We start from the raw sequence: 72,089 nt of genomic DNA, 5'->3' as shown, positions 1-72,089 counted from the left end.
TAATTTTCTTCCAGCCCAGCTACCTTCTTCCCACTACCATCACCATGTTCAATGCCACTATTTTTCGTCATAAACCGTCAGTTGCATCATCGCCATCACCGTTAGTTTTCTTCTTCACTTTCCTTTTCACTGCTATCATCGCCTATTGTTACCGGGTTCGATTTAGGCGGCAATCGTGTGGTGGTGGCAGTGGTCTGGTGTGGGGAAGTAATGGCTACCATCTTACTTTCTCTATATGGATACTCCAAATTTGTAATTGAAATCCTTTAGCCACCACCGACGGCAGCGGTAGGTCGTCTGCTCTCCTGATTATCACACTATCAGTACTGTTATCGGGTTCAATGTCTGAACCCTAGGTGACGGTGGTGCTGGTAGTGGTTTGACGGGGCTGTTAAAGCCACGATTCGTGAGCCGGTTGCCTGGTCACGGTCGTTTTCCATCAGCTGTTGTATTGTTAGTTTGGCTTCTCTGCCTTCCGGCGATGTGTGTTCCTTTCCGTCTTTGCAGGTTTGATGTAATTGAACATTACTTTTTATTCGTATACAGCTAATGCATGTGTTCTCTACTGCGTACTCGACTAGGTTTCTTTGTTTGCTTCTTTAACATGTCGGTTTTTGGGTGCCCGCCAGGTGTTCGATCATTTGATTATGTGTTTTTTTGTAATTTTCATTTCAGAATATTAGGATTATGTGTTTTGTGAAATAGATGGCCGCTGCATACAATGATTTCTACTAGATTTTGTGTTTTGTGGGATTTTGTTGTTTGATGAGGGCGAAACATGATTTTTGTCGGTGATGATGAAATGTACGGCGACCGAAATCTCTTTTTATACATCCTATCTGCATCTTGGCTTGGCAATCCAGATGGCAAGTATTTTGCAACTGTGATTGCAGCCATGGTGGATTTGGGCAGGTAAAAATATCGTTGCTACATATATGAGCATCATCACTCATGGTTGTAGTGCCCGTCACTATTTTTGGTTATTTGGTTTGTGCATGTTGTGTGCTTTTTTCTTAAAAGGTATGTGTAACTATCTAACTTTTACTTCATTAATTTATATTTTCATAATGCAAATTTGTGGTATGGTCGCAATTCAGCAGATCAGCTATGGAGGTTATGCTGGTGAGTGTTCTTACTGCGGTTTAACTAAAGTTTATGAAGCATTATATTATGAATATCATCTATTTATTGAAATTGGATAAATTTTAATTTTTAGTTAGGAATGGAAACATATGATTTTGGTAAAGATCATATAATTTTGAATCTCAGTTGACGGCGTGAATTTGATTGTTACTAAATTGGTCAACAATAGTTTTAAGTGATATAAATACTTTTTTGTGTGTTTTGCAAAATATATGATGGTTTGTAACAAGCATTTCAGTTGTTTCATGAGTGAGAGGTTAAAATTGTGGTAACAATTCACTTGGGCAAGACCATCAAAACCAAGTACAACATCCTCAACATGAGTATTCTTCGAGGTGTTAAACATCAAGACCAAAAGATCATTCATTATTAGTTAATATGACAAGTATGTGCGGTTCACAATATCACATGTTTGGTGTAGTCTCAGCGGTCTGGTTTCATTTCAGGTATTTTAGAGTCGGACACAACTGATTTCAGGGGGACTCACATCATTATATACACATTGAAGCAATGCATCTGCTGATATATATGTTGCATAGAGCCAAAATAGTAGATAGAAAAATAAGATGATGGATTTATTATGGTGATGCCATTATATGATTTTAGTTGTATTATCAATGTAACATAATGAAATGGCCAACGCCAATGTTTTTATGTGCTTAGTTATTACTTTTTGATCATCGATCTCTAAACACATATTTAAGGTCAACAAAAATTGTGCTCCACTGCCTCCGCCGCAACGCGGCTGGGCAAAATACTAGTTTGGAATAATAATAACTAACTAGTGCATGAAGTAAATAACAATGAAAAATAAAAAACTTATTAGTTCATCGGTGCATAGTTATGTGGTGGGTCGGCACGTATCACAACTTATACGTCTTGTTCTTGAGTTTTTTAACCAAGGAAAGAAATAAAAGGAGAGGGAAGGATAAGAAAGGAAAGGAAAGGGAAGGGAAGGAAATTTTTTTTAATTAGTTTGAAGGAAATTAGAGAAAAAGAAAGGATAACGATGTTAAAAAATAGTTATCCTTAGTAATCATCTCATTTTTTGGAGGATAACTTATTGGGAAAATACATTAATTTAATCCCTCCTAACTCCTCCTACTCCTTTTCTTTCCATCATAAAAAAAACTCAAGAACACCTATTTTTTAATTATCCTTAGTTTTCATTTCCTTTCACTCCTTTAAAAAAAAACTCAAGAACATGACGTAAGAGAAGCAATCAGGCTATCACTATCTTACTATACTATTAAAGCAATACAAGGTTTTCACATGGCATTCAACTAGCATGTCCACATAGCTTTCCAACTCATCAATTTTCCATTTATATAATTTCCACATATTATTTGAACATTAATTTTAAACATTAACTTCTAAGTTGAAGTTGAAGAAGATTTCAAAATAAATTGTTATAATCATCATTTATTAAGTAATAAAGACAATTGATTGTCTTCTTATTATTTTTTAAAATTTTAAGACTTTGTTATTTATTTTTTATATTTTTTTTTGGATTTTGAAAAATTATTTATGAACGTTTGGATTGGATATATGGATATTTGAATTGAAATGGTGGTTTAAGTCACAAGTTTTGAATTATATTTTTGCTTTATTAAACGCGCGGTTTAATAAAAATTATAATTATATCTCATTGTTACAACATCTACATGTTTACGCTTCATAATTTACAACATATGACTTACAGTAGGTGATGCAGTTTTAATTAATATGTTTTTTTTTTGTTTCATGGTATAGTTTAGAAATATGTGACATAACTTAAAATTATGTTTTAAATTGTTAGTTTTTTCTCTTTGTTTTTTTATGTTGGATTCTTTTAATTAAAATAACAATGTGATACCTTATAATAATCATAATGCTAGATTATCTAACGTTTACAATTCATTAAAATGTGTATACCGCGCGCGCGCGCGCACACACACACACACACATATATATATATGAAGTTTTATATATCTTCTGTCCGTGTGTAACACGGGATCTAACCTAGTGTGGTATTAGGCTATAGTTATTTATGTAGCAAATTAACAATTAAGGAAATATTTTTTTAAAGATAAAAAACATTCTATTACCAGTAACTTTTATCACTCAAATGGTAAGAAAGTTTGATGCTATTTTATATTGTTGGCTATAAAAGTGTATAATTAAAAGGGTTGTAGGTATAAAGAAATTTTTAATTTTTCCATTATTAAAAAATGAGTATTTTACCCGGCGTCAGATTGGTAAAACCCAGGCGATGATAAAACCATGCATTGCCGGTTCTAAGCATTGAGGTGATAATTCAACGCGAATTTGGTTGGTTACGGTTAAGTGCATTATAATACTGAAACTAAAAACCAAAAATAAAAGAAAAACATATAAAATTTGAGATGCACCATTGAGTGGCGTCAGTCGATAAAACTCAGGCGTTGGAAAGATCTGAGCATTGTCAATCCACGACGTTGAGGCGTTTAGTCTACGCAAATTCGGTCGATTTTCGGTACGGGGACAGAAGAAAAAAAACAAAAATGTTGTGGACCAATATGGTGTCGCCAAGTGACCCAATGGGGGCTTAGCGGCACTAAAGGGAAGTAGGTAAAACTCTAGCGTTAGAACCCATGTGTTGGTTAAACCCGACTGTTATGATCGTGAGTCGACACAAATTCGGACATTATAGGTTATGCTCTTTACCGTATAGAAACCGACGGAAAAATCTGAGCACTAAAACTGAAAAATATATTCAAAGTTTAATATATAAAAAGATTACCATATAATATTGGGTCGGTAAACCGGGGCGGTGGTAAACCTAAACATTATCGATCTGGGCATTGAGGCGGTAACTCGACATGACCACCAAAGCTAAAAGACGAAAAAAAATATAAAAAATGAGGTGGACAAATGGGTGGTGTCGGTTGGTAAATCGGGCGTTGGTCAAACCCGTGCGTTGAGGCGGCGAGCCTATGCAAATTTGGTTGGTTTTCGTTATGTTCGTTATGTAACCGAAACAAAAGAAAAGTCAAAGACCAATACGTTACCGCCAAGTGACCCAATTGACACTTAGCGGCACCAAACTTTAAAATTGTGTGCATTCGATTGGTAAAAGTTCGTTATGATACCAACACTAAACTTAAAACATTAATCTGTCAACATTTTAAACCGTAGTGACATCGATATAACTCATAATATAAAAAAATAACATATTAAAAAAACAAATACAACTTATTGATCAAAGTAGCACGCATTTGGTTAGTATCGGTTAATTTCGTTATGAAACTGACACTAAACTTAAAAATTAAATTAACAAGCGTCTAGAATACTCGCATAACGTACTATACCAAAAAAATAACTCATTTAAAATGATGTTTATTTGGTGGGTAAAACTCGGGCGTTACAGTTGTCACACCCCAACCTACAGCAGAACATGCGGGGGCGCAACAATATTGTATCATAGCTCAGAAGACACTAAGTAAAATACACGTGTCAATATCTAAATTATTCATTCTTATAACAAGTTTCAAAAGCACAAACATTATCTTAAAAATAGTGTTACAAATAAATATTCAAATCATAAATAACTTAAAACAAATGTGTTCTTCATTCATCAAAGCAACCTAAGGTATTATCTAACTTCAATACTTCATTCATCCAATAAAGATACATGCGTCATGCGTGAAAAAATATATATATATATATTTGTTAACATAAAGTTGAGCAAGTAAATCACAGTTTTGTGTATATATAATATTTAAAAAGACAATTACATGCGATAATTGTAAATCACTATAACTAGTATAACAATGTATAAAAGTTGTCTTTTCACCCGAATCACATTAATAACGAGTTATTTCGACGACGTATGATCATACTATTGAGGATGAGGATGAGATACCAACCACCATAAAAAAAAAGTAAACACATAGTCACATTCACACGTATCAACTAATCGAGCAATTTTAATAAACGCATATATTGGAATCGTAGTGAAAATCTATAATAAGTTTGAGTGTGAACGTATAACGCCCAAAAAACGTAAAATGGTAAAAAGGGAGGGTGTGAATTTACTTACCTTAATGAGTGGATTAGATAAGATGAGACGACGATATAGATTAAGTTAAATGTGATCGAACTCCTCGGGATGCGTCGAAGAAAGACCCTTGTATGTTAACGAATTGAGGGAGAACAACTAATTAGGGCTTTCGGCTCAAACTTGATATCAAACAGGTTCGTAACGGCTTCGAATGTTATAGTTGAGTTAGGGTTTGGGTTTGCGATGGTGCAGAGGTGGTGTGGTGTGATTTAATTGAATTATAAACGAGTTTATATAATGTTTTAAGAATGATTTGGTCTGCCGTTTGTTATTAACGAATTAGCTGTCAATTGGTTAGTGTTATCCACAATTAAAACGTCGGTGTGAAGCGTTTTGGGTAACTTAATGATCTTATGTGATCAATTTCGTTTAATATGGGTGAGAATTTAGGAACAAGCAAGATGAATGAGAGTTTGTTTGTATGTGTGTGTTAGTTGACAAGAGAGGGAAAAAGAGGAGGAAATTTTTTTTTGTTATTTGGTCCTTGATCTATGGTTGTGGGTTCAAAAATAAATTAAAGTTAGATGGGGGTTGATTTTGCATGTTGTTTATACTTATAATCAATTATATATAAATAAATGAATAAAAATATTAAACAAATACGGACTTTATTGATAAAATACCCGAACCCGGGTCGGGCAATGATTACAAATACAAAAGATTCGAAAACCCGAGATGTTAAAATAGTGGCAATTAGACGCGGATTGAGTCGATTCCGGTTACGTTTGTTATGACACAGGAACTAAAAACCAACCAAAACAATGGTCGGCAGGCGTTACGGCGACGAGTAGACGCGAATTGAGTCTGTTTCGACTACGTTCGTCACGATACTTAACTAAAAAATAATCAAAATTGTATGACGCGCCACAAGTTGGTGCCGCCACATGAATCAATGATGTTGTTATTGTTGTGAAAAAAAAAACAAATGTCGATAAAACACGAGCATTACGGAGAATAGTTGATCTGAACTGGGTTGGTTTTAGTTACGTCCGTTACGATATTGGAACTGAAATTTAAGAAAAAGTTGATGATGTGTCAGAATTTGGCGCGGCCATGTGAACCATTGACGGTCTCGTGACATCAAACTTCTCAATTGTAATATATAATATAATAATAATATATTGTAAAAGAAACACATTTTGTGAAGGTTAACATCATGTGCCCATCAAACTTTACTAAGCAAGGGGTTTATATCTTGGTCATATCAAGGTATGTGAAAAGTTTTTTCTCTCGTTAGTAGATGAGGGTTCTAGTCTCATGGTGGACAAATGTGTTAAAGGGCTTGAGTTAACCGGTTAAAAAAATATCAAACTTTATGAACCAAAGGGATTGTAGCCTAGCGATATCAATGCATGTGAAAAGATGTTCCTCCTCAAGTCTCGTGATAGACAAGGGGGTTAAGGGTGTGTGAGACAACCAATTAAATTTATGAAAGGCACAAACTTCATAAAATATAAACATAAGAGAATAGTTGTAAATGGAGAAGTGTTGGAAGACACACATACGCGAATAACCAAAAGAGTTAAGTTAGAAAGGTTTTACTACAACATAAATAATAAAAAAAGGGATATTGGTTTTAGTACTTCTAACTTTCACTCATTGGACAATAACGCTCCCAACTAAGGATCTGTCTCCCACCACTCCCAACTTGTAACTTGTTTTTTTTTGTCACTCCCGAACTTGATGGACACTAACTCCGTTAGTTTCTTGTTGACGTGGCATGTTTTTCCTGATGTGACATGCTATGTGGAAAATCCTTATAAAAAAAACCGAACAAAACAACAAATAATATACATACATATATATATACACACACACACAAACACATAAAAACACCACCACCGTCCATACCACCACCAGCACATACCTCCACCACTTCTAACCTCTATCGCCACCTTCACCACCACTACCTCCACCGCCTTCACCACCACAACCTGCCTCCATCATTTCCGGTAACATTCGGATCATTTTACTAGTTCAGAGATATGATCGAATCAATTTGTTACTGTTGTTGATTGTGATAAATGGTTGGACAACGATGAATGAGGTAGTTTCCCAAGCTCAAATGAGGTTGTCGTCCCACCGCGTTTTTCAGACGACTTCATTCGTTAACGATAGAGCAACGATTCGAGGTAATAAACATTGCATTCTACTCGTCGGAATAAAGAAACAAGTAGAATACAATGTTTGTTACCTCGAATTGTTGCTCTATCGTTAACGACAGAACTCGCCGGAAAAACGCGGTGATGGCGGCAACCTAATTTGAGCTTGGGAAACTACCTAATTCATCTTTATCCAATCATCCATCACAATCAACAGCAGTAACAAATTGATTTGATCATATCTCTGAACCATTATAATGATTCCAATGTGACCGGAAATGATGGAGGTGGTGGAGGCTGGTGGTGGTCGTTGTGAAGGCGGCGAGGCTTGCGGTGGCGGTGAAAGTAGCGATAGAGGCCGAAAGTGGTGGAGATCTGTGGTGGTGTGGACGGTGGTGGTCAGAGTCGGATCCAAGAATTTTTGCTATGGGGTGGCACAAAATGAATTGGGTAATAACAAAGGCCGGGTGAAAGGGAACAAGGCTAGCAAGTAGCAACCATTCTAGAGGCCCAGAGCATAATGAATTTCTGTATACATGAAAGCATAAATTGATAATTTTACACAACATCCTTTAAAAATTAAAATACAATTAAGTTGCATTTTGTACGCACCTAGTTAATTATTTTACACACTATCACTAAGCACTATCGTCGTTATTATGGCAACTAGTTCCGAAAATATTAACTTTTAAAAGGAGGCTCAAATATATGTTAAATCAACTATTTGAAATACAAAGTACTTTTTAATATTTCTTAACATGTTACAATAATTTTTATTTAACTAACCAACGTGATATAAACATAAACACAAGTAAATAAGGTTAATTTTCACAATAAAAAAATAACATGTAATTAAACCTTACATTACACAAAAATATTAATAAAGAAAAGTAATATATAAAATAAAAAAAATGTGTATATATTTCCCTTGAGAAGTATAGGGATTTGCGTCATAAAGGTTAAAATTAAAAGACCATAAGATGAGGGGGTACATAGCATAAATAGTTATTAAATGATGCAGTCAATGTAATTAATGTGTGATGACTACATGAGGAGTTAAGTCAGTTTAAAATTTAGATTTTTATTAAGTTTACAATAAACTAACGAAATATAAATTGTGGATGTTGGCCTCCCATGAGCTTTCCATGGCAATTTGAATGGCCCAACGAAACTAACGAATAAAACAACTGAGTTGGACAGCCCATGAGCGTTACATGGTATTTTGTTTGTCCCAACTAATTAACGAATTAACAATACGATATAGTTTGTCGGCCCAATGAGCGTTACATGGCATTTTAACCGACCAAACTAAATAACGAACAAACGAGAGAAATATGAGTAGTTGGAGTATTCCGTGAACCACCACGTATGATGACTCCAACAAAAACATAAACCAAGCTGAGAAATGGATAGTTGGAGTGCCCATGGGATCCATGGATCTTTCACCCAACTAACCATTTAAATAACAAAACACAATAATTGAGAAAACCGATTTTAGCCACGAACCAACGTGAATTCGGTTTAAAATCAACCTAAGGTGTCGGTCGTATGACAGTTGTGTTCCTCTTTGGCCGAGAAGAACTTGCCATGCTACTTAGCCTTAAGATGAAGGAGTGAAAACAAAAGTAGGGAATTCTTAAGGAATTTCGCAAAAATAAAAAAGCAATCTAATTTCAAAAAATTTTCTTTGAATGTTGAGGCATAGCCTCAGAGTTGTGTGTGTGTGTGTGTGCATAACAATATAATAATAAATAATCATTAAACAGTTATCTAAGAAAGCTGTAAAAAAATTCAATTTGAACACATAAAGGTAAACAGATAGGCACGTATAGGGCTCCTAAACATGTGTCTAAGGCAATTTCTAACGACCTATCTTAGACCTTCGGCTCTGATACCAATCTGTCACACCCCAACCTACGACGGAAATGCCAAGGCGTAACTGATTGCTCACAGCTTTTCAAAGGTTACTATCATGCATTATTAAAATGACAATATCTATTAATTAAATTAAGTTTTCAAATAAATCAAATATATAATCCACAATCATATTACATTACAACTTATATCACAAATGATCTTGATTAATTATTTTCTAACTTAAATTCTTCACTAAGTCTTCACCAGCCTGCATTAAGTTTCTATGATAACCTGCATATGCGTATAAAATAGAATTTTGTCAACAACACATGTTGAGTGAGCAACACACTAGTTTGGTTGTACATATAGTATATATAACAAAATACGTAGCTGCAACAAGTCATATGAGAATAACAAATTAACCAAATGAGCAAGTATAACTGAGATGTCGAGAAGCACAAAGGCTATAACGATGAAAAATCCTACGGGCATCTTCCCTTTGCTAAATGGATGCATACTCCCGCACATATTCACTCCTATGGGCAGATGAAAAATATTGTTGATAGAACAACGTTTTGAAGTCATTCCACGGTAGTGTAGCGGCAAATGAATCCCCTCCTCGTGCATTCTTGACAGTACCCCCCAACCTTGTGCATCATCTTCGAGCTTATATGCAGCTAACGTTGTTTTGAACTCATCACTCACGCCCATAACTTCGAAGATCTTCTCAACATGAGTGATCCAATTTTGTGCCTCTACCGGGGTGGCTCCAGAGCTAAAAGAACGTGGTTTCTGCTTCTGGAATCTTGCAAGCCAAGTGTAAATGTCAACCGGGGGGGGGGGGGATTTATAGCTGAGTTATCCATTGTGACGTTTCTTGAAGAAGACATGGGAGGTGGAAGTGGTGGTGGAGAAGGAAGCGGTGTGGGTGAACGTAGAGGTGGAGTTGGTGAAGGAGGTGGTGGGGGTGTTGTACTATGATTAACAGTCTGCACAATCATAGGTTGTAGTCCTTCCACTGCACGTTGAACCGCATTATCAAGGTTGCGACGTCTCGAAGAAGTGCCGGATTTACGACGGACTTTCCTAAGAGAAGGCATCTAAAAGAAAATATAATATAAGAACACGGTTATAAGAATTTACTGGAAAATACTTATTAGTATTTTAATTATCATTATTATTTTTATTTGCTTTTAGCCCTAATGTCTACCCAATACCTCACACGTCTTAATTTATTGTTTTAATATATATATTTTTTTTCTACAGGAAAAAGTCTTTGCTCTGATACCATAACTGTAACACCCCAACCTGGCCAGGGCTGACGTGTCACTATTACAGATTCAGATAAAAAACATAATTCCATAAATGTTTAATTAATTACATTACAAGGCCTAAATATTTTATTCGGAAGCGCGATCTAATTCTTTTCATTAACTTGTACAAATCTTTTCATACTCTCGAGCACTCTTCCATAACCCGTCCCCAAATGTCTTGAAAACCTGACGTATAAGAAGGAAAACACGAAAAGTACGCCTGAGCAAAACTTGCCCAGTGAGCGGATAGAGGCTAATAAAATGGCTAAGTTTACTTGAGTAAAAAGGGCTAAGTTTTTCAAAAACACATTAAAGGAAATGCTTAAAATTTCTCATAAAATCATAACATACAAGTAAACAAATAAAATCAGAACATAAAATGCAGATTTACCCGAAGTCTAGATGGTTCATTTTTAATTACAGAGGTGATGCATGGTAGCTAATCCATACATCCAGATTATGAATGGAGCGTGGGCAAATCACACCGATCATTCACCAGATAACAGACATTATAACAGATTCCTAGGATCGATCCATACGCCTATGACAGAACAGAATAGATAGTCCGAAGACTAAACAGAAACAGAGACGCCGTGAACTCAACCCACCGTCACAGAAGGTGCCACATCATTCTATGCCACAATGATGGGTCTGTGGTCCCCACAGAGAAGGGTTTCGACTTGGGTAACATAATACATGTACATGTATAAACATAATTGCAAACTTGTAATTATTCAAAACATATAACTTGTAATCATTTTTAAACTTGCAAACTTGTAACATGTAAGTTCGTATACTTGTAGATTCGTAAACTTGTAAACACGTAAACATGTAATCCGTTAAACCATGTTGACGTGTAAACTCATAAACAAGTAACTCACAAACACATGAAACTCATAAACATGTAAAGTTCCCAAACATGTAAACTTATAAACATGTAAGTTCGTAAACATGTGAATGCGTAAACTTGTAAACTCCCCCGTAAACCATGTCGATGGGTAAACTTGTAAACTCATACACATGTTACTCACAAACATGCATGCAAACTCGTACACATGTAAAAAAACATTTCATAAATCATTTTCTATTAATAACAGATGTGAAACATTTTCTAAAAACATATTCAAAACGGAAGCTTCATGAGTAAATATATATAAATACGGAATCAGATGCCCGAAGGCCAAACGACACGTATCAAATGAAAGGGTATAGACTATCCGTACCTTAACGATGATTACAACTCAGATGATAGATTACCGTATCCTACAATATTGTTACGTTTAGAAGTACACACGTTAGATTCAGATTCGTATCGATACATTATTTATATATGATAATTTCTAGTTATTCAAATGACTTATATATTAATAGTTTTACTGTTTCGTCTTCTCTTTCTATATGTTTAAACAAGATTGTTGGAGTTCTTTCTTTATTTTATTTTCTTTAAATTACGAATCCTTACAAGGTTAGCTAGTGTGCATGTAAACTTATATTTATAAATAACATTGTAACGAGATATGTGGTTACCTTAGGACTGATAAGAATAGTAAAGCGGAACAACGAAACGGTTTCCGGGAAACATCGAGTGCACCGAAACGTAGGCTCGGGTTGTCCAGAGATGGTGTGAGTGGAGATGGTTAGGATGGTTTAGTGTGTAAAAGAAGAGGTAGGTCGGAGGTGGTTATAGGGAGTCGCCGGAATGTCTCATATTTTTGGCTTCAGTCAAGAGTTACTGACGAGTGGAGTGCCGTGAGGTTGGGTCCAAATTTATAGGGTGGTCTTTTGAGCTCAAAAATATCTTGAATACCCATATAATTGAAGGTAAGGTTGGGCAGGTCATTATTATTTTGCTTATCAAGATGGAGAAAAATCTTGATATGTTGGATACTCAAAATACAAAGCTTTGATGGACATGCATCTGGTTTGATAAGTGTTTCATGAAATTGGTAAAGAGGAGTAGGTTGAAATGGAAGTAAACATTGTGTTGTCCCATCAAAATATTATTATTATTATTATTATTATTATTATTATTATTATTATAACTTTACGTATGAGTGTAAAGTTACAGAAATCAATTTCATCATTTCTTTTTTTTCTTTTATTATATTTCTTATAATTTCTATTATTAATTTATTTGTTTAAATTAATATTTACATATGATTCTAGTACACTAACATAGAGCATATTGCATTATTATCATAGCATATTAAATTATATTATTAAGTTTTATGTTTTAAAATTCTTGGTTATCACAACTCTTCCCTTCTAAAAAAAATTTCGTCCCCGAAATTTAATGTTACGAAATTTTACTTTCTTGGACATATCAAATTAACATAATAACTGACTTCATATTTCACATATGATCTTAACACGTAGTCATATATTACATATATTTTACGGGAAACATAACTTAGCAAAAGCTTAATTAGAAGTGCTAATGAAAGATAGGTACGATTAGACAACATAATTATTGAGACATTATGTTTTATAGGATTCATTTGTTGACAGGGATAAACTTGTTGTGTCTTCCTTCCTTCAAGGCTGTCAACCAAGTAAATTATGATACTTCAGACGTTTCTTTGCAAGTTCCTCTTCCGTCGATGCACTCTCCTCATCCTAATCATCCTCGCCGCCGTCTTCTACGAACTCTACCGTCCACACCGTCTATCATTCACACTCTCATCGCTCTAGGTATCTCAATTCAACCTAACCGCATCGAATAAGTTAAACATGAAGTTTAACTTCACTGTCACGGCTCATAACCCTGGCAAGAAGATCGAGTTCGATTTCAATCCAGTCTCCGTTTTAATCGACTCGGACTGAGTCGATGTCAGTGATGGAACGATTCAGCTAAAATCAGATCTGAAGAATAAGTCGATGTCGATGTCGATGTCGCTGACGGAATGATAATAATAATAAGTTGAAATCAGATCCGAAGAATAAGAAGAGTATACCGTTGACGATTTAGCTGGATACGAAAGTGAAGGTGAAGATTGGAAGCTTAAAGACTAAGAAGGTGCCGATTAGAGAATTTTTTTTCAAAGTGGTGTTTATTCACAAAAAAAGGAAAATTGGGAAGGTAAAAAAAATGAAAATGGTGTATCCGTTGCTTCCAGCAGTGGATTAGGAAGAACAAGTTTGAAAATCAAGTAGGATCCGCCATTAGCAATGGCGGATCAATCATTGGGACCTAATCCGTCACTGCCAATGGCGGATTAAGAAGAACAAGTTTACAACCCCTTTTTTGTTCCGTTTTCTTTCGTTAACTTCAAACCCCCACCTAACTAAACTTTGTTTTTTACCTACTAATTATTACCCAACTAACTTTAATGTTTTACCTACCCTACACATGCATAAATCACAAGGTCTATCATCTGCATAAAAACATGCATGCCATACACATGCATAACTTTAAAGCCTCACCTACCTACCCAACCAACTAACATCAATGTCTTCAACATTATTGATGCACCCCTGCTTCCTGCCATCAAGTCCCGTATATCACATGCACAAAGCTGCCATGAACATGAGGAAGAAGACGAACAATAATTCAAACCAGGAAAAAAATAATTTTTATCCTAATCCCGCTGCCACCAATAGCGGATTAAGGGTTTTAATTTTTTCTTCCTAATCTGCTGCCTCCAATAGCGGATTAAGGGGTTTTTGTTTTCTTCCTAATCTGCCATTGGCAGGAGCGGATTAGGGTTTATTTTTTCCCTTTTATCTTATTATGGTATTTTAATAAAAGAACCAATTTTTTTATTGCACGTCGCTGGTAGCCAGCTGATAAGTAAATTAGTTACGGAATGGGAGGTTGCGGGTTCAAACCCCTCCCAGCCCGTTTTTTGGTAACATATTTTTTAAAATAACTTTCCACTATTCACTTTCCACCATACTTATTTTTAAAGTTAAGTGCCATTTTAGTACATGTGGTTTGTCTAACTATGCAACTTTAGTACCATTTTTTAATTTTTTGCAAATGGCTACTTCAGTTTTCTAAAACTTGCAATTTTAGTACTTTTTTTCTAACTTCGTTTATTTTTTTCCGTTAAATAAAGGGTAATTTGGTAATTTCCTTTACTTTATTATTTTCTCTTTTCCTTTAATCATGTCCTTTTGCATCTTCATAACCCTAAATCTAAATATCACCATTATCATCATCACAACATATCTAAATCTCCCGTCGATGAAGGGATTTAGATCCACCCAAATCTGTGACACTAAAATCTGATTTGTGTTCTTAGACCTAACATAACCTCATCGGCTAATCAAAATTTGACTTACCCAGTTAGTCAAACTTTCAAGAACATTACAAGTTTGTTAATCTCCCAGATCCATAGAAAACCCCCTAATTTCTCCCAAATCAATGGCTTCTACATGACCTGCACCTTCATCAACACTAGAAAATCCCTAATTTTGTTGTATTTGAGTCTCCATGACGAAGAACAGGAGTTTGGTTATGCCAGATTTGAGATAGTAGAGGTGTGGTGGTGGTGGCGACGACTATGTTGGTGGCATGGGTTCCGGTAGCTGCGGTTGTAGTGGTTATTGCGCGGCGTGGTTGTTAACCAGCGGTGGTAGATGGATAGCAATGGTGGTTTACCTTCGGGGTCAAGCCCTAGATACGAGTAAATGGTTTTATCTCACACACGAAAACAAAAATTATTGTAGTGGCTATTTGCGATGGTCATGGTGGTCTTTAGAGATAAATGAAGAAGATGGGTCAATTGTGTGTGTGATTGTGATAGTGGTGTATAGAATACAGAGGGATAGAAGGAGCGGGGAGAGGGAGAATTTTATTTAAAAAAAGAACAAAAAAAATAAAATAATGAAATTACCAAATTTAACGGGAAAAATAAACGAGGTTAGTAAAAAGTACTAAAATTGCAAGTTTTAGAAAACTGAAGTAGCCATTTGCAAAAAAATTAAAAATGGTACTAAAGTTGCGTAGTTAGACAAACCCCATGTACTAAAATGGCACTTAAGTCCTTGTGTTTAAATAACTTTCCACCAATATGAATAACCTTTTTTTTAAATCATTAATATTTTACCTACTTATTAATATTTTACCTACCCAACTATTAATATTTTGTTTTTTACCTACTTATTAATATTTTACCTACCCAACTGAACCTAATTGATTTTTACCCTCTTACCTACAGATGCAGGCTTTTGCCATCTTCAAAGTTGTCTTCAAAGCTCCTGCCATCTTCTTTAATGCATGTCTTCAAAGTTGCCAAAGCTGCATAATAAATAATTCAAACACCTGTGAACAAAGCTAACCACCATCACATGCCTATAGACGTGCACAAATCGGGTTCAACCTTGAAAACCCGAACCGGTTCGGAACCGGTTTTTTTCACACCGGGTAGAAAATGACATCGGTTCCAGTCAGGAACCGGTTCGGTTCCCGACCCGAACCGATGCCCAGAAATGCAAACTTTTAGGAACCGGGTAGGGTTGGAACCGGGACCGGTTATTACGTAAAAACCGGTTCCACCGGTTATTTTTGAAATTCAAACATTATTGCCGTTAGAAACCGGTTCCAACGGCTATATAGCCGTTTTTGACCGTTGGAACCGGTTTTATTACTATATTTAGCTAATTTTCATTCTATAAATATCAATGTATGAGTGTGTACTTGTTAAACCACTTCCAAAACTATAAAACATACTCCAAAACATAATTAAGCTTAAACCGACAACAAATGACAACTAATGACGACGTTGTTATGGTGATCGAAACAACAAGATGCCCCGATGTTTGGGTTCATTACGATTTGTGTCTGATGACCGACTCATATGAGATGGCACGTTGCAAATATTGCTCGAAGTTTCTTAAAGCACGGTCCAACTCGACATTACGAAAACATACGAATAAGTATTGTCGAGAGAAAAGAAGTTTGGATGCTAAAAAAGCGGAAGTGGGAGAATCGTCCGGCTCTACAACCCAAAAATAAGTATTCCCGAATTAAAACGACAGACTTTGTTTTTTAAGTTTTAGTTGTTATGTTTAGTATCGTTTATGTTTTAATAATGTTTGTAATAGTTATTGTTTAAATAAATAAAATGTTCGTCGTTATTAAAAAAGTAACAAAAAATTAATCATGAGTAACAAAAGTAATTATAATTAAACAAATCAAAACTAAATATTAGTTGAACAAGTTACAAATAATTTTACTAAAACAAATAAAAAACACAAATTACAACTCTTCTTCGTCTTCATTCTCGTCTTCACCCTCGTCTTCGTTATCGGAAGAAACACCGTCCTCCGCCTCCTCATCATGAATATGACGCTCTATTGGTATTTCGTCTTCAAAGTTCCACCGGCTATATTACAACGGTTATTTTATGTCTCAAAAACCGGTTCCACCGGCTATATTACCGTTGGAACTGGTTCCAACGGCTAGTTTGACCTGTGTTTGACTTTTCAAAAAAAACCCGCCGGAACCGGTTTTTTCTGGTAGGAACCGAACCGGTTACAATTAGGAACCGGGTAGGAACCGGGTTGGAATCGATGGGGACATACAAATATGAGAACCGGGTACGATTTTCGGGTACAAAAATACCCAAACCGGGTATTGGGCCAACCGGGTAGGAACAGGAACCGGTTCCGGTTCGGTTCCACCAGTTAGGTTCCGGAACCGGTTTTTTTGTGCACGACTACATGCCTAAAATTAAAAGCTGCAACATTTAGGGTTTTCTGGAGGAAGAAGACGAATCAGAAAATTTTTTTTTCCTAAACGCTCCTGCCAATGGAGGATTAGGGTTAAAAAAAAATTTATTCCTAATCCGCTATTGTGGAAGGAGGATAGGGTTTTAATGTTTTTTAAAAAAAATTCAAATTTGTTCCTAATCCTCCGTTGGCAATAGAGGATTAGGGTTTTTATTTAAGTAGGTAAAAAACAAAATATTAATAGTCGGGTATGTAAAATATTAATGATTTAAAAAAAGGTTATTCATATTGGGGGAAAGTTATTTAAAAACAAGTATGGTGGAAAGTTATTTAAAAAAAAATGTTACCAAAAAACGAGATGGGAGGGGTTTGAACCCGCGACCTCCCGTTCTGTAACTAATTTACTTACCAGATTGGGGGAAAGTTATTTAAAAACAAGTATGGTGGAAAGTTATTTAAAAAAAATGTTACCGAAAAACGAGATGAGAGGGGTTTGAACCCACGACCTCCCATTCTGTAACTAATTTACTTACCAGCTGGGCTACCAGCAATGTACAATAAAACATTGGTTCTTTAATTTAAATACCTTAAAAAGATTAAAAGGGAAAAAAATAAACCCAAATCCTCTCCGGCCAATGGCAGATTAGGAAGAAAACAAAAACCCTAAATCCGCTATTAGAGGCAGCGGATTAGGAAAAAAAATAAAACCCTTAATCCGCTATTGGGGGCAGCGGATTAAGTAGAAAATTTGAAATTTTTTAAAACCTAATCCGCCATTGGCAATGCGGATTAGGAAAAAAATATTTTTTTTTCTGGTTCTTCTTCTTCCTCATGAGAAACCCTACATGGCAGCTTTGATGCTTTAGTGACAGCTTTGATTTATTGCTGCTGCTTTGAATTATTGCTGTTGCTTTGAAGTATTGCTACTAGCCGAGTTATTGTCAACTTTAAAATTCACGGGTGAAACATGGTTAGCATGCATGTATCATATCATCTGAAATTAAAGTTATGCATGTGTATGGCATGCATGATTCTATGCAGATGACAGCCCTTGTGATTTATGCATGTGTATGGTAGATAAAACATTAAAGTTAGTTGGGTAATAATTAGTAGGTAAAAAACAAAATTTAGTTAGGTGGGGGTTTGAAGTTAATGAAAGAAAACGGAACAAAAACGGGGTTGTAAACTTGTTCTTCTTAATCCGCCATTGGCAGTGACGGATTAGGTCCCAATGATTGATCCGCCATTGCCAATGGCGGGTTCTACTTGATTTTCAAACTTGTTTATCCTAATCCGCTGCTGGCAGCAGCAGATACACTATTTTCCTTTTTTTTTTTAACTTTCCCCATTTTCCTTTCTTTTTGAATAAACACCACTTTGAAAATAAAATCGCTGATTAGAGTTGTGTGTGATGGAATTAGGGTTACGACACGTTGACACCGAGTGGTAATGCGACTATGACGGCGAGTACGGCAGGTGTTAAGTGTAAGGTGGATTCGAGGATTAAGATCTGGAAATGGACGGTTTGAGTTTATTGAAGATGATGAAGAAGAAGGTGTGGTTATGTTATTATTATTGTCATTATTATTATTATGAGTATATGAATTTGTTTTGAAAAGACTAATGTGCCCTCACATGCGCCTCACCTGAGGGTATTTAATTGAGTTTTTCTAACCCAGTTAGCGTAAAAGACATAACGTGTAGGAAAATAATGTTTAAAGGACACCGCCTGCAAAGAAACTAAATAAAGGACACGAACCGTAAATTGACTTTGTTTAACGAACAAAATTTGCAATTCTGTCTTTACCTAAACATGACACAAAACAAATTAAAAATGTTTACATATATAAGAGACTACAAACTAACACGAATGAGAAACTACAAAACAAAACGACATTTTTTTCGCAATTCGATCCAATCGTTGGTCGCCACAACCAATGCTTTTAACAATATTTGTAATGTAAGGGTGACCGTCTTTTGTGAGTTACTGTGTTCTCCATGCTAAACGCAACTAACATGAAATCATTGTTGTACAATATGCATCGTAAGTTTATGCTTCATCAGACCCACAAATGAACATACGTATTCGTCAGACTTCTCTCCCGCTCTCAAAGTTAATTACTAGTTAAAAAGATTCACCATTTCATGTTTCATGGTAGAGAAAAATAGTACAAGAAATCATACCATTTGTGATACATTGTATTTTCTTGATATCTAAATAGAATAGACTAAATAAAAATCAACATATGGTCTACATGTGGTATTTTGTTATCTACTTTTTACATGTACAGAATTTTGTTAATGTGTATTTACCGGTGAATACACTATCAATTTAATGGTTCTAACAATAGTGTATTAATTTGTTAACACGAAAGGTAACAGTCCATTAAGGTGTTCTTGTAGTTCTCAACATATTTCTTGGTGTAACATTTGTCATTTTTCGGTTTAACCTGCATTTGCATTTGTATCAAAAACCCGACCCGTTTTAATCTTTCGGATTCGTCGTTATTAATAAATTGTTGGATTTTATGTTCGTTTATGTTTCACAAATTTCGGGTCAAGAAAACATCCTTCTCGATACGTTAAAACACCTCTTTATGATGAAAAATGACTTAAAACAAACTTTAGGGACTATTATTATCAATAATCAAAAGTTTGTTTGACCATTTTAGCCAATCACTTGCAATTTCCCCATATGAATGAACCATACTCTTACCATTATAAAAGCAATGTTCCATACACCACTTTGGTTATTCATTTTCTCCAAACTCTCTCTCAAATCTAAGTATTCTTTCTTCAAGTTCTTAATAGTTTGACTTCTCAAGGTCAAGCTAATACTAATCTTTATTTATAACTAATTCTTGTTACTTAAAGCTTGAGGTTGCAACATATATATAATATACACCCCTTGTTTCCTTCGGCTTTCACTTCTCCAGTCACGGTCGGTTGAAGTGTTGTGCTACAAGGCAAGGCTACATAGACGACTATTATAGTCCTTGATATATACTTAACTTATGCTTTAGTTTATGCTTTAATTTTGTTTATGCTCATCAATATTGTTTAGTCATTACTTACTTTTAGTTTCTAAATCAGTTTTAATAGTTCAATGGTATTGGGTATGTGGCCACCATTTTCGGTTTCATCCCGAGTCAAGAGCCGAAACCAAAACCGAACTTTTGTTTAAATACTTTATTGTTAACATATTGTATGAAAGATTTGAGTATTATTATTTTTAAGTTTATTTTAAAGAGTTCTATGGTATTGGATATGTAGCCACCATTTTCGGTTCCATCCCGAGTCAAGAGCCGAACCAAAACCGAACTCTAATTTAAATACTTTATATTTAAAATGATTTATTAATATATTACAAGTATGAATTGTGTATTATAATTTCTAAGTTCATTTCAATAAGTTCTATGGTATTGGGAATGTGGAAACCATCCTCGGTTTTATTCCGAGTCAAGGACCGAACCAAGACGACCGAACTAAACCGAGTTCACTGAATCTCATATTTTCTATAAAACTATTTTATAAACTAATTTTAAAATTGTTTTCTCAAAACACTTGGTATGTTAGATCTAACTTGATCTTATAACAAGTTTGGACCGACAAAACCAAACACTCGCTTAACGGACGTCGAGGTTCTTCTTAATAGAAGTACACACTTGGTTAAGCTTCTATTGATTTCATTGAGTTATCTCATAACATTTTGGAACCTCAGTATAGAGGTAGGGTATCAAAAAGACCCAAATACTCTTAAGTACCCGCCCGCGGGTCACAGAGGAATCTCTAATAGACCACCCGCGGGGCATACGGATCACCCGCATATCACGATAGAGGAAGAACGTCCTCATACCACGCGCGGAAGCATCCTTGCACCCTCGAAAGTCGTCCGCAGGATAGGACATCAGTCCGCCCAAACGACCGAGAGGAAGTGCCAGCGGGATAGCTGTCACCAACCAATTACCATCTAGAAGAATATCTACGCTTGTTACTTGAGGAATACGTGACCTACTGGCAAATGAATAAAGGACACCTGGCCAGGTTGTTATAACCGTGCACATGGCCAGGGTGCGATCTGTCCTATCATTGGGCGACACATGTCCAGGTTGTTATACTCATGCACATGGGACGTATAGCTCAACCTGTCTTAAAAGGACACGCGTCCAGACGGTTATGAATATCTTCTAGAAGAGGACAGCTGGCCCAATCACCTTCTTACGTCTTTCGGCTATAAATACCTTGTCAAACGGTATGAGGTATTCATTCACTCACTTGCATTCTGACCACACTTAGTCTGTTTACTTCAGTACTTTCTCCATTTACGAACGTTACTGATTCTCACGCCGGAGGGTGGTTACAGGAAGACCCCCTCTGTCTTTCCTGTAACGAGACTCACGGTGTCTGTTTTGCAGGTTTCGGTCATTGGACTTTGGGAAGTTACACTCATATCTTAGTCATAATTATCGTACTTTACCCTGTGGACTCATTGGATCCAGGACCCATACCCGGGGATCGGATCCGTGTTTCTTCATTGGCGTTATCCGTGTTGGTGTTAGAACTGCATAATTTTGTCTTCGTTGGTTTTTTGGTTCGTTTGATATGATTAAACTTCCTGACGGGCCGACGGGAACTCCTACACCCGATTCACGTGTAACTAACACAGAAGCACCACCGGGTCTTAGTGTTTTTGCACGTATCACGACTCCAAGTGGCCATGCTCTTGAACGTGTCACTGCTCCGGGGTCACGAATCACTGAGGTAACACCTGGGGGTTTTACCCTAGAAAATGTTACAGCACCAACCGGTCCCACTCCAACAAACATGGGACGTGCCTTGGCACCGGAAGGTTCCAATTTGGGTAATCAAAAACGAATTACGGAAGAGACTTGCCGGAAACGGCCAGAATTGGATTTGGAAAATGATTCAGGTGATTCTGATATGGCGAGATCTCATCAACGTAATTCTAGATCCAGAGGAGCATTAACTCCTGAAGAGTGGCTCCACGTGCAACAACAAAGTTTGGTGGCTGAATACGAGCGTAGAAAACGTAACGAACGACTTCACGCTCACACTTTGGATTATGAGGAATCCCCTAGGGGATCTCCTTCCCCTCCACCAATAGTGAGAGGAAGTCAGATTCGTTACAGCCAACAGGCGGAGCCAGAGTTTGGCGAATTACCGAGGCTACGCCCTCGTCCTCGCATAGACATGCGGATACCATCTTATTTGGACGAGTTTGATAGTTACGATTCATCTTATCACCCAGGAGATTACAGTATGTATACCGGGGATAGTAGGATGAGCTCACAGGTGAGAAGTAGTCGTCCGAATGACATAGTCCGCCACACCGAGTACCATAGCAATGCTGAACGAGACTTCACCAAACCATATCGCCCCGCGGCTTTCGCTGAAAAATCAAAGTTCATAGCAAGCATTGCCACAGCACCCTTTCCTGTTAATGCTTAAATACCTACATCGGTTGGTAAATACAATGGTATGACTGATCCAAGTGATCATCTCCAGAACTTTGTGGCGGTAGGTGGTGTTAGTGATTGGACGCTTCCCTATTGGTGTCACATGTTCGCGTTGACACTAACAGGGGCAACAAGAGAGTGGTTTAAAAAGTTACCTGACGGTGAAATTTCTAGCTGGGACGATTTGGTGAAAAAATTTTCTCAACAGTTCAGTCAACAGAAGAAACATACGCGAGACCAATCAAAAATTTTAGATATCGTTCGTCGCGATAACGAGTCTATTGAAGATTTTATCACCAGGTTCAATGACGAGAGCTTGAACATCGGTGGAATTAGTAAAGACATGCTTCGTGGTGCCTTCCGCAAAAACGTCAAATGTGATGATTTAGTCCGCACACTTACTGGTAGAGATGGAATGCCAAAAGAGTGGGACGATCTCATGACTGCAGCAAAGGTGTATGCAAACACTGAGAAAACATTGAGAAGTGGTAACTCAAAGCAAAAATTTAAAGTCGAGTTTCAAAATCCAAGACCAAATAGACAAGCGAAAGGCCCTATCTGGTCAAGACTTCAGCCAAGTACGGAAGCCCCAAAACCATTTGATGCACGATCCCTCATAGGTAACAAAAACAAAGCGGGACCCTCGAACCGAGGTCCCAATAATTGGACTCCTCTTTCAAAGACTCCCGCCGAAATTCTCACCACGGAGAATGTGAATTTTAGAAAACCTCAGCCACTGACGAGAAGGTCATTCCTTGACCCGAAAAGGCGTTGTTCGTATCATGATGACATTGGTCATAATACGAATGAGTGCAAAACATTAAAAAATGAAATTGAAGCGGCTGTAAAGTCTGGAAAACTTGGACACCTGGTAAAAGGTGGGAAACCTGACAATGGTAAAGCTCTCGCACGGGATATCCAGGGTCCGAGTAAAAAGCAAGTCAGAGATTTAAATGTCCATATGATACAAGGCGGATACGATACAAGGAAAAAGAGGAAGGAATCTGATGATGAGGAATGGAAGAATGAGCCAGTGATCTTTCCTCGAATCAAGGGGGGCCCGAATAACAAAAATCCCTTGATCATCACTGCCCTATTCGGACACTACCGTTCCCAATACGTCTTCTTCGACACCGGTAGTACTTCGGACATTATGTATGAACAATGTTTTAATCAGCTTGACGAGGAAGATAAGGAAAGATTAAAACCCATCCACGCTCCAGTATCGGGGTTCGGAGGGGAAATAATACATCCGCGAGGTGTATTTTCATTTCCAGTCACCTTAAGAGACGGAATTCATTCTAGGACCGAAGAGGTCGAATTTTTGGTTCTGCCAGCAACATCAAAACATGACATTATTCTTGGACGAGAAGCGATTGGTGACTTTAATGCTCATCCGTCCATGGCACATGGTGCAGTAGGAGTTCCAACTCGCACTGGCATAGTAATAATTCATGTTAATCGGCACTGCTTTTCAACCGAGAGCTCAAAACCTAGCAAGATTCCAAAACAAACTGTGAAGACTGAACCAGAGAAATGGGTTTTGAACAAAAAATTTCCTGATCAAACTGTAACAATAGGACCTGCTATTTCCGAGATAGTACGGACCTTCTTGAAACAGTTATTATCGAAGAATATTGATGTTTTCGCGTGGCAAACCGCGGATATGACCGGTGTGCCGCGGAACATTGCGGAACACAAATTAAGGGTAAACCCGTTGTTTACACCAATTGTTCAGAAACAACGTAAGATGGGCCCGAAACAAACAAAAGCAATGAACGAGCAAGTCCAAGACCTCTTACAAGCTGGAATCATCCGACCATTTCGTTATCAGACCTGGGTTGCTAATCCAGTTATTGTCCCCAAAAGCAATGGGTCATGGCGGATGTGTATTGATTTCAAAGATCTAAATAAAGCATGTCCCAAAGACTGTTATCCATTACCCGAAATAGATCTCAAGGTTGATGCTGTGGCACCATTCAAATTCAAATGCTTCCTGGATGCCTACAAGGGCTACCATCAGATCCGCATGGCAGCGGACGATGAAGACAAAACAACATTCCGTACTGATCAAGGCACCTTGCTACAAAATGATGCCTTTCGGACTAAAGAATGTGGGAGCCACATATCAACGATTAATGGACATAGCGTTCAAAGATCAAATTGGTCGGAATTTAGAGGTGTATATGGATGATCTCGTAATTAAAAGTGTTGAGGAAGACCAGATGTTGAGAGATATTGAAGAGACTTTCGAAACCTTGAAAGGTATTAACATGAAGCTGAATCCGGCTAAGTGCTTATTCGGAATGGAAGAAGGAAAGTTTCTTGGAGTGATTGTTACAGATGCGGGCTTCAAAGCTAATCCAGATAAAGTTCAAGCTATAGCTCGTATGCCTTCTCCTTCTTCCCTCAAGGAAGTTCAAACACTCTATGGTTGATTGGTTGCTTTGAATCATTTCTTGGCAAACCATGCAGCCAAATCTCATCCTTTTATCTCAACACTAAGAAATTGCCTTAAGAAAGCACATTTCAAATGGACTGTGGAAGCAGAACAAGCTTTTGTGGAGGTTAAAAAATGTTTGATGGAATTGACCACGTTAACAGCACCCTAAGCGGGAGAACCTTTAACGTTATACCTATCGGCTTCAGACATTGCCATCAGAGATGTCCTTCTGACAGATCGGAAGAACGTCCAAACGCCGATCTATTATGTCAGCAGAACGTTATCGGACCCAGAAACGAGATACTCCATGCTTGAGAAACTTGTTTTAGCACTGGTCTATGCTGCCCGACGCCTTCGTAGGCACTTTCAAGGGTACCCCATCAATGTTTTAACTGGATACAAGCTCAAAAACGTTCTCAGTACACAAGAATTGTCTGGGCGATTAGCTAAATGGGCCATCGAGCTAGGTGAACACGCAATAGAATACAAACCTAGGCCAGAAATCAAAGGGCAAGTGTTGGCGGACTTCATAACAGAGGTCCCGCATCACAAAGAATAATAATGTTTAATCGAGCAACAACCCCAAGCACCTCCGGAATCAGGACAGATTTGGTCCTTATTTACGGATGGAGCTTCAAGCAGTGAGGGATGTGGCGCAGGCCTCAGGCTAGTCAATCCCGAAGGCCATGAGTTTACATATGCCATAAAGTTGGACTTCAAAAGTACCAATAACGAGGCAGAACTTGAAGCTTTATTGGCGGGCTAACGGATATCCAAAAAGCTTGGGGTTAAGCATTTGGAAGCCCGAGTGGATTCCATGTTGATCGCGGGACAGATCAATGGCATATACGAAGCAAAAAATGATATCATGGCTTCATATGTGTCACAGGTGAAAGATCCGATGCTCCAGTTCTCTTCTTGCAAAGTCATTCATATAAAGAGAAGCGAGAACAAATCAGCGGATGCTCTCAGTAAATTGGCTTCAACAAACTTTGAACATTTTGCCAAAGACATCCGCATCGAAATATTATACCGCCCGTCTGTTCCGCAGCATCAAGTTTTAGTGATCCAAACGGGAGTAGAATCTTGGATGACACCCATTATAGCATACTTGTCATCCGGAGCACTTTCGGAAGGAAAGGTAGTGGCCCGGAAGATAAAGCACAAAGCCTTGAACTATCAGATACTTGACGGTGTTTTGTACCGACGTTCCTTCCTCTGACCATTACTACGATGTGTGTGTTGGGTTTCTATGGATAATATATACTTAGTTAACCATTTAACTAGTCACAATTAAGGCGGAAGCGTGATATTTACAAACTAAACATATCTATCCAAATGTATATATATATATATATATATATATATTACAAGTTTATATGATATGTGTTCATGAACAACCTAGTTTATTCATGTCATAAGATTACCAATAATCTATATGTTAGAAACCCGAGGCAAGGATCAAGTAATACGGAAAAACTAAACTATCAAAGCTTGTAAAACTTACATTCTTAAACCTTTAAGAGATGTAGTTGATGGTTGAAGAAGATGATGATGTTGATGCTAGACTTTCAAAGGAAAATCCTCAAACGGAATATACCCCGAGCCTCCAACACACACCGAGCTATGTTAGGGAGCTTGAACACCAAAAACCGAGACCCGAGCCTCTTCCTTTTTGTTTGGCCGATAACAAGAAGAAAGAAAAGAAAGAGTTGTGTGGTTTTTGTTTACTTGAAAGTTACTTATGATCTTGATCTTTTTCTTTTATCATTACTCCATCAAATCCAAACATGATGTTAGGTATTTTGGTCACTTAACCCATACCAAATGCATGACAAGATATTGACCAAAATCATGGGGTGTGGGGCCCACCCAAAACCGGCCCCAAATATATTTATTTATTTATTTTTTTATTTATTTTATACTTTATAAAATATATAAACACCCCATCTTTTATAAACCATTTTATAAAAGAACACATAGTTAAATAATCATTCCAATAATAATTATTTGAATAAATAAATTAACCAATTAATTTATTTAACACTTTCAAGTAAGTATTCAGAAACCCGATTTTCTGAATGTATCGTGTTCTGTATTTGTCTCATAGATCTTATCTTAACAAATACATAATTGGTGTGTGTCTAACTCGTTATTGGGTATGACCCGACTTGGATCAAACACAACTAGCCACATTAACCTAATTATGTGTCTCGGGCATATGGTTTTCCAACAATCTCCCACTTGCACGTGACTCATAAGAGGTTAATGCTAATGGTGAATACCGCCTAACAACAGGTCACCACCCCTAGTGTGTTTGACTAAGTGCCATTCAATAACATCATCCCCTTCAAGTCCATACTTGATATGATATAGGTAAGTCTTATCATTATATCCCTTTGTTACTAGATGTCCTGTCAAATCGAAGAGACACAGAGTGATCATTCTCTCAATGATTTAACTTAACAGGCCTTAGACATCTAAACTCTCAACACATAAGAGGAACAAATTCCATCTTGACTGCATACATCCTCGTTGACATCTCATTTGATATCTGAGCTCTTTCTTACACGTCATCGTGTTACTGAAATAACAAAGAAGAGAGTCAAGATATCAGACTTGATGAAAAATCAGATCCGATATGCATCTCAGGTCAAAGGACACAATGATACTCGCCTTTACTCAAGGATTACTTATGATCAGTTGCACTAACTCCATGCAGTGATCCTTGAGAGCGGATCATGTCCAATATTTGTATCCCACAAATATCTATGAACCTTGGTGGCAAACCTATGCCCTATATTCATTACATGAATATCAACCAATCCGGGTTCATAATAGTCTTAACTTCATACTTGTTCCCACAAGTATGATCGACTACGGACGTTTAGAACAACATAAGTCATTCATGGATTAAACATGCAAATATAGAACATAACTCATTGAATAATTAAAACATAATTAATTTTCATGAGATACCCATTACATTCGTTCTTATACAAACACTAAATACAGATTAAATCCACTCACTAGAATACCGAAGTCCTAATGCACAAACATGACCCTCATGCTTTGGCCTATCGAGGAGCTTCGTGAGTGGGTCCGCAATATTTTGATCGGTATGAACTTTATGAATACATATCTTTCTCTTTTCAACTTCATCCCTTATGTAGTTGAATCTGCGCTCAATGTGCCTCGTTTTCTGATGAGCACGAGGCTCCTTGATCTGTGCAATAGCACCTTCATTGTCACAGAATATCTCTAGGGGCTCCTGAATGGTAGAGATAATCCCTAGATCCATGATGAACTTTTTCATCCATGCAGCCTCTTGGGCTGCCATTGAAGCGGCGATGTACTCAGATTCTGTAGTGGATAACGCGACAACATCCTGCTTCGAACTCTTCCAAGAAACAGCGCCTCCATTCAAAATGAAGACATATCCCGACTGTGACCGAGAATCATCTCGGTCAGTTTGGAAACTCGCATCCACGTAACCCTTTACGACGAGTTCCTCCTCACCAGACCCATATATTAAAAACATATCCTTAGTCCTTCTAAGGTATTTTAATATTTTCTTGACAGCCATCCAATGACTGTCACCTGGGTTGTGCTGGTATCTACTCGTTATGCTTAAAGCATACGAGACGTCCGGTCTAGTGCACATCATTGCATACATAATAGATCCTATTGCAGAAGTATAAGGAACATGCTTCATCCTATCCTGCTCTTCCTTAGAGCTAGGACTTTGGGATGAGCTTAACACGGTTCCTCTAGGAATAGGTACCAAACCTTTCTTAGAGTTTTCCATCCTGAACCTTTTCAGGATTTTATCAATGTATGCACTTTGATTGAGTCCGATCAATTTCCTTTGTCTATCCCTGTAGACCTTTATTCCCAAGATATATGTCGCTTCTCCAAGATCCTTAATTGAGAAACGACTACTTAACCACGCTTTAACGCTTTCCATACTTGGTATATCATTTCCAAATAAAAGTATATCATCGACATACAAAATAAGGAACATGACTATACTCCCACTAGCCCATTTATACACACACGCCTCATCACCGTTTTGGACGAAACCAAACGCTTTGATTTCTTCATTGAAACGATGATTCCACATCCGTGATGCTTGTTTCAACCCGTAGATTGATTTCCTTAACTTACATACTTTGTCAGGATTAGATGGATCGACAAAACCTTCAGGCTGAACCATATGGACATCTTCCTCAAGATATCCATTAAGAAAAGTGGTCTTGACATCCATCTGCCATATCTCATAATCAAAATGAGCTGCAATGGCAAATAATATCCTGATCGACTTAAGCATCGCGACCGGCGAGAAAGTTTCATCATAATCAATCCCTTGAGTTTGCGTGAAACCTTTTGCTACAAGTCGTGCTTTGTAAGTATCTAAATTTCCATGCATATCGGTCTTCTTCTTGAAGACCCACTTACATCCAACCAGTTTGGAGTTAAGTGGACGATCAACCAATTCCCAAACTTGGTTATCGTGCATAGATTGCATCTCGGCGCTCATGGCTTCAAGCCACTTGTCACAATCAGGTTGTGACATAGCATCTTTGTAGGAGATCGGTTCATCCGAATCGACCAAGTAGCAATCATCCACGAGAAATCCATATCTCTCGGGAGGTTGACTAATCCTACTAGATCTGCGAGCAACGTGTGTATGATCAACCATTTGATCACTTTCAACATCCTCGTGTTGAAAACTAGTATCGACCAATTGTGTATCATCCAGTGATTCTTGAACCTCTTCAAGTTCCACTCTCTTTTCACTAGGTCCTTCCATAAGGAACTTAGTTTCTAAGAAGTATCATTTGCGTGAAACAAACACCTTTTGTTCACTGGGATCATAGAATATATATCCTATATCATCCTTTGGGTATCCTATGAAGATACACCTGATGGATCGAGCCTCAAGCTTATTTGGGGTGTCACGTTTAACATAAACTATGCATCCCCATACCCTTAAATATGAAAAGGATGGAACCTTTCCATGCCACACTTCATAGGGTATTCGATCCACCTTTTTGGTCGGGGCCATATTCAAAATACGAGCCGCTGTAAGTAGCGCATATCCCCAAAATGATGGTGGTAGTGAGCTTCGTGCCATCATTGATCGAACCATGTCCAACAGTGTTCGATTCCTCCTCTCGGATACTCCGTTATGTTGAGGAGTACCAGGAGGAGTGAGCTGTGAAATAATTCCACAATCTCTAAGATGACTCTGAAAAGCATCACTTAGGTATTCGCCTCCTCTATCGGAGCGGAGTACCTTGATTGTTCGGTCGAGCTGATTTTGTACTTCATTTTGAAATTCCTTGAACATTTCAAAGGCTTCATGTTTGTGTTTCATTAGATACACATACCCATATCGACTAAAATCGTCGGTAAAGGTAATGAAGTACCTTTCACTATTCCTACTAGTGGGCTTGAGAGGTCCGCATACATCCATATGTATGATACCTAACAAGTCCTTAGCCCTTTCATTTGTACCTTTAAAAGGTTCTTTGGTCATTTTGCCTTGAATACAAGATTCACACTCATCAAACGAACCTAACTCATTTGTTTTCAAAAGACCATTCTTTTGGAGAGTATTTACACGATTCTTGTTTATGTGTCCAAGACGACAATGCCAAATGTAGGAATCACTCAAATCCTTTTTGAGTCTTTTAGTGGAAGTTTGATATAATGAGCTATTTGAGGTATTGTCATGAACCAATTCATAAATACCGTTGTTTGGTACAGCTTTAAAATAAAAGATACCATTAGATGATACATGCATTTCTGATTTTACAAATTTAAAGTCAAAGTTACATTGTCTAAGAAGGTGCACAGAAATAATGTTCCTAGTCAAACTAGGAGCATACAAAACATTTCTCAAAACAACTTCCAAACCACTTGGAAGCGATAAAGTGAAGTCTCCTCTAGCGACCACGTGCACCCTTGCACCGTTGCCCATGAAAAGACTCACTTCGCCCTTCTTTAAGTCTTCATTCCTTTTGAACCCCTGCAACCAATTGCAAATATGAGTTCCACATCCGGTATCCAATACCCATGTGTTAGAAGAAATAAGATTTAGCTCAATATTAATCATAAAGACATTACCCGAGGCATGCCCCGCATTCCTCTTGTCTCTTAGCTCTTTTAGGTAGACCGGGCAATTGCGTTTCCAATGTCCGGTCTCCCCACAACCAAAACAAGGATCATCCTTATGACCCCTCGGTTCCACAACCTTTTGTTTCTTTGCCATAACCGGTGATTTGCCCTTACCCTTAAGATGCATAGGAGGACCCTTTCTTTTTGCTACCTTAGCCTTAGGATTGGGTTGAGATCGATTCTTGGATCTACCTTCATTGATCGCAAACACGGGTAAAACCCTTTTACCCATGCTCGCCTCGGCTGTTTTAAGCATTGAGTGAAGTTCTCCAATGTTTTTGTCCCACCCGTTCATGTTATAATTTAACACGAAAGTGTCGAACCTTTTCGACAAAGAGTTAAGGATCAAATCCGTTGCTAACTCTTTTGAGATGGGACAATTGAGCTTGGCGAGGCGATCAATGTAACTTTTCATCTTAAGTACATAAGTTGAAACTGGTTGATTATCATCCATTCTACATGCATGCAAGGCTCGAACCGTTTCGAACCTTTCAACCCTCGATTGCTTAAGGAACATTTCCTTAAGTTGAGTAATCATGTCGTACGCATTATGGTTTTCGAAATCCTTTTGGATTTCGGGAACCATAGTCGCCAACATGAGGCATGACACTTGAATGGAATCTTCCGTGTGTTGGACCCAATTCATATATTCGACCTCACTTCCCTCTTCCGGTTCATTGGGGATAGGTGTTTCCAAAACAATCCTTAAATTTCGGAACCAATCCGAAAAGTTATTGTGGTTAAGACGGTCTTTAGCGAGAATAGATCGGAGAGATACGTTTTGGACGTTAGGGATTATGTTGTCGTCGACGTGTGCGGCCATCTGCAGAATTTTAATTAAGTTCATTTTAGTGTTTTACATATTTTAATTATTAATACCCTTTTATATATATACCAAATATAATTAATAATTAAAATCTAGAATCCAACGATAAACCCGACTCCGGTTAGGTGACCTTTTTCCCATTGTCGGTTTATCAAGGTAGTTATTCATAACAATTGCAAACCCTTTTGCAACTTCTAGAGTTTATGGGACCGGTTCGAAATCATATTTCGTGTCGGCATGTTTATCCCATCAACACCTATTAGACCCCATGCTTGGGTGACCCTCTTCACATGGTTCTAATTTAAGTCGTCCTACTTGTATCAACTTGTAATGTTAACATACAAACGGTTAGGTGACCTTTTTCCCATTTATATGCCAATATTACCTCAACATATTAATTTACTCTACGCGGTTAGGTGACCTTTTTCCCACTAAGAGCTTACTAATATGTTAAGCGTTAATACAAAAGGATGGTGTTTAACTTGTTATCCTTAATTTCAAAAGGGATTTTTTTTTGGTTTTAATAAATCTAGTTATAAAACTTTAAATCATGTTCTAACATGCATTTAGTAGCATGATTATTTTGAAACCTTTTTCAAAATTCTAATTTATAATAAAACCATTTTATCATGGGCGTGAGACGGCTAGTTAATAAATCCATTTTATTAAACTACGTGTCACGTAATTACCAATAATTATTAGAACCCGTTTTATGCTTTGTTAATTAATTCTATGTGACGAAGTTGATATCCTAATATCTAACAACCACATAATCAAACAATCAATTAACAAGCATACACAATTATACTAGACACGAGCCACTAAGTTAGACCACACTTGTTAGCCGAAACAAGTGTGTGTCTTAGGTCCAATCCTAAGGGACACATGACACATGGATGTTGTAGCTCCCACTCGATCCCGCATCCAAATGCTTCGAGCATCTTCTTCAACCCCGTTGTGATCCATTGGGCTTGAACTTGGGCCTTAGCTTCCATAAGCTTCCATTTGGGCTTAATTGGTGGGCTTAGGTCCTTTTGGGCTTGAATCCCCTTAATGGGCTTGTGAGACCCATTATCACCATACCCGGCCCAATAAGGCCCAAACTTCCAATTTTGCAATCTTCTTTAAATTTACATAACAAATGTCCTAATACATTTTTTTTCTATAAAATAAAGATATTACAAATAAACTATTTATTACATACCCATATGAATAAATAATTACAAAATTGCCCCTAATTAATTATTACAAACCGAAACTTTGAACAATTAATAACAATCACAACAAACATCCATTTGGTCTACGGCTCGGTCTAGTTTTAACAAACATAACCCGTTATGTCTTATGAACCCGTTCCAAAACCCCTTGACCTTATCGGGCCTAGCCCAACCCATTTGGGCTTGACCCAATAACTTGATTATGGGCTTCGGCCCACATGTGCAAAACACATGGGCTTCGGCCCAATGAAAAGTCTAATGGGCTTCGGCCCATTTAACCAAAATGGGCTTCGGCCCATTTAACTTTCTTCCCTCCTTTATTTTTCTTCTCGGTTAACCCATTAACCTAAAGAAGTGGGCTTCGGCCCAATCACATCCGAATTGGGCTTCGGCCCATGAACTCGGTTTTATATTTTTTTTTTTTTTTTTTTTTGAACAAAGCCAAAAATAATAACAAGATTAAATACAAAAAAAAATCATGCATGTTTATTTTTGTATAAAATCTTTCAAGGGGAAAAATATAAAACCGAAAACCCGAAGCTTAGTTTCCCGTATCCCGGCTCTTGATGCCATTTGTTGGGTTTCTATGGATAATATATACTTAGTTAACCATTTAACTAGTCACAATTAAGGCGGAAGCGTGATATTTACAAACTAAACATATCTATCCAAATGTATATATATATATATATATTACAAGTTTATATGATATGTGTTCATGAACAACCTAGTTTATTCATGTCATAAGATTACCAATAATCTATATGTTAGAAACCCGAGGCAAGGATCAAGTAATACGGAAAAACTAAACTATCAAAGATTGTAAAACTTACATTCTTAAACCTTTAAGAGATGTAGTTGATGGTTGAAGAAGATGATGATGTTGATGCTAGACTTTCAAAGGAAAATCCTCAAACGGAATATACCCCGAGCCTCCAACACACACCGAGCTATGTTAGGGAGCTTGAACACCAAAAACCGAGACCCGAGCCTCTTCCTTTTTGTTTGGCCGATAACAAGAAGAAAGAAAAGAAAGAGTTGTGTGGTTTTTGTTTACTTGAAAGTTACTTATGATCTTGATCTTTTTCTTTTATCATTACTCCATCAAATCCAAACATGATGTTAGGTATTTTGGTCACTTAACCCATACCAAATGCATGACAAGATATTGACCAAAATCATGGGGTGTGGGGCCCACCCAAAACCGGCCCCAAATATATTTATTTATTTATTTATTTATTTTTTTTTATTTATTTTATACTTTATAAAATATATAAACACCCCATCTTTTATAAACCATTTTATAAAAGAAAACATAGTTAAATAATCATTCCAATAATAATTATTTGAATAAATAAATTAACCAATTAATTTATTTAACACTTTCAAGTAAGTATTCAGAAACCCGATTTTCTGAATGTATCGTGTTCTGTATTTGTCTCATAGATCTTATCTTAACAAATACATAATTGGTGTGTGTCTAACTCGTTATTGGGTATGACCCGACTTGGATCAAACACAACTAGCCACATTAACCTAATTATGTGTCTCGGGCATATGGTTTTCCAACAGTGTGGATGCCGAGGACACGAACTACCTAATCAGAGAGGTTCACGAAGGCATTTGTGGTCTTCACGCTTGCCCGCCCATGGTCGTGGCGAAATTAATGAATGTTGGATACTATTGGCCGGGGATGCACTTGGATGCTGTGAATGAAATCAGAAAGTGCGATTCTTGTCAACGGCATGCCCCTAACACGCTACGACCAAATAACGAGTTAGTTCCAGTCACTTCAGCTTAGCCGTTCCAAAAATGGGCTATTGATGTCATGGGACCTTTCCCTGAAGCCCCTGGACGGGTCAAATTTTTATTAGTAGCCATCGATTACTTTACAAAATGGGTGGAGGCCGAACCAGTTGCTTCTATAACGGCAGCTAGCATTTAAAAATTCTTATGGGAATTCATCATAAGTCGTTTCGGCCTCCCCCTAGAGCTCGTCAGTGACAACGGAACACAATTCGCGGACAGTGGGTTACAAGAATGGTTAAAAGAATTAAACATTTCTCAAATCTTTACCTCTGTAGCTCACCCGCAAGTGAATGGTCAAGTTGAAAGAACCAACCAGACGATCAAAGAATGAATCAAAACGAGATTAGGAACGAAACGAACGGGATGGGTGGACGAATTGACCCATGTGCTATGGGCCTTCCGCACTCAAAAGAATTCCAGTAATTCCGAAACCCCCTTCAGTTTGACATATGGCACAGAAGCCATGATTCCCGCCGAGATTGGTATCCCATCCGCCAGAGTCCTTATGATTGAGGATAATAATCATGAACTCCGGATGAACCTTGACCTCCTTGAGGAAAGAAGGGAATTGGCATCGATCCGCGAGCATAATTATAAACGCCAGTTGCAAAAATATTACAACTCGCGGATCCAAAGATGTGAATTTGACGCGGGAGACTTCGTCTTTCGCAGTAATGAAGCCTCCGGGCAAGTTGGCCCCTACTTGGGAAGGACCTTATAAAATTCATAAAGTTCTATCTAAAGGTGCTTACAAATTAGAAAGGTTGGACGGGGCGGAGATCCCTAGAACCTGGAATGGGCCCAACTGAGGAAATGCTATATTTAGTTGGTTTTTCTTTTGGCCTGCGCGCCTAACTAGATGTTGAAAACCTTTGTAATTTCATTTATTGTAATTCGGCTTATGCCTCAGTTATGAAAATTTTCATTTCAGTCATTTGAGACTTGTACTATTATATAATCCTTTATTCGTACACAAAGAAGATCCTCGGAAGACACTTATATTATAAAAATAAACAAAGTGTGCCGGATATAATAATAAGCCTTCTTTATTTATACAAAAGGGATTACAAGATGTGGAGAAGCCTAATTAAAAAGAAAGAAAAAGATCTATCTATGGCGCGGCATCTTCGTGTTCCGCATCGTTGTCTCCCGCACCTTCCTCTTCTTCATCTTCTCCATCAAGCTCAAGAAGAGTCTTTAACTGCTGAACGTTATCTTCCTTATCAGCAAGCTCGGATATTTGATCCGTCAAAGAGAATTTCAACGAATCGAAATCCTTTGATTTATGCTTAAAGATGGCAACAGTGTCTTGACCAGCTAAGACATACTCTTCCGGACGCTTGGAAGTTGAGCCAAACTGGTAACCTTCTTGGAAACCCAGTTGGCGACCAGCTTGTTTAGAAGCTTTCAGAAGGATAAACGCAGTTCCCAAGCTCACCACTAGCCCGAACATCGGCGATGACCTGTTGAAACAATCATACATGAGTAACTCTAAAACACTTAGATTATTTGTGATAAGAATAAAATATATACCTTGGGGATGGCTTCCGACAGTAGCCATTTTCGATCCGCTTTGACTTGGACAAGTTCCAACTTATAACCAGCGCATTCCAAGGCCTGCGCACGGTTCTTGGCATTAAGGTCAAGTAGACGCTTGTCCTTAGAAGCTGATTCAGCTTGAAGGGTCTCCATCGACTTGGCTTGTTCATTCATCAATTTGGCTTGTTCGTCCAATTGTTTCTAGAGAACACCCCTCGCTTCCTCAGCAGCGGATCGAGCAACCCTCTCCGCCTCCAGGGCCTGGTTGGCTTCCCTAGCTTCGTTGATAGCCCTAAGGGCTTCTTCTTTGGCATCGGAAGCAGAGGCCGCTAGTTCGTCCCATTCCTCATTCATCGCCAGCCAGTCTCTGGTTATTTCCTGGGTAGTGGAAATAGAATTTGCCACATAGTAAGAGTGGGAGTTCAGCAATTCCTGGCGGATACTGAGGCGACGTCTTTCCTTTTCACCATGCAGAAGACTCTCCCGCAGAAATTCATAACATACGTCCACGTCACGGAATGTCGAATCCCGACGTAAGGACCAATTAGGTTGATGCGGGGTAGGGTCTTCCTCTTCAGGAGTAGGAGAAGTTTGGGGAGCATAATGGAATGTGCTTACACCCCCTTGATCCCTGAAACGGTAAACATTATAAGGGGGCGACACCTTGGCATGATCAGTTGTGTCGACCCCCTTGTCCTTCAAGGGAGAATCATCCGCCACAATGACCGGGTCCTTGGCAGTGTTAGGAGGCGGTGGTGGCAGACGAAGAGGTGAGTCTTTCAAACCAGAAATAACTTCGGAAAGGTTATCCAGGTTCACTGAAAACCATTAATGGAGGGTTAGGAATACTCCAATTCAAATAAGATAACAAAGTAAAGAAATGTTTTGCATACCTAACAAAGGGTCTTCAGCATCAAGTTGCTCCAAACGCGCTTCCGAGGCGGCAGGATTTGTCTTTTTGGATTTTTTCTTCTTTAAGACAATCTTTACCGGGTTAACCTTACGCTTGCCCGCCACCTTAGAAGTGTCCGCATAAACGACCGGACGTGTACCCTCAGCGGTAACATCATCAGTTTCCGGACCCTTAACGTCCGCAGTATCAACGTCATCTTGACCCGCCGCCTGGCTAGCAGCGGCTCGTTGATGGGTAAGACCTGCAGTTGAATCCACAGCTCTATTAGCATCAGTTGAACAAACTTCTTCACAAAGTGATGACTCCTCGCTAGACGAAAAGAGTACGATCACTCCGCTAGAAGTAACGGCAGTCACAGGTCGGGGTTTCAAAATACACTCACCTTTTTGGATGCAATCTTTAACATATACCTCACCTTTGGCATACATTGCTTCGGAAACTTTGGGTTCCGAACGAAGCGTCGTGGGAAACACAAAGTTAGAGCTGGTTCGTTCAAGAAAGGGTGCATCCCTTTTATCGATAGGACGACGCACCATCATCCCCCCTTCATGATCCAACAACGTGCTGAAGGCGGAACCCTCACCTATATAAACAATAGAACAAGTCAGAAATTGGGCATTTACAAAAAAAACAGAGAGATATAACACGAAGCATACTCTTGTTGGTCATTTCGTAGTACGGTTCTAACTTAGGGAATGGCCATAGACGGCTCATCTTGGCGCTTACGATCGCCCCTTCATGAATTGGGCGTAGAGGAGTTGGTGTGGAAATTAGCGTTTTATACCACGCCTGACCCTCATGAGCACTGGCAAGAACCACGGGCATGGGAGCATCCGACTTACGTTTTGTCATCCTGAAAGGAATGACGTCTTCTCGGATCCAGAAGAATTTTTGTTTCCAGCCATGAAGACTATGGAGCCACTCCGTACCGATGGTCCTCTTTTCGATGGATGCAAAACTGTACCATCCATCACGAAAGGTTATCTTATAAAACACGGCAAACATGCCAACAGTCAGTTCAAAGTTGCGAGATTGGCAACAGAACTCAAAATGCCGAACCTCAACATCCCAAAAGGATGGATCTGGGAGAGATGGATCCCATAAGTCGTCAGGATCGACTCGACAAACTTGGTCACCGGAATCCGGAAGTTCCCTGTTGTAAAGTGGTCTATATATACAGCCATTTTCTTCGGAGGCAGACTCGTAGCAATAGAATCACTAGCAGGACGTTCAGGTTCCCACTCTGTCGTTAATCCGTATACGTTGAGAACATCATTATAGTCTTCTTCTTTAAGGCAAACGACAACCTCGTCGATGGTGGGGGTACTTTTCTTTTCGTTAGCCATCTGAATAACAGAAAGATAAAGATATTTCAAAAATGGGAAGAAATCTCGGAGAATATTGAAAAATCTCGATTGTCTAAGAGAAATCTGAAAGTGATAAAGCTTAAAGGGAAGCCACAAGGGTTCTATTTATACTCATCGCAATTAATGCGATAAATAAAGTGTCAGAGGAGAGAGAAACCGCGGACCGCCAGATGGCTGACACGTCAGGCGGGAAATTTAAGATAATGAAAACAGGCTGTCAAAAGGCGCCATGCATGTCTTATCAGTTGTCCTCAACGAGCTTCTCTCTCCACCACGTCATCATAGTTATCCAAAATATTAAACATTTCAAAATGTTGTAAATTTCAAAAATATCTCCTAAAAGATATTTTCTTTGAACAAAAGTGTAGGTTCCCAGCCGGATCTACACGAGATATCACGTACTACGCAGGTGCGGAATCCCTACGTAAGACGTTACGAGTATAGAAAACAATACGATTAACACACGATAATCAAACACGTTGTATACCAACCTTAAACACGTGATACGAAGATCACTTGATTACAGACTCTCTCTGACTCGAATACACTAAAACTGTAAAACTGAATGAATGATTAATAAGCCGTAACAGATGGCTTATATAATCACGACAACTTCGCCTGGCATGTTCCGGCGAAGTTGTCACTAACTTCGCTTGTCTAACAAGTTCGCCCATATCAGCGAACTTGTTAGCAACTTCGCTTATACAAAACATAAAACATTACAAACACGATTACAGACACTAAACACTGAACTACTGACATCATGCACCAACAGACTCCCCCTTGGCAGTAGCTTCATCTCTTTAGCTTCAATCACGTGTCTTGTAATCTTCAACCTTGTATCTTCACGCATGCACTCCTTCTCGAACACAAACAGACACAATCCTTTGATATTTCCTCGCTTCGTCTTTCCAAGCAGGAATATAAAAGATATTCTTCTCATTGAGCACCTGCAGATCAGCTTGCGATAAGTTTACCAAATGCATCGGATCGTAAACTCTTAGCACCTCTTGTTCATCCTCGTCTTCCATCACTGCCTCAGCTGTCTCACAATCTACAAACCACCACTTTAGGTCTTTAAGCACATCCTTGGGCATAAGCTTCATCGGTACTTCTTTAAGGCACCGGATCGGTTTATACTTTATAACCATCCAAGGCTTTCCATCAGCTCTCAAACCTCTATCCTTGTCTTCAACAAGTTTTCCCTTTTGTGGCTTCAACAGCTCAAACTTCTTCTCTTTTATACTCTCTTTCCATATAATTTTCCCAATGACTCTAGCCATATTATCGTCACTTCGATTGATTAACCCCAATCTAGCTAAGTCTTTCACTTCACATTCCGGCAGTGTATTCAACGATCTTAACAGTCTCTTAAAATACTGAACACCGTCATACCTTTTAATCACGAAGAGCCTCAACTGCTCATCATAGATCCAGCAAATAATCCCTTTCTTCGCTTCAGCATAGCCTTTAATGTTGCATCTCTTCTTAAACATTGTAGGGACCGCCGGTTTCTTCGTTTTGACGAACCACCGAGCATAGCCTTCCTTCCACCTAGGCTGCTCTTCCCATTCAGACTCATCGCTTCCAATCTGTTCACTCAAATCTGCTTTCTCAACTTCTGGAATGTCATGCTCAATATTTTCCTCAACTATCTCTCCCTCTTCTATCTCTGTATCAATCACAATATCTCCACCAATATTTTCTATCACATCACTTGGCAATACATCACCATCACCAACCAAACCATCATCCATCTCTTCTATATCCACCACCACCACATCATCACCACCAACTGCAGATGTCGACTCACTTGGCAATACATCATCATCACCAACCAAACCATCATCCATCTCTTCTATACCGGATAGTGCTGGTGGAGTGAAACGTACCACCCTAGAGCTCTCACCGGCTCCTGATCCTGCACCTATCCGTTCCCTTCTTGACCTCCTTATCAGTTGTTGTACCTCTTCCTCATAATCTGACTCGTCATCATCATCTGTTCTCTTTCTTTTCCCATGTAGTCTTTCTCGAGTCACCATAATCCTTCTGGCCGCTGCCACTTCATCATCAGAATCTGAGCCAGCCACCGTAGTAGCTGCCCTAGTAACATGCACAATCGAAGCACGTTCAACCTGGACCTGAACGTTCTCCTCTGGATCCACCCGATCCATATCAAAGAAGCCTTGACCACCAAATTCTGCATCAAGGTCCACTTCCTCCTCCGGTGACACAACAGGAGCAGCATGTATAGCTTGAGGTGCTCCTGCCTGTTGTGGTGCCGGGTCCCTAAACTCATCCCCTCGAGCAGGCACATACTCCGGGTTGATTAAGTACCCAAAGAGTGGAGTATGGCGAGGACGAAGCTCAGGTTTGCTCCTCGCACTGGAGGATCTGCATTGGGCGAAGATCCGTTTGTTCACACTCTCAACATATCGGATCGGACGCGCTGAGGAAGTGTTGGAGCAACATGATCCAAGATCATTTGAAGGAATCTTGGATACATGATGAACCGCTCACGCGCCATCGCTCTTCGTTGACGATCAATCTCGTAAAAGACCATCTGACTAAAGCTGAATCGCTTGTTGTATGTCAGAGAAGTCATCGCTGACTGCATGGTCGCGCCCATGCCATCAGTGCCCGCCTTTCTCCCTGACATGCAAACGATCATAACATGCATGAGAAAGCGCCACTGGTCAAGCAGAAAACCCTTCCTTCTCTGCGAATCCCCCAAGGGACCAGAATAACCCATCCTCAAAAATGCCCCATCGCGGAAAGGAGCTACAAACTCCGTCGGGTCATCTTTTGTCTCGTTTCCAAACCGCAGAGCCGCCCGGATATGTTCAGAAGAGAACTGAACCATCTGACCGTTGACTGTTGCGCGCATCACCGGGGGTTCGACCCTACAGTCGTATTCCACGGTCTGCCAGAAATCCTCAATGTTGGGTAAGGATATCGGCAGAGTTGTTGTAATGGCGTGGAATATCCTCGAGCGTAAAAGGAATGTGATGATTTCGCGGAAATCATCAACTCCGCTCGCTTCCAGGTCTAAGGTGATATACATGTTGTGACCCGGGAAGAACTGTCTTTGTTGATCACCTCCGTCATATCCGCCTGCACCACCTGCTCCAGCAACAGCAGCCATATCTGCAACAAACAGGTTAAGTTAGATAAACTTCCAAGCGAATCACAAGTTCGCCTGTTACCATGAGCGAAGTTGTAATCAATTCTGTATAGGCGAAGTTAAAGGTGAGGCGAAGTTGGGAAACAACTTCGCTTCAACTTGAACTTCGTCTGAAAATAGTTAAGTAAAATGGTCCAGGCGAAGTTACGGATAACTTCGCCTAATCACAACATCGCCTCATAAAATGTTCAAAATCAAAAATCAGGCGAAGTTAAACCTCAGGCGAAGTTACGGATAACTTCGCCTAAACTGTAACTTCGCCGAATTTGAATCGGCAACAGTAAGGGATATTGAACGACGTGTAGATGATGCTTTCGGAGATCGAGGACTCCGAAATACATGATTTTATGAAGTTTTATACGTTCAAGTGGTTTACTATCACGTAAAAACAAGTTTGAAAATCGGGTTTTTAGGTTTCAAATAATCGAGGTCACGAAACGGGTCGTATCGACCTGTGATAATCATTAACGACAATGATTATACGAATATGGAACCCTACACACCTTTAATCGACAATGAAATCGAGAAAGAAACACAGAATGATTGATGATAATTGAATCGATAAGTTCGCCGAGGTTTCTGTGAGTATGAGTTCGTTGGGTTTTGAAATAAATGAACAGTTTGACCTTTAAAGTCCTTTATATAGGGTCACAGATGTATCGGCGAAGTTGTGGATAACTTCGCCTATCAGGCGAAGTTATGCAGAACTTCGCTGAATTTAAAAATTTTTCAAAACAAACCCCATAATTTGAACAATTTGCAATTAAGTTTTAAAACATCCTTTAAGGCGTTAAATGATAAGATCAAGACCAAGTAACCAGGTATAAAATCAAACAATTACAAAAGTAACAAAAATTTGAAAAAATTAAAGTACACGGGATCAAATTTCAGTCTCGACAGGGACTACCATGTTTTAGAAAAGATCCGAACAGGAATCATACTAATTTCGTGACTGTCACACAGATCCGTGTTTAGCTGTATTATGACATAAAGAAACAGGTTGTAAGCAGGTAATCTACTTAGAATGGTTTTCATCGTTTCTGTGATACGAGTTAGGTTCAATTAAGCTCAAAACTTAAGTGGGCAACAACGCAGAGATTATGATGCCTCCTATCTATTCTCAAGGCGTATTTGGCTTTCCCCAAGTCACCCCGAATTGACCTCGACCCGTAGTGTCTGATTAAGTAGTGATTACACTTCGATCTTAGACTCTGTTTCCCGTTCACCTTCTTGCGTCTTGATTGAGAATCATTAACCTTATGAACTCTAGAATACACACATTTTTTTTTAATCTAACATATATATACACAACTTCAAGTAGAAAATAACTGCAAGTCCCGAATCTGGATCACTGCAGTGTCTTGACACGCTATCTTCACGGGAATCAGAACACTCACGGGCTCGTGTATGACTGGGTAATCGCTTTTCTGCCTATCATTCGGAAAGATATGTATGAAGACATGCACAACTCTTAAGGAGTTTCCACGTAAAATCGAGTAGATTTAGTTAGTATCACTTCTACTTTTACGCACCATAAAAAGCTACCATGACATACAATGACTGTTCTAAAGTCTTTTAAGCCTAATAACTTCACTAGTTAAGCACACACAATTAGTATATCTATCACTTTCCAAGGTTGGATCAATTTTCTGTTAAACATAGTAAAGTAACTTCTTACGAAGTAGTAGACTTGAAAAATAATTTCATCTCCCGAAAAGTAAAATTTAACTTCTATCGCCCCGACCAAATCAAAGTCTTCAGGTTAACGGCTATCCCGAAGATCCAATGGATCAGCTGGACCGACCACATACTAGTATGTGTCCTTCTAACTAAGTATGATCGTCTAATTTTCAGCGAAAGAATGAAAACTCATCATAAACCGCCCCGGTCACTTTCAGTCATCTGGTTAATGGCTATCCTCATATTCTACAAGTAGAAATGAGGACCAAACATATCCGAAGACATGTCCTTCAAACTGAGGCAACCGACATAATTCTAAGCGATAGTGACGTTTTTTTTTTTTTTTTAAACAAACATAAGAAAGCACGGTTACTCAGGATTGATCATCCCATTCATCTCAACAAGGTTTTGAAATCTAGATTTGTCAAACGCTTTCGTGAATAAGTCAGCGAAGTTATCTAACGTGTCAACCTTTTCGAGCTCAATCAGCTTCTTCTCAGCACAATCCCGTATAAAATGATGACGTATGTCAATATGTTTAGTTTTACTGTGCTTCACGGGATTGTTAGTTACTGAGATAGCAGCAGTGTTATCAATGCAAATAGGAGTAAGTGAGAAATTCAGACCATAGTCGCGTAACTGTTGTTGAATCCAAAGAACCTGGGAGCAGCAGTTGGATGCTGCCATGTATTCTGCTTCACAGGTTGAAATTGCGACTGAAGTCTGCTTCTTGCATTGCCACGACACCAATCTGCCACCAAGAAACTGACATCCACCAGTTGTAGATTTCCGACTCTGATTGCACCCTCCATAATCAGAATCTGTGTAAGCGACTAGCTCCAAGTCTCCTCCTCTCGGGTACCACAACCCCAGCTTCGGCTTGCCCTTGAGATACCGCAGTATCCTCTTCGCACCCTTCAAATGAGATTCTTTTGGGTTTGCCTGAAAGCGTGCACAAAGACAAACAGCAAACATTATATCAGGCCTAAAAGCAGTTAAGTACATTAAAGAACCTATAATAGCCCGATATTGGGTTGGGTCCACGTCTGCATCGTTGTCTGAATCAGCACCCAATTTGTGATTGACGCAGACTGGAGTGTCATATGGAGTGATGTCCTCCATCTTGAACCGTTTGAGTACATCATGGACATACTTCGTCTGATGAATGAACATCCCGTCTTTCTTCTGATCAACCTGCAATCCTAAAAAGAAAGTTAGTTCACCCATAGCACTCATTTCAAATCTCTTCTTCATGACGGCCTCAAACTCCTGACACATGGCGACCTTTGATGCAGCAAAGATAATGTCGTCCACGTAGACTTGCACCAGCAGAAAGTCGCTTCCTTTTCTCTTGAAGAACAACGTGCTATCAATCTTACCTCTTTCAAACTCATTCTCAAGCAAGTAATCGGATAACGTTGAGTACCAGGCACGAGGTGCCTGATGTAGTCCATACAACGCTTTACTTAGCTTGTACACGTGATCGGGAAAGTCAGGGTCAGGAAAACCCGGAGGTTGCTCAACATACACAACCTCATCGACTTTACCGTTTAGGAACGCACTCTTCACATCCAACTGAAAAACTTTCATCTCCTTATGAGCAGCAAATGCCAAAAACAGCCGAATGGCTTTCAATCTTGCCACAGGAGCAAATACTTCATTGTAATCAATCCCCTCTTGCTGATTAAAGCCTTTAACAACCAGCCTCGCCTTGTTCCTGATAACAACCCCTTTCTCATCTCTCTTACATTTGAAGACCCATTTTGTGCCTATAGCATGCACATTTCTTGGTTTTGCGACCAAGTTCCATACTTCCATTTTCTTAAACTGAGCTAACTCTTCTTGCATGGCTTCGACCCACGAGCTGTCCTTCAGAGCCATTTGATAGTTCTTTGGTTCAATCTGGCTGATGAAGCAGGTGTACAAGCATTCGTTGATAATGCCCGTGTCTTTAATGCTTGTGTAAACACAGGTGTGCTCATTCACGCTTTTTCTTGTTTGTACACCGGCGGACAGATCACCTATCACATTCTCCAACGGGTGATTTTTGTGAATTCTCGTAGTCGGGACCGAACTGACATTTAGATTATCTTCCAAGTTCGAAGATAGCTCATCCATGGTTGATTGATGTTGAGAGTGAAACGGATTGATGAATTCCTCTTCAGTAGAGGCAGCAGAGGTATTGACAGCATTTGACGAGGAAGGCTGACATTCATCATACAGTGGTCTTTGCACCAAAGTGTCTTCCTCATCGCATATCATCTTAGTAGCAATTCGTTCCTCAGCTTCTGCAAAATCCAGATAAGGCATGTTAAAAGATTTAAAAAGTCTATCATAGTCAAAAACCCCAGCGGGTCCCGTGCTTGGTTTTGGTGATTTGTAACTTGTGATATCAGTGTTACACACCACCTCAACCTTGCTGGTCGATGTATTAAAGACCCGTCTGTTGGGAGTCCCAACAACGTATCCGACTAAGATTCCTTCGTCGGCAACTTCACCAAATTTTGAATTGGTCTTTAATATCGAACACGGGGACCCGAATGGTTCAAGACCACTCAAGTTGGGCTTTCTCCCATGCATTAGTTCATAGCAAGTTTTATTTAATCTTTTAACAGTTAACACTCTATTAAGGATATAACAGGTTGTAGCAACAGCTTCAGCCCAGAACACCACAGGAAGTTGCGAATCAGCCAGCATGGTTCTGGCTCCTTCTATTAAAGTTCTGTTCTTCCTCTCAGCCACTCCATTTTGTTGCGGAGTATACGGTGCGCTGTATTGGTGTTCTATCCCCTTCTGTAGGCAGAAGATCTCCATCTGATAGTTCTTGAACTCAGTCCCATTGTCACTCCTGATGTATTTAACTCTTTTTCCCATAATGTTCTCAACTTTGGTAATCAAATTTATTACCATCTGAACAGTTTCATCCTTCGACTTCAGGAAATATACCCACGAGTATCGAGAAAAATCATCAGTAATCACCAAGCAGTACGATGTTCCCCCTAGACTTTTTACATTCACGGGACCGAAGAGATCCATGTGAAGTAATTCTAGGGTACTGACAATTGAATTGACCTTCTTGGTGAGATGGGATTTCTTGTGTTGCTTTCCCTTCTTGCATGATAAGCATTTGTCTTCGAAGTTGAAATTCTTCAAGGGAACCCCCAACACAAGCCCATTTTTGACAAGGTAGTTCATCTTACGAAGATGAATGTGCCCCATTCTCCTATGCCATAATTCGGACTCTGATTCAGTCGCTTTCGACAAAAGACACGATTCTTCAGTGGCCATTTCAGTAGACCTCATATCCATGATATACGTATTCTTCACTCTCGGAGCCTTCATAACAATCCAGTCCTCTGGTATCTTAAAACCAGGATACAACACTATCGCCTCATTCTTCGTGAAATGCACGGTATAATCCTTGTCACAGATCTGCGAAACACTCAGCAGATTGTGCTTCAGTTCTTCAACAAAGTTATCACGTACTACACGAGATATCACGTACTACGAGATATCAATTGTAGGTTCCCAGCCGGATCTACACGAGATATCACGTACTACGCAGGTGCGGAATCCCTACATAAGACGTTACGAGTATAGAAAACAGTATGATTAACACACGATAATCAAACACGTTGTATACCAACCTTAAACACGTGATACGAAGATCACTTGATTACAGACTCTCTCTGACTCGAATACACGAAAACTGTAAAACTGAATGAATGATAAATAAGCCGTAACAGATGGCTTATATAATAACAAAAACTTCGCCTGGCATGTTCCGGCGAAGTTGTCACTAACTTCGCTTGTCTAACAAGTTCGCCCATATCAGCAAACTTGTTAGCAACTTCGCTTATACAAAACATAAAACATTACAAACACGATTACAGACACTAAACACTGAACTACTGACATCATGCACCAACAAAAAGATTATTCACAAAAGACAAGGAGATCTTTCTCATTAATCATCTAAACAATAATTAAAAAAAAATTATTACAAGTTATAAAACATTTAAGTATATCCTAAGGATTTGAGGCCGATGGGTCTTCCGAAGCCTTCAATGACGTATCTTCCGAAGAATCGTCCTCAGATTCTTAACCAAGATAGTTCTTCAAAAGCTGTAAGCCGTCGCCTGCGGAAGCAAACTCTGGAAGCATATCTTGCAAAGGAAAGGCCAAGGTATCATGCTCTCTAACCCGGTTAGCACGGTCTTGTTTAACATTCACACCATGAAGCGGATGATCTTTAAATGTGCGGTTGCTTCGAGCATAACTCATTCCTTCGTGAAAACCCATAACACGCCCAAGTAATGAAGAAGCAGCCATCACATTGGCAAAACTGTCATTCAGTTCCTTACTTCCTTCGATATGGCGGACGACATGTTCGGAAAAAAACATAAGTTCCAAGTATCAAAAAAAGTGAGAGTAGAAGAAAAAGTAATAAAGAATAACTTACAGCATCAACGCCCCGAGTAAGGAACCATTGACGGTCCTGCTCCGCACGTTCCGCCTGCGCTCGGAACTCCTTTGATTCCGCGGTGGCTTCCTCGTGGGCTTGAAGGAGAGAGTTATAGGCAGTCTGAATTTCAGCAGCACTCTGGTATTTGAGTTCGACTCGCTCTTTCTGCAACTTTAGCTCCGCCTCAAGATCATGAATTCGGGCACCCTGAAGGGCCACTTGATTTTCCAACGAGGAATTGACTTCCTGAGCACGGACTAAATCATCTTTATCCTTTTGAGCCTTTGCACGATCAGCTTCACGAATGGCATTTTGCCTCTCACAAGCTTCTTTCCATCGGCGCGTTGCACTAGCATTACGATCTTGCTCACTCTTGAGGGCATTCTCCGCATCAGCTTGCTTCCACTTAGCAGTTTGGGCAGCAATACGATGCTCCTCAGCCTCTTTCTTGGCAGCCTCAGTAGGCCGCCGGGCCTCTCCCACTTTCCCACCTAAGGTACACCACTCATTTAGGACTTCTTGGCTACCGGCTAAAGCATTAGCTAGGTGATAGGCCACGTTGGTATGTAGGTCATGGCGGAAAAGATCACGTTGATACGCCATCTCATTAGGTGCCGTACAATGTTCAACAAAATCCATGCAAGTCCCATGGTGAGAAAACCGGGATCCATTTGTAATGTCCCATGAAGGGACTAACAAATCATGACTGTCACCCAGGTTCATATCTCCAAAATAGCGGGAACTTGAAGGATTATGGCGAAACGGGGTAGAGAAAGGTTGTTGTGGAGGAGGACGAGGAGGAGATTCCGCATTCCTAAAACCTTCTTCATTAACAGTTGGGTTGTCCTGCTGACCACCAGTACCACCCCCAGCTTGGAAAAGATAGTCAAAGCGAGTATCAGTTTCAGACTAGACGTTAGCTCCCTCCACAGTGGCAGTATCAATCGGAGGGGTTGACACTCTTTCTTCTACGACAACCTCAACCAAAGGTGAGGATGGTTGATCCTCCGTGTTAATATTGCTAGGAGGATTCGGAGGCTTATTCTCCACATTCTTCTCTAGAGAAGGAGATGGTTGCTGTTCAGTTTGAGGAGTTGGTGTAGGCAACTTCTCAGAGACATCTTCACCAAAGATTAGTGGATCTACAAAAACAAAAAACTATTTTTAGCTACACATATTATGAAAGTATAATACTTTAAAAGATTAATACATACCTTCCACCGTGTCAATACGATCGGAAAGACTGTACTGTGGCTTCTTAGGACGATGGGTTTTTCGTTTCTTCTTCGAAGGTCCCACCTTAGCATCCGGAGTCTTGACGCCCGCTTGTCCTGCTTGAATAGCCATAAAAGCTCTCTTCTTTTCTAACTCTGCCAACAAATGGGAGATAGAAGAAGGTTCAGGTATATCGTCATCAGATTCCCTCTCCCCTTGGGAGATCGAGAAGTCAGAACCATCTCCGTCATCATCACTCGACAATAAAGTGGCGATCGTCCCGTCAGAAGTAATAGCAAAAAGCGGATGAGGGTTTAGAACATACGCACCTGTCTCAAAGGTGGCGTTCGAGACAATGGGTTCAGCCCGCACCTTCTTTGGAAAAAGGAAGCGGGACTTAGTCTTCTCAAGAATAGGCGTGTCACCGGCATCCCGGATGTCATGTCGGACACAACCTCTATCCTCAAAAAGGACATTGAACATAGAACCTCGACCTAAGAATATAAAGAATTTAATTATAGAATACATTGCAAAAGAAGGAAAAAGAGTAAGTATAACTTACGTTCATACAAGTTAACAAAAATAGGCTCCATAAATTCTGAGGCCCATAAGCGACTCATGCCTGCCCACACCAAGGCTTCTTCTCGTAGTGCCCGCATCAGCGTTGGTTCCATCGTTAGGGTACGGAACCAGTCACGACCTTCGAGAGCAGCTGTAGCAACGTCCGGAAGACGAGAGTTGACCGGACGACGGACCATGGCAACGGGTACCACGTCCTCAGAAATCCAAAAAAATTTACAACGCCAGTCGGAAGGCACCTTCTCGACCTCATATCCAATACTTCGGTCAGAAAAGCCCTGGCAGGAATACCAACCATCGCGGATGGCAAGACGGTAGAAAACTGGGAATCGATCAACATGTGGCACCAGGTCCCGTGCTATACAGACAAATACGTAGTGTCGAATTCGCATCATAGCACGAGGATGTAGTTGGGATAAATGAATCCCATAAGCGGTTAACAAATTCATAAGGAATTTCATCAAAGGAAGACGGAAATTCCCACAGGTAAAGTAATCGGCATAGACAGCCATTTTCCTAGTTGGAGATAGACTGGCTATCGAACCCGGTGAAGGAAACTCTGGTTCCCATTCCGGTGGAATGTCGTACGTCTCTAACAGCTTCTCATATTATGAATGGTCCCAAGAGATCTCTACCTCATCAACTTCAGTCTGAACATTCGACATTGCAGATGAATTTAGTAAAAGGATTATAAGAAAGTTCAGTGCTTTATCAGAGAAAAAGTAAAAAGATGATCAGGGAATAAAGGCGATAAAACTTCAACTAGAAGATATCTCACACTATTTATACCCATCGCAATTAATACGGTGGGATATGAACAGTGGAGAGAGAAAATCATCGCCCAATTAGCAATTGCCACGTCCCGCGGGAAATTCGAAAAAGAGAAAAAGTTGCACAGTCGGGTACAGCGACAGCCGTCAAAAGCGTCTCATCATCTATTCATGCGCCTGCGAGTGGTCAACTTGTCCTTCTTTCATGATTATCCATACCAACATAAGATATTATTACTTAAACTTCAAAATTCAAAAATCCCCAAAACTTATTAAAGTCCAAAATTTCACCCGCATAAAGACTTCACGCGGAAGAAACACTGGACTGGGGGGACTTACAGAGATAGGGTACCAAAAAGACCCAAATACTCTTAAGTACCGCCCGCGGGTCACAGAGGAATCTCTAATAGACCACCCGCGGGGCATACGGATCACCCGCATATCACGATAGAGGAAGAACGTCCTCATACCACGCGCGGAAGCATCCTTGCACCCTCGAAAGTCGTCCGCAGGATAGGACATCAGTCCGCCCAAACGACCGAGAGGAAGTGCCAGCGGGACAGCTGTCACCAACCAATTACCATCTAGAAGAATATCTACGATTGTTACATGAGGAATACGTGACCTACTAGCCAATGAATAAAGGACACCTGGCCAGGTTGTTATAACCGTGAACATGGCCAGGGTGCAATCTGTCCTATTATTGGGCGACACATGTCCAGGTTGTTATACCCATGCACATGGGACATATAACTCAACCTGTCATAAAAGGACACGCGTCCAGACGGTTATTGAAGATCTTCTAGAAGAGGACAGCTGGCCCAATCACCTTCCTACGTCCTTCGGCTATAAATACCTTGTCAAACGGTATGAGGTATTCATTCACTCACTTGCATTCTGACCACACTTAGTCTGTTTACTTCAGTACTTTCTCCATTTACGAACGTTACTGATTCTCACGCCGGAGGGTGGTTACAGGAAGACCCCCCTCTTGTCCTTCCTGTAACGAGACTCACGGTGTCTGTTTTGCAGGTTCCGGTCATTGGACTTTGGGAAGTTACACTCATAACTTAGTCATAATTATCATACTTTACCCTGTGGACTCATTGGATCCAGGACCCATACCCAGGGATCGGATCCCTGTTTCTTCACTCGGCTTCGAGCTTGACCAATTATCAAGACTCGAACCGACAAATCCGAACACTCGAAAAGTCTCGTTTTGGTGTTTACTTAACTTTGCAATATTGCAATTATACCCAGATATTTACTTAACAAATGTTAAGTAAAAACCAATAAATAGAATACCGAGACCAGACTTCGAGTAAATATGCTTTTCAAAAATCATTACTTTATTTCCTTATGTGTTTACATTTTAGCCTTCAAACTTAAATTATTTATGTTACATGTCAGGTTATTTTACTTTAAAGCTTCCAAAACCATCTACTAACTCAAGACCCTTTTTAGTCTAGGTCTTGCCCGTTGAACTTACCCTTCCCCCGTTTTATCGCAAACTATCCTTCAAGTTACTTATTTCACGTGAGTACATTTCATCCCCCGTTTTCACTTTTATATTTTGGGGGTAACATGCATACTTATTCAAAACAAGAATGATATAATATACTCAATTCTCAAACCACAAACTTTAGGGTGTATGATACTTAGAATACTTGCTCTATTGTGTGTTATATGTCTCATTTGCTTTACGTGCACGAGTGTTTATTTTATGTTCTTGTTGAGCCTTAATAAGTATGATCATACGCTCCCCTAACTACTTAGCCTTGTGCTAGTAGAATAGGGCCTTATTATCCAAGTATGTCGTTGTTACCGATTAGAAAGGATCCTCATATACATATGTTTTATATACCATGATTGATGCTTTTATTTATAGTCTCTTATACGTTTGTGGATTTCGCTCATATTATATATATACTCAAAACTATGAAATTGCTCACCAACATACGTTTTGACAAATATTATTTTATGCATTGTTACAGGTTTGATTATTTCTTGACTTGGAGTTTGAAGACGCCATTCTATTTGATACCACTAGGTTATTAGAAGAATGAACAATATCTATTTCTTATATTTTGGTGTTTATTTGTATGAACAATATGTGTTACTTTGGTGATTGAATGAAATTAATGAGTTGTTTAAATGTTGTCACTTTAATAGTGTCTTGTGTTCTTGAGCAATCCGTTGCACCCTGGCATGTTCCGCCGCCTTTGGTCGGGGTGTGACAGATTGGTATCAGAGCCAAGACTACAGGATAGGAGGTTAGACGTAACGGCCTAGTATAGTTTTGCTTTAGTGTCCTTATATGTGTCGCTTACACGTGTTACCTTACTTGATTGTTCATTACACATATATATTTAATTGCTTATTTATTTCATTTAATCTTCAAAAATATACACATGCACACACTCTCATAGTATTCCAAGGTATCCTTAGCTTAAACGCAAAAACATTAGTTTTTATATTGTGTTTTATGGATCACAAACTTAATTTGGATCCCGTTATTTAAGATCCCTTAAAGGTTGCATTTTTATATCGGGTTTGTAGCCATCATAGAGGGAGAAACACTATGAAACGACCATTTGACAAAAAGATTCCAAGAATCGAAGGTAATTTACTTACATGGGATGGTTGAATTGTAGTGTTCGTTTTCTAGGCCAACGAACTGTGTTATACATGTCAATACTTTAAGTTGTCGAATGCAAGCGTTCCGGTTGCCTCCTTATATTTTGGTGTTGAAAACACAAAAGCCACGGTGGTTCGTGGACAATTGTTTTTAACACCTCGTTGTATCTCCGTTTTTATTATATGTATTATCGTGATTTGAGTCAACAACATGAAAGACGTGGTGGTACGTGCACATGTTCGACTCCACCTATTATTTCATACAAGTTTTATTGGTCGGGGTATCAAATCATGGTGGTTCATGTACGATTTTTCCCGACTATATATATAAATTTCAATATCTCAAAACCTCCAATTTTTGAATGGCAAAAGTTTGAAACCTATATATATATATATATATATATATATATTTTATCTTTTGATTCAAGTATAAAATAGTTTTTTTTTACTAACATTCTCATCCTCATAACTCTAGGACTCACAATATTAAAACCATATATTTACTCATTTCCCTCATACTTATATCAATTACCCCAAACTTATATCATTTCTCTTTTATTATTTTAGAATGCCTCCAATTCGTAGCCAAACACGCAAGCCAAGCTCCGGTTGTCGGATGGCCGCAATGGTTGCTAAAGAAATCGCCGCTGTGATTCCTGAACTTATTACTCAAATCCAAGCCACTCAACCCACTGTTACTCAAACCACATCCAACCCCACACCTTTCGCCTTGAAAAATTTCACTAGTGCCAACCCATCTCAGTTCTTTGGCACGAACTGTGCCACTACCTTGTTGCGATGGTTCGAGAAGATGGAAAGTGTGCTTACTCTTTGTGAATGCACCGAACTTAAGAAAACCACATATGCCTCAAGCATGTTCGAGGATACCGCACGCACTTGATGGAATAGAGAAATTTTCACCAATGGAGCGGAAGTAGCTATGGCCTACTCATGGACCAAGCTAAAGGAAGTCATGATGAAAAAGTTTTGCCCAGAACATGAACTTCAAAAATTCGAATCCGAATTTTGGAAACTTAAGCAAGAGAATGGTGACAACTTCGCCTACTCCAACCGCTTTTACGAGCTTCGTCTCTTGGTTCCCCACTTGGTCACTCCCCTCGAAAGGGCTATTGACAAGTATGTCGGCGGTTTGCCTATGCAAATCCGCGACTCGGTGATGAGTAGTAAACCACAAACCCTTCATGATGCTATTACCTTATCCGGTGCTCTTTCTGATAACCATGTCAAAGCCGGTACCCTCATCATCAAAAGTTCCAAGAAACCCAATGACAAAAGTACACTCGAACCATCAACCCTCACCAAAGTTGACCCTCAACCCCAATCCATAAACTACTCTAATTCCACCCACCAAAGTTGACCCTCAACCCCAATCCATAAACTACTCTGATGTGCGAATATATATATATATAAATAAAACACAAATCACAACTAAGCTTTAAAAAACCAAACAATCTATCCTAGTTCACACAAACGACAAGTGTATCGGTCGCGTACAGCAAAGATGAAGAAAGTCTGGATATCGAACTCGAAGACACGTGAGAACGGCTCAGATTATAAACCCCAATCCAAGTCCTACCTTAATAACTAATTGTTTTTATAATTTTTTTTAACTTAATTAATTTAACTTACTTAACTTAACGAAACTAACGAGAAAACTTAATAGAACTTAGCGGCACTAACGGAGCTCTCAAATATGATGAAGGTGAACCACCTAGGTAAGGTATCTCAACGACGCTCGGGTGACAACGAACACATAAAACCGGGTTCTAAAGATGATCTCACTAGACAATAATAAGGGAAAATAGATCCCCACGGTCAGTTTTACTAAAGACCCCTAAAAACGTCTAGAAAAGAGGATAAAGGACAGTTGATTTTCTAAGTACCCAATTGATTTATTACTTGGTCCGTATCAAAATCACAAATTCCTCTAAGACCCGTAATCCTAACAAACCTAGGGAATAAGGGGTAATTCAATATTAAAGATTAAATAATTCAGCTTACAAATTAACCTAATCAACGGCTAGAAAACCGCACGTGGTCTCGCAACGGCTAGCTAAATCAACTAGACCAAAGAGATAAACCAACTCCTAATGTCTTGGTCCAACTAAAAGGAGATGAACTATTGAGATAAACAACTCTAACCAATAAAACCCTATGGTGACGTCTACCATAAACAACCAAAAAACCAAGTAATTAGTCTAACATGCAATCCTAAACCAAACACAAAACTAATTCATGTAAAGATAAAATCACACGGGGTTTAATTAATATAATATTGAACAAACTCAATAGCAATCATAGAATAAAATCATAATAATATGAACTTGACAATAGAAAATCTGTTATATGCTCGTTAGTTAACCCAAAATAATTGTCAACACATCGTCAATCTTTTATATCACCCTAAAATATATAACTATTTCTAAGCTCGTAAAAAGATGACCATGTGATGTGTGCTAGTTTGAGTGCATTTAATTCTTACCATCTCAAAGTTTTCAGATTATGGTAATCCTCTCTAAGCATCGAAATTCGGTTTCACCGTTTTTAAATTATTATATATATATAAACATGCTAAAGAGGACTATCAAAGCTAGTTGGGCCTACCGACACATTCCAAATCAGATATGCAAACCATCCCTTTTTTATTATTATATTATATTTTTCAAATGTTCTGAGAGTTCGTTAGCACATTGGCAATAATATCATTTCCTGCTTAACGTAGAAGAAAAACCATTTTCAAGGGAAATTTTTCTTTAAAACTTTTGTTTTAATTTTTTATTTAAAACACTTTTTTTTCCAGTTCAGTCGCCCCAGCCAGTTTCAGTTTTCGGGTGAATGGCTATCCCGTACATCTACAGGTAGAAAACGGGACCAAACATATACAAGTATATGTCCCTCGAACTTGAGTAACCGACATATTTTTCAGCGAAAGAACAGAACAATTTTTTATTTATTTTTTGTTTTTTCATAAATTTTTTTTCTACAACTAAGTAAAATAAATTCCCATCCCCACACTTAGAACGAATCGTCCTCGATGAGAACAAGGCAAAGAAATAAAATGAAATAAAAATAAAACTTAAAATATTCAAAAGTAAAACAGAGAATGGGTTACTCCCCTGGTTTATGTGCAGAACCTTCACCAGCTATGTATGAATCAAACAACCGTATAGCATTTCATTCGAGGCCGCAACCTTGGGGGAACCAGTTCCAAAACACCAACAGAACTACCATGCGCATAATAATACCTACAACAACTCAAACTCGCTCGCATGTAGCGGCGTACAACACAGAAAACTAAACGTAAGAAATAAACATATTTTTGTAATTTTTTATTTTATAATATTTTTTTTTGGATTTTGTGGGTTTTATATATATTGTTTTGATTTTATTTTAATAGATGAAAAGACAAACAGAATACCCTCAAAATCAGTTGCTCGAATGGAGATTGAGTACGAACGGCTTCAATTGGGAGGATCCATAGAAACAAAAAATAAAAATAGAAAAATCAAAAACTCGGGCTGCCTCCCGAGAGGGCTTGGTTTAACAGGTCCTCAACCTGACCCCTCTCTCACGTCTAACCTAAAGATGTTGTATGGCGCAAAACCTCGCCTTCCTCCATGCTCGCTTTCTGACCAATGTAGTGCTTCAGACGGTGACCATTAACTTTGAAGCTCCCATTCTTGTCTTCAATTTCTACTATTCCATACGGTAAAACTTCCTTGACCGTGTACGGTTCATACCATTGGGACTTAAGCTTTCTCAGAAATAATTTCAACCGGGAGTTAAACAATAACACCATGTCCCCACACTTGAACTGCTTATCACCTCGCAGCTTTCGGTCATGCAATTCTTTAGTCCGCTGTTTGTAACTATATGAATGTGCAATGCATGATCACGAAGCTCCTCTAACTCATGAAGCTGATGAAAACGATGATCTCCGGCAGTCGAAAGGTCGAGGTTAACTGTCTGAAGTGCCCATGAAGCACGATGCTCTAACTCGACGGGCAGATGACAGGCTTTTCCATAAATCATACGAAACGGTGTTGACCCGGTCGGAGTTTTGTACGTTGTACGGAATGCCCACAAAGCATCATTTAATTTGTCGGACCAATCCTTTCGGTTTAGCCCAACCGTCTTCTCAAGAATGCGTTTAATGCCCCGGTTACTCACCTCTACATGTCCACTAGTCTGTGGGTGGTAGGTAGTCGCAAGTAGATGGGTGACCCCATAGCGTTGCTTCGCCTTCTCCATCTGCGCATTGCAGAAGTGAGTACCTCGATCGCTGATCAAGGCCTTCGGTACACCAAAACGAGAGAAAAGATTTTTCAGAAATCTCACTACAACTCGGGCGTCGTTAGTGGGCAAGGCTTTGGCTTCGACCTACTTGGAGACGTAATCAACCGCCACGAGTATGTACTTGTTCCCTCTAGAAGACGGGAACGGACCCATAAAATCAATACCCCAAATGTCAAAAACCTCCAAACCTGAATAGCAGTTTGGGGTATCTCATTTCGGGATGAGATGTTACCGACACGCTGGCATCGGTCACAGCTTTTAATGAACACATGAGTATCTTTGAAAATCGAAGGCCAATAGAATCCTGAATCGAAGACCTTCTTAGCAGTAAGAACAGCACCGTGGTGACCTCCTGTCGGTCCCTCATGACAGTGGCTCAAAATCCGCCACCCCTCTTCCACATCCACACATCTCCACACCACCTGATCAGCACCTATACGAAAAAGAAATGGGTCGTTCCAGATGTAGAACTTTACGTCAGCAAAGAATTTCTTCTTTTGCTGGTGAGACATCCTCTTAAGGGTGGAACCATCTACGAGGAAGTTCGCGATATCGGCAAACCACGGGTAGCCGTTATCCTGGGCTCTAACAAACATAAGATTCTCTATCGGGAAATGGTCATTGATGATGACCCCAACATCTCCAATCTTGGCTCTTTCAAGACGTGACAAGTGATCAGCCGCTACGTTCTCGGCCCCCTTTTATCACGGATTTCTATATCAAACTCTGGAAGCAGCAGGATCCATCGGATGAGACGAGGTTTAGCATCCTGCTTGCTGAAAAGATAACGAATGGCAGCATGATCCGTGTAGACGACTGTATTGGACAGAACAAGATAGGACCTAAACTTATCGAATGCAAACACTACAGCTAACAACTCTTTCTCTGTGGTAGTGTAATTTTCCTGAGCAGTGTTTAAGGTCCGGCTCGCATAGTAGATCGGGTGGAAGTGCTTCTCCTTCCGCTGTCCCAGCACTGCTCCAACGGCATAGACGCTCGCATCGCACATCAATTCGAATGGGAAAGTCCAGTCGAAAGCCGAGTTTGTCTTTCAGAAGATCACACGCCTCGATACACTGTTCAGATAAGATGAAAGGAGTGTCTTTCTCTAGTAGCTTGGTCATCGGTCTCGCAATTTTCGAGAAATCTTTAATGAAACGGCGATAGAAACCAGCATGACCTAAGAAGCTACGGATGGATCTCACAAAAGTGGGCGGGGGAAGATTAGAAATGGTTTCAATTTTAGCTCGATCGACCTCGATCCCCGCACTCGAGATCCTATGTCCTAGAACGATGCCCTCGCGTACCATAAAGTGACACTTCTCCCAGTTTAGGACTAGGTTGGTGTCTACGCAACGAGCCATCATCCTATCAAGGTTGGAGAGACAATGATCGAAAGAATTCCCGAAGACAGAAAAATCGTCCATGAAGACCTCCATGGAATACTCGATCATGTCGTGAAAGATCGCAACCATACATCGCTAGAAAGTAGCTGGAGCGTTACAGAGTCCAAAGGGAATGAGTTTATAGGCAAACGTGTCATAGGAGCAGGTGAATGTGGTTTTCTCCTGATCATCGGGAGAGATCGGGATTTGGAAATACCCGGAGAAACCATCCAGAAAACAGTAGTACTGCTGACCAGCCAAACGCTCAAGCATCTGATCAATGAAGGGTAGAGGAAAGTGATCTTTCCTAGTGGCATCGTTTAGTCTGCGGTAGTCGATGCAGACTCTCCAACCGGTCACGGTCCTAGTGGGAATAAGCTCGTTCCTTTCATTGGTGACGACAGTCATGCCACCCTTCTTGGGAACCACTTGGACTGGACTCACCCAGGCGCTATCAGAGATGGGAAAAATGATTTCCGCATCAAGGAGTTTAATGATTTCTTTCTTAACAACCTCTAGCATTTTCGGATTAAGCCTTCGTTGAGGCTGAACGACGGATTCGAAATTATCCTCCGTGAGGATTTTATGAGTGCAGAATGAGGGATTAATCCCTTTGATGTCGATAATCTTCCATGCTATCGCCTCATTATGCGCTTTTAGCACCTTCAACAAATTCAATTTCTCGACCTCCGTCAAGGCAGACGCGATGATGACGGGTAACTTCCTCTCCTCGTCCAGGTATTCATACTCCTAATGATCTGGTAGATCCATAAGTTTTAAGGAAGGAGGAAGGCTCTCAACAGAGGGTTGGTCCCTCGGATCGACTCCTACGATCTCAACAGCTGACTCTGAATCTAGGGGTGGTGACACGGTGTCATCCATCAATGGTTGAGTGGTCATGGCAACCATCTCGACCTCTGAAATCTCCCTATCGAGAATCTGTGGGTCCAAGGTAGGTCCTCCACAGATGTCAGTGAAAAACTCCCGCACATGCGATACGATGGTGTCAACGAAATACAGGGAGTCGTCCGCCGACTTGGGGTGCTTGAGTGATTGTCTTACGTCAAAGGTGACGTTATCATACCCAATTTTCAGAATCAATTTGCCCTCACGGACGTCGATCAACGCCTGTGCGGTGGCAAGGAATGGTCGGCCTAAAATGAGCGGGACACTATCATCCTCATTCATATCCAGAATGACAAAGTCCATCGGGAAGATGAACTTGTCGATACGAACAAGCATGTTCTCGACCACCCCTCGCGGGTATTTCACGGAACTCATTCGGGTTGGTCTCGGTTCGCCAAGACCTAACTTACAGAACACAGAATACGACATGAGATTGATGCTGGCCCCAAGGTCGGCCAAAGCATGTCAAACCGTATCGTCGCCTAAGATGCAGGGAATTGTAAAACTCCCAGGATCAGCCATCTTTTCAGGCAACTTGCTCTGCGACACTGCAGAGCATCCAACACTCAATGGAATAGAAGAGACCTAAGCTAGCTTCTCCTTATTTGAAAGAATGTCCTTGAGGAATTTGGCATATTTGGGCATCTGAGTGAGTGCCTCAAGGAAAGGAATGTTCAGGTGAAGCTGTTTGAGAAGTTCAAGGAACTTGGAGTTTTGCTCCTCGTCTCTGTCCGATCGGAGTCTCCCAGGATAAGGCAGTTTGGGTTTGTAGACTCTTAGAGGTGGGTTTGATGATGATGAAGGTTTATCGGCCGGCTTCGTACTCGTTGGAATAGTCTGATGGCGTGCCTTGGCCTGAGGAGGCTCCATCTAGATCTCCTCGTCCACCTGCTCTTCTTCATCAACCGTGGGTGTGACAACTATCGAAGGTCCAGCCTCTTTTTCTCTTCTAACCCCACTTCTAGTAGTCACCGCTTTGGCGAACCCTCTCGGATTTTTCTCAGTATTACTGGGTAGTGAACCTGGTGCTCTCTCGGATAACTGGCTGGCAATCTCTCCGATGTGACGCTAAAGATTAGCTAGAGACGTGGCTTGGTTCTTCAACACAGCATCGTGTTCCGCAAATTTCGCCTCATTTGTCACTCGGTTCCTTTCACCTCGCTTCAACAGCTCAGCCATCATCTCCTCCAGTGAGGCTTTCTTCTCCTCTCGCCCCACTTTAATCTGAACTCTCCTGACCTGAACTTCCCTGCCCGAATAGATTCTCTCGACGCTGGTTTTGGTATTGGGCTTGGTACCCACTTGCTTGTCCCCCACGATAGCTATTCTGATTTCTCCATCCAGTGTTCCCGCTGAAGGCGGGGTTTTGATATCTCAAGGGGTTGTTGACGAAGTCAACCTCCTCCTGGTTGCTACCCGGCTTAACAGGACAGTCAATGGTGTCGCGACCCCCTCGGCAAACCTCACACTTCGCGACGCTCTTATGTAACATCCCGAAATTTCTAAAGTAATATTTAATATATTATTTTGTCGGGTGAAATAAACGAGTTAGTGGAACAGCATAATATGAAGACTTAGTAGGATAATTAGATGGGATTGGATAGGGACCAAAAAGGAAATATGGGCATTCGGTCCATGGGCTTAAGGGAGTATAAATACCCCCTTAAACCCCAATCCTTTCCATTCCATCCATTTATCCATCCTAATCTCTACACACCCCAAAACACGCACGATCCGAACCAATATCCAAAGGCGAGGACCCGAGCTTGTTGGTGCTAGATCGTCGTGACGAACCAAAGCAACAAGACCAGCTCGTGTTCGTAGTTCGACTCATTTACGGTACGTTTATATCGAGAACTTGTTCGTTTAGGTTTGGATTAGTATAGAAATGATAGATCTGTGTTTGTATGGTAAAAACGAATCCAACAAAGCTAAACTTACTGAAAATGGTTATGATTTGATGGGTTAATCGATTGATAAAAAGAACCCGTAACCTATATGCCTAAATCGCACCCTTTAAACATCGATGTTAGGTCGATTTGATGGTTGGGGTTTGTAGGCGCTGGTCAGACGATTCCGTGGATACCTAAATCGAGTTATTTGGTTAAGAAACGAAGGATTTAAGAGCGAACAGTACCTGCAGCTGATGAACTTCGCCTGCAAGCTAAGTTCGCCTGATGAACTTCGCCTGCAAAGCTAAGTTCGCCTGATGACAACTTCGCCTAAAGCTGAGTTCGCCTGATGACAACTTCGCCTAAAGCTGAGTTCGCCTGATGACAACTTCGCCTAAAGCTGAGTTCGCCTGATGACAACTTCGCCTAAAGCTGAGTTCGCCTGATGACAACTTCGCCTAAAGCTGAGTTCGCCTGATGACAACTTCGCCTAAAGCTAAGTTCGCCTAAGGTTTAACTTCGGCTAAAGTTAAGTTCGCTTAGAAAATAAATTAAAAACCTAATGGAAAATGTGTTAAGACAGTTATTGTAAATAAAATTTTTCCAAGCTGACCTGGCAGCTCGACCCCAGCCAGGGGCTCTGCCCCTTGGACCCTGCTAGGGTCTGCCGCCCCTAGACCCCGCTGCCAGGGGCGCTGCCCCCGAACCCCCATTCGTTGTGGGTCATATAAAGATAGAAATACAACATGAGTAGTAGTAGTTAATTGATACATGTAAATATTATACAGTTAGCCGTGCACAGCTCAAGAAGGGAATAACTATTAACGGAGAGCGTAACAGGATTCAGGTGAGTTTCTAGCCCCATTTCCTTGTTATGTTTTCGGGGCTGTGTGCATACTCGATGTGAAGTGTGAATACACTTACCTTAAGTGGTAAGTGTATGCTATAGATGTTATACGAGGTAGCTATTATATAATACTTGTTGGTGCGTGAACGATCTTCGGATATTGCACGCATCGCCAAGGATAGTGATTGCCAAGTGGTTATTAGTGTGTATGAATGCTATGATGTGACTTGCTTATTATGTAAATGATACGAAGCGTGTTGTAGACAAGTAGAGGTAGAGCGTGTTAGAAGTGGCAAGAGTGTAGTAAAAGTGTTAGTGGCATGACGATAGTACGTGGTAGGGTAAGCCTATACGTGACTACGTCATTAAAGTGGCAAAGTGGCATAACGTTATACGTTATTAAAGTGGCAAAGTGGCATAACGTTATACGTTATTAAAGTAGCAAAGTGGCAAGGTGGTAGGTGTAAATAAGAGGCTAAGTGGTAAGGTAAGCAGGTTAGATAGTGGACTATGTGTCTTCGGATACGTATATGATGCATGTAGTGGTTGTATGATAAGTTGCTTGATTAACTAGAACTCACTCAGCGTAGCTGACTTTTAGTATGCACGCAGGTGATCAGACCAAAGAACTAGCATGAGGATGGCACATGGCATGGATTGAACGGCTGGCATCTTAAGATGGAAGAAAAGATGTTTTAAATATAATGATTTGTTTTATAATATCAAAGAAGAGATTGAATGCTTTGTAACGAATGCTTCAAGTAAACGTTTCCGCGAAAGTTTTAATGAACTCTGATTTGTAAGAACTGTGTTTATGAGTAAATCCGACGCTAAAGTAAGGCTACCGGGTTCGGGGCCTTACATCTTAACAGTAAGATCTCTAACGAGTTTATTCAAAGCATCTATCTGCGCCTACATGTTAGTGTTCGAATCGACCTGAAGTACTCCTCTTGATGACTTGGAATAATTTCTGCCCCCGTGCCCCTCGTAGCTCGTTGCTAAATCATCAAAAAGGACGACGCATTCATCGGGATCTTTGTTCTTAAGGAGGCAACGGCGCCAAAAACTTGATGTGCGAATATATATATAAATAAAGCACGAATCGCAACTAAGCTTTAAAAAACCAAACAATCTATCCTAGTTCACACAAACGGCAAGTGTACCGGTCGCGTAAAGCAAAGATGAATAAAGTCCGGATATCGAACTCGAAGACACGTGAGAACGGCTCAGATTATAAACCCCAATCCAAGTCCTACCTTAATAACTAATTGTTTTTATAATTTTTTATTTTAACTTAATTAATTTAACTAACTTACTTAAATTAACAAAACTAATGACAAAACTTAAAAGAACTTAGCGGCACTTACGGAGCTTTCAAATATGATGAAGGTGAACCACCTAGGTAAGGTATCTTGACGACTATCACGACGCTCGGGTGACAACGAACACATAAAATCGGGTTCTAAAGATGATCTCACTAGACAATAATAAGGGAAAATAGACCCCCACGGTCAGTTTTACTAAACACCCCTAAAAATGTCTAGAAAAGAAGATAAAGCACAGTTGATTTTCTAAGTACCCAATTGATTTATTACTTGGTCCGTATCAAAATCACAAATTCCTCTAAGACCCGTAATCCTAACAAACCTAGGGAATAATGGGTAATTCAATATTAAAGATTAAATAATTCAGCTTACAAATTAACCTAATCAGCGGCTAGAAAACCGCATGTGGTCTCACAACGGCTAACTAAATCGACTAGACCAAAGAGATAAACCAACTCCTAATGTCTTGGTCCAACTAAAAGGAGATGAACTATTGAGATAAACAACTCTAACCAATCAAACCCTATGGCGACGTCTACCATAAACAACCAAAAACACCAAGTAATTAGTCTAACATGCAATCCTAAACCAAACACAAAACTAATTCATGCAAAGATAAAATCACACGGGGTTTAATTAATATAATATTGAACAAACTCAATAGCAATCATAGAATAAAATCATAATAATATGAATTTGACAATAGAAAATCTATTATATGCTCGTTAGTCAACCCAAAATAATTATCAACACATCGTCAATCAACCAAACCTAGGTAGTTCTAATGATCTTAGCCGAGCATGATGAAAGAGCAGTAGCAAATATCAATAATAATGATCGTCATGTGTTTAAAAATCAGATTACAATTTATGTTTAAATAATGAAATCAAAACTAAACTCACAACTTTGGATGGAATCTTTTTTCTGCTTTGATGTATCTCGTTTGCTGCTCTCAAGAATTATAATAATATTCTGCCCAAAGAAAACCCTCCTTGGTTGTGTCTTTCAATAATATTCCAGCCGCCGAATATATATTTTGCCCTCCCTTCTGCGCTGTCCTCTCAATCTTTTTATATTTAGTGATGTCCTCCTTTTTAAATTAATTTCTCCCCAAGATATATTAACCGACACTCTTATGTTAATCGTCTCTCTTTCAAAACCCAACAAGGCCGGCCCACCTCAAGTCAAATAATGATAATCACCAACACTCTATTCCAATTATTTTAAATTCTTTGCTATGGTCCAACAACTAGTTGCATTCCTGTTTGTCACAAATAAATATAAAATAAATAAGTAGGAACCACACAAAATTAAACCATATAGTTGACTTATGTTTATTTGAAGTGTACAGCATTAAATCCAAACATATTCTCATTAACTCATATTGTAATTTACTTGGAAGTCACTATATATCATACCCAAATATAACCAAAAAGAAAATAATGCAAACTAGACAATCTTGTATAACGCATCGACATAATATGAGTAAATAAAATCAACCGATTAGTAGTCTTTGTTGCTAAGTATTTACTCATTTTTTAGCTTGTGGTTACTAAAAATCTTTAAATTCATATACGAACCACTTTAGACTTATATTTAATAAAAACCAATTCAAAATCAATTAAAACTGTAGGAAATATTTATATTATAATATGTATACTTTAAATCACATCAACCACGCCAAAAAGAAAGGCAAACCAAATTACCGAAACTATGCCGTCACCCACCCATCACAACCTCAATCTCAATCCCAAGCACTCCAAAACCGAAAACCGTATTCCAGCCCGCACCCATTATGTAACACTTGTCAATGTCATCACCCCTCCTACTCTGCTTGCCGCCATTGCACAAAGTGTAACCGCTATGGTCACATTAGCAACGTGTGTCGGGAAGCCTCCGTGGGCAACCCGCTCCACCAAGGTTTGCCCCTTCCAACCAAAATCGTCCCGCTCCTTTTGCTCAAAATCCTCCTCCTCTTCAACCTACAGCTTGTTTCAATTGTGGAGACCCAAATCATTTCCGCAATGCTTGTCCTCGACTTGCTTTTGTTTACCAAGCTCAAATCATTCTCACACCCTACTATCAAACCCAAGCCTCCCAAGTTCAAACCTACCAACCTCAAATCCCGCAACTCTTGGCTCCTCCCGTTCAACCGCTCCAAGACATGCAAGCCCTTCCTCCCCCACCGCACCCGCAAGCAATGCAAGCTCTCCCCCTTCCTCCAGCTCAACAAGTCAACCATGGCAACCAAGGGTGTGCCTTTAGGATGAATGCCAACCAAGCTCAAGTTGCCAACGATGTCGTGAATCAGTTAAACACAAAGTTTAACTTCACTGTCACGGCTCGTAACCCTAACAAGAAGATCGAGTTCGATTAAATCCAGACTCCGTTTCAATCGACTCAGACCGAGTCGATGTCGGTGACAGAACGATTCAGCTAAAATCATATCTGAAGAACAAGTCAATGTCGATGTCACTGACAGAATGATAATAATAAGTTGAAATCAGAATTGAAGAATAAGAAGAGTATACCGTTGACGATTCAGCTGGATACGAAAGTGAAGGTGAAGATTGGAAGCTTGAAGACTAAGAAGGTGCCGATTAGAGAATTTTTTTTCAAAGTGGTGTTTATTCACAAAAAAAAGGAAAATGGGGAAAGTAAAAAAAAGGAAAATGGTGTATCCGCTGCTTCCAGCAGTTGTAACATCCCGTTTTTCGAGTTTCGGTTAATAAAAGGATACATGAGTTATTATGAGTCGGTCTAGTGTTGGGTTAAATGGACATGGGTTATGGACTTGGGTTATGAAGGAAGGAAGGAAAGACCATGGGCTTAAGCCCATGATCCATAATTATATAAGTCATAATTACCCATTTAATTTCATTCACACATTTTCCATACATCACCAAAACACACACTTAAGCTCTCTCTAGTTTCTCTCCTTTCTCTAGCCGATCCAAGATAGAAAACCGATCCCGATCCAAGGTAATGATAGTATGATGTTGTATGAGCTTAAACCCGTTAGATATGATCACGAAACGACGATCCGACTAGGGGTGTTCACGAGCCGAGCCGAGCTCGAACCAAAGCTGGCTCGTGCTCGGCTCGAATTTTGAACCAGTTGGCTCGGCTCGAGCTCGAATTCGAAATCGAGCTAAAAACCGGAGCTCGAGTTCGGCTCGGTTTTAAAACGAGCCAGCTCGGCTTGATTCGAACTGGCTCGAAATACGAAAAAATAATGCAAGTTTTAAACTTAATAGCTTAACTTAACATATAATATTTAATTTAATAAACCATATGCAAAAAAAGTTCAGCCAAATAGATAGATGTTCAAATCAAGTCCATATATAAGAGATAAATATATAATGGTAAATATATACATATATATATACATTATTAATTATATATATATATAACCACTGAGCCACGAGCTGAGCCGACCATGGCTCGGGCTCGGCTCGTTTCGAAACCGAGCCAAGTCGAGCCGAGCCGTTTTTGTTCGAGCTTTTTTCGAGCCGAGCTTTTTTCGAGCGAACCACGAGCCGCGAGCTTTTTGAACAGCCCTAGAGCTGACACCGTTAGAGTCACGAGATCCGGGTGGAATCGTGTGTAAACCGAACCTAAGATGAGCTTAGGGGTCACCCTAGCTCAGATCTAGATCGAACGGGACGAAAAACGGAGAAAACGATGGAGAAATAAGCTGGATATCGTTTTTTCCGGCGAGATCCCAGTTTTTCGGCAAAGGCGGCGCCGGAAAGTGGTACGAGGTTAGAGGAATGTCAGAGAATGTTCTTACATTCTCTAACGTAACCCTAGTTCGTCAACGGGAAGTTAACGAACTAGGGGTGATTCGCCAAGTGTGTAAGGCCCCGTTACCGGTAGCCCTACTTTAACGTTGGATTTACTCATAAACACAGTTCATAATATCAGAGTTAATAAAAACATTCACGGAATAATATAAAAGTCAACCATTCATTACAAACATCCATAACTTGTCTTTCAAAAACATAACATAAAGCATAGTATTTCAAACATCACGACATATCTCCAGATGCCAGCCTCTTCGAATCCTGCCATGTGTCTTCCTCAAGCCAACTGCCTCAGTCGAGTAGCCTGCGTGCATACTAAAAGTCAGCTACGCTGAGTGAGTTCTAGTTAATCATACAACATTCAATACATTCATAACTACGTACTTCCATACGTACTTTATACTTTCGTAATTCGTTCATAATATACATACATACCTTCAAACTCTATTCTAAATTCTACTTTACTTTATTCTATTCTGCCTCGGATTTTATTAGGGTCTGGTCCCTTTTTCTGCCTTGATGTTGGTGCATTTTGTGACCGTCGCTATGCAATTCTGATCAGCGGAAACGAAGTACGAAGTTAGAACAACTTCACCATAGGCGAAGTTATAACAACTTCGCCATAGGCGAAGTTGTAACAACTTCTGCCATAGGCGAAGTTAGAACAACTTCGCCATAGGCGAAGTTATAATAACTTCGCCTACTGGCCCAAGCCCAAGCCCGCGAAGTTGTTTTGTGTCATGTTTAGGTTTGAGTATCCAGAAAATTAGAGTATTGTGTGTTCAGTTCAAGTAGCTAGAGAGAAACAGAGAGGCATAGTCGTGTGGGACGGCCCGAGGTAGAGTTCGCCTCGGGTCGGCCGTGTCTTTGTTTTTGTTCGTTTTGTAACATGGTTTGGTTATGATATAAAAGATCTGCAGATGTGTTTATCCCATTCGTGTGTTTGTTCGTGTATGTGTTTGTGTGTAATTGTGTTCTTCGTCTTCTACACCATTAAACGAGTCTAGGAGGATTCCGCACTCCTAGACCTCGTGCGGATCTCGTATAGATCGGCGACACCCCGGGGGAACTTACAAGTGGTATCAAAGCCTTAGGCTCTTATGCTATGGTTCGAGATCTGCGTTTTGGTGTTTCTGGCACGTTTCTGATGCGTTTTTGGCCGAACAGCCGCCGCAGGCGAAGTTATTGGGTTCAGGCGAAGTTGTCGCTTAAATTTTGTGGTTTAAGCGAAGTTACTGACAACTTCGCCTAACATGTTAGGCGAAGTTGTCGTATGATATATATGTTTAGCTGCGGCTAGGTTTGCAATAAGTTTGTTAAGTACGTGTAATCAGTGATTGACAAATCACGTGTTATTAGTTGCAATACAACGTGTTCTTTGTTTATTGTAACGTGTGTTTGCTTGTGTTTAACGTATATCAATTCTACGCTCGTATCGTCTTACGTAGGGATTCCGCACCTACGTAGAACGAGATATTTCCGTGTAGATCCGGCTGGGAACCTACACTTGAGTATTATTAGGGCTCAGTCCCTTTCTGCCTTGAGATTTATAAAGGGCTCAGTCCCTTTTCTGCCTCGGATGTTATTAGGGTCCGGTCCCTGTCTACCTTGAGTAATATTAGGGCTCAGTCCCTTTCCTCTGTACCTGTTTATCCCTTACATTCATTCATAACATGCATACGTATCATTCGTACATTATACATAACATTATACCTTGACAGTACGTGCAATATCCGAAGATCGTTCACGTACTGACAAGCAATCATTCATACCTTATATACATATCATTCATATCTTCAACTATCACCCGACGGTACATGCAATATCCGAAGATCGTTCATGTACCGACAAGCAATCATTTATACATAATCATATAAGGCATACACTTACCACTTAAGGTAAGTGTTATTAACTAATCACGTCGAGTATGCACACAGCCGAAAACATAACAAGGAAAGGGGCTAGAAACTCACCTGAAGTCGGTTACGTTCACCGCTAATAGTTATTCCTTTCTTCAGTTGGGCACGGCTAACTGTATAATAATTACATGCATTAATTAACTATCACTACTCATCTCGCGTTTCTAGTCTAATTATAACCCTCAACTAACGGGGGTCCGGGGGCAGCGCCCCTAGCAGCGGGGTCTAGAGGCGGCAGCCCCTAGCAGGGTCCAAGGGGCAGAGCCCCTGGCTGGGGTCGGTGAATTTTGAATCATTAATTAATCACATTTTCCATTAGCATTTTGAATCATTAATTAATTTGCTACTTAAAAGTTCAAGGGTTAATGTGTAATTATTTCATTCCTTACCAAGTCCAGGGACTGTTCTTATCATTTATTAAACTTATAATTCGTTACTGGTTCATAACGAATTGGCTTATCTTAGCAAACTGGTTTCTGTAGCGAATTGAACCCTTTAACGAACTGGACTCCATAACGAATCAGTCCATGGCGAACCAGTCCATATAACGATATATTCCATTTAATTCGTTATCTCCTCTAACGAACTGGCTATAGAGAACCAATTGTAATTCGCTACCTTTTTCCCTTAACGAAACGGATACGAACTAAAGCTAGTTCGTTATATTTCCTTTAACGAATCACTAGCGAATCAACTCCGATTCGTTAACCTTCCGTTAGCGAACTAGGGTTAGGTCAGGGAATGTCAGAACATTCCCTGACATATCTTACCTCGTACCTAACTTTCCGACGCCGCCGCCGGAGAGCCGCCGGAAAATCGCGGATTCGCCGGAAAAATGAGTTTTAACTCGTTTTTCGCCGTTTTTCGTCCCGTTCGATCCAGATCTGAGCTAGGGTGACCCCTAAGCTCATCATAGGTTCGGTTTATACCCGATTCCATCCGGATCTCGTGATTTAAACGGTTTAACGGTGTCGACTCGTCGTTTCTTGATTATATTTAACGGGTTTAAGCTCATACAATATCATATTATCATACCTTGGATCGGGATCGGTTCTTCTTCTATGATTCGACTAGAGAGAGAGAGCTTAAGTGTGTGTTTTGGTGGTGTATGGAATATGTGTGAAATGAGTAATAAATGGGTAATTAAGGTTTATATAATTATGGATCATGGGCTTAAGCCCATGGTCCTTTCCTCTTTCATTCATAACCCAAGTCCATAACCCATATCCATTTAACCCAACACTAGCCCAACTCCTAATAACCCATACTTTCATTTATTAACCGAAACCCGAAAAACGAGATGTTACAAAGTGGTTCGTTAAAGAAAGTCTAACAAACCACACTTATTTGGTGTTCAATTCGTTAAGGGAAAAAGATGACGAATCACCCTTGATTCGTTATTCGTTAATGGAGGTCGTTACGTGGACTGATTCGCTACCTGAACTGATTCGTCCAAGGACCAATTCGTTATAAGGTCCAATTCGTTTAAATAACCAGTTCGTTAAAGGGTTCAATTCACTATGAGAACCAATTCGTTATGATAACCCAATTCGTTAAAGAGTCAATTAACGAACTAGAAGTTTAATGGAATTACAGAATGGTCCCTGTACTTAGAAAAAGAATGATTTAATTACAAAGAAGCCCTTGGACTTTTAAGTTAGCAAATTAATTAATGATTCAAAATTTTAATGGAAAATGTGTTAAGACAGTTAATAAAAATAAAAATTTTCCAAGCTGACCTGGCAGCTCGACCCCAGCCAGGGGCTCTGCCACTTGGACCCCGTTAGGGGCTGCCCCCTGGTGATTCGCCAAGTGGTTCATTAAATAAAGTCTAACGAACCAGACTTATTTCACCAGGGGTGATTCGCCAAGTGGTTCATTAAATAAAGTCTAACGAACCAGACTTATTTCGCGCCCTGGCGGCGGGGTTCTGGGGGCTCTGCCCTGGACCCCCCGTTCGTTGAGGGTTATAATTAAACTAGAAATACGATATGGGTAGCGATGGATAAATGATACGTGAAATTGTTATACAGTTAGTCGTGCATGACGTGAGGTCGAAGACTCAATCAAAAATAAACCGATTACAACTATTAGATAGCGGTAAGTGGGTATCGAACACAGGTAGTTTGTGGAAAATGCGTTACTGGGTAGCTATAAAATTAATCTAAATTAATCTAAGTGCAAAACGTAAATTCAAAGATTTGGTTGTTTGATTTT

The 72,089-nt window shown here is 39.7% G+C and overlaps 1 pseudogene; it reads left to right on the top strand.

The window, feature by feature from the left end:
* The first annotated feature begins 13,055 nt into the window (after positions 1-13,055).
* Positions 13,056-66,753, top strand: LOC143611315 (uncharacterized; annotated as a pseudogene).
* Positions 66,754-72,089: the final 5,336 nt, after the last annotated feature.

The sequence above is a fragment of the Bidens hawaiensis genome, unplaced genomic scaffold (genome assembly GCF_021521415.1).
Source record: "Bidens hawaiensis isolate Kalapana, Puna unplaced genomic scaffold, B.hawaiensis_p1.1 tig00000237_1, whole genome shotgun sequence".
Classification (NCBI taxonomy): Eukaryota; Viridiplantae; Streptophyta; class Magnoliopsida; order Asterales; family Asteraceae; genus Bidens; species Bidens hawaiensis.
This window is presented reverse-complemented; position numbering and strand designations above follow the sequence as displayed.